We start from the raw sequence: 72089 nt of genomic DNA on the forward strand, positions 1-72089 counted from the left end.
CAGTGCTAAGCTGAAGTCGGTGGACACTTCATCCATGGACTCATGATTTTTTATATACATTATTGACTCGGCCTTTATTGATCGCGGCGAATGTATCACACAAATCATTTTGCACCCAATCAATAAAGAAATCTTGTGGAAAATTTATATTAAAAGACCTTTGTTTGCTTAAGTGAGTTTCAGACAGGGCGTATTGAGTGTTTTCCTGATTAATTGAGTTAGTTTAGATTTGAGCACTGTGGGGCGATTAAACAATGCATTCTTAAATCATACTCTGCCATTTGTGATTGAAATGAGATTTTCAGTGCGACGAGGGAACTGTTAAATAAATCATAAGTGCATTTTACACAGAACAATAAAGGGGACAGAACTCTGGAGAAGCCAGATCTTTCCATCTTCAGGTGCGGCTCTTACCTGCGCACTGTTTTCAGAAGAGCTGGTTACTGTTCACTTCTCAGCATTAAAACATTATCAGTTCTGTTTAATGAGAGAGAGAGAGAGAGAGAGAGAGAGAGAGAGAGAGAGAGAGAGAGATGATAAATCAATAGATAACACAGCTAGTTAAAGAATTAATGATAGAGAGATAGCTTTGTTAACATCTCACCCTGCATGAATTAAAGTACATTTAACTAATTGCGCTTATTAGGGCTGTGCCATATCGTATCATATGCGATAATATCACCAACATTTTTGAATATGATGATCTATAATAATATTATACCCTAAAAAAAAGTCTCATTCAGCTGCTCATGTTAAGTGATTTGACTTATGAATACATGCACATCAATCTGTATCAATTAAACTATAAAACTGATTTTAGCTGATAAATAATTAAAAAGCACAATTTACCAATTTATCCTCCTGACCTGCTGCTAAACAGCTCTTGATCTGAATGTAATGAATGTAATGAATGTAACGGGTGAGCATATCAATTTTGAGCTCTAATCATATAATTGATGTAAAAAGGTCACCTGGGCCGGGAGGTTTGGCTCACTCAGCCAGACGCAGGTAAACAGAGAGGATCTGTCTCACTGCAGAGACACTGAAGGACAGACTTCTCAAGGAGGACACTTTTCTATTTCTATCAGTTGATCATTTCTGTTTAATTATGTGGGGAGGATTTTGGAGTAGATAACAAGCTGTTATCTCTGAGTAAGAAGGATAGAAAGGATATCAAAAAGATAAAGTCCCGTTCCAGCATTCTAGATGCCTCGATAGCTGATTATTTTAATGATCTTTTATCTTTAAAAAAAAAAACCTATTTTAAAAAATAAATGTTAAAAATCTACAGAAAATCTACAGAAAACTCTTCAGGGTATTTTTATAGACTAAACAACACAGAGTTCTGTGAAGCTTCAGTGTCTGAACTGTTAATCCATCAGTGAAATGATCTAAATGAAGGGAGGCGAGAGGTTCATATAACAGCCGGGGATTAAAAGATCACCTGAGTCCAGAGGTGAGTTAAAGAGTATAAAATACAGAAATGATTAGAGGAGATATACACAGAGCTGTACTGATGAGTAACTGAGAAACACACCACACACACTGCACACACACTGCACACACACTGCTCACACACTGCTCACACACTGCACACACACTGCTCACACACTGCTCACACACTGCTCACACACTGCACACACACTGCACACACTGCACACACACTGCACACACTGCTCACACACTGCACACACACTGCTCACACACTGCTCACACACTGCACACACACTGCTCACACACTGCTCACACTGCTCACACACACTGCTGACATCTAGATAAAGAAAAACTGAGTGTTTTCAGACCATCGTTCCTGAAACCTACCCTCAGAACACCTGAGGAACACCTGAGGAACACCTGAGGAACACCTGAGGAACACCTGAGGAACCCGCTGACCGTAGCTGAACTCGTCTCGTTTCCACTGAGGATGTTGTTAAATATCTGTAAACAAATAGTCATTTACTAATTTATTAAATCACACATTACATTCATGTCCATGACATTTAAATTACAGTACAAACCAATCTGTGACTTTTGTTTACACATTACACCTCAAACAAAGACTGTCATTCAAAAGAATTAAGTTTAAAAAAAAATCTAATATTAAAATGTTCATTCTTAAAGGGAAAATTGTGATTTCTGTTTCATCAGTATTGTTTATTTCTGTCCTCGATGCTAAATAAACTGTGTGATTGTGACGCTGTGTTGAACTTTATGGTAGTGAGATGTCAGAGAGAGAGAAAGTTAATATACATGTTAATAAATATATATTTTATATGTTATTTTTTTACCTTTTGTATATTAACTTCTTGTTTTGTTGCTTTGGCAAAAGTTGTTGATTGCAATTCACACCAATAAAACTACTTTAAATCGAAAATTTAAATTGCGAAAGAGAGAGAGATACACAGAGATAGAGAGAGAGAGACAGAGGGAGAGACGGATAGAGAGAGAGAGAGAGAGACAGATGGAGAGAGAGATGGAGGGAGAGAGAGAGACAGATGGAGAGAGAGATGGAGGGAGAGAGAGAGAGAGAGAGAGAGAGCAGTAGGTGAGAGTTCTTCTCCGTGTGGGAATAGGTGATCAGATGCTTCATTAGGAGCGGATTTATTCGTTCACCTCTTAATTAAAGGAAGTAATTATTCTATTGAAAGCTCGGCCGGTGGCTCCAAAAGGGGGTTCGGCCGGCGCGGCGCTGCGGTCCCGGCGTGGTGAAGGTGATGACCTTGTGATAACCTGTGTGTTCATCAGTCAAATTACTGTCCGCGGTAATGGTAATGCCAAAGCACTGGAACACTAGGGCCAACTAATCTGTATTCAAATTACACCCCACCGAACAGTACGGTGCGCCCAGCGGCCATAACTCAGCCGCGGTGCCCCCGCGGGGAGGAGCGCTCCACACCGCCCCAGAACCCCCTCCCGGCCAATCAGACATTATCATACATTTCCCAGGTGTGCGACAGGCCTTCTGGGAGCGACTGATATTGGAAAAATTTATCATAAGTTCCCGGTGCCGCCTTAATGGCCACCTTAAATTAATTAATTGGCGGTGTGTGGGAGGGGCTGAGATGGTGTGTGGGAGGGGCTGTGATGGGTTTAGGCAGGGCTGTACTGAGCTGTAGTTAAAGGAACAGATCCTGGGGCTCTTTTACGGCTAATTCACTATAAAAGCTCCCATATTTTTTACTTTACAGTCTCTTACAGTCATAATCATCTACTTATGAGATTCGGTTGTGTTTGAGGCCAGAGAGCACGGCTGGGTTCGGGAGTAACCGCACCATTAATGAAAGGTTAGCAGAGCTAATTTCAGTAAGTTTTTAAGGGTTTATTAAAAGACTGGACCAAACTAAAGCCAGACTAAAGCACAGGATTATGGGATGATGCTGAAGAGACAGGAGCTCCACTATAAAGACTCCAGCTCAGCCCATTAAAACATATGATCTATAGCCATGAATAGAGATATTTAGTCTAGGACTAGACCTAATCCCTATTTGGGAAACCAATCCTATATGTCACAGATTTTAGCCTCTGTTTCAGTGCTTTACAGTATTTTATATATCAATGTCTGATGCTTCCGTAACAATTAATGTTTTTTTTTTTTTTCATTTAAGATGCACCACTAAAGATTTACACAACAATGCTTAGACCCATTATGTTCATTATTATTCTGAAATATTTAGTGTTTAAATGTTCTGTGGCTCTCAATACTTCTCAATAATCTCACAGTCAAATTAATCCCTCGCTCTTTAAATCACTCCATCATAGAGACAGTGTGCTATTGTGGATCTTTTCTTGTTGTTAATACACATAACTTATATAAAAAAGGGTGCTAACAGAACAGCTGCTAAATATCAGTGTATTATATACTGAATGTGATAACTGGTAACTGGAATGTATTATTTCTCTCTTTCTCATACATAAACTCATTAAATAAAGAGTATTGTTTATTTACAAATACTTAAATACTCACCATTTCCTTCCAAGAAAAGTGACTCCTGACACACCATTCACCAGACAGGGCCTGAAAAAGTGAAACAAAACAATCAGCTAAACTATTTATCAGATAGATAGATATACTTATAACTCCTAATAAATGGATAGATGGATAAAAGGATTTTAGAATATAACTAGCTTATGTTAATAAACTAATAAACTTTAGCCAGCTAACAGTAGGACTCGTTTTTAAACAGATTATTGTGTAGCTAACTACAGCTAGCATGAGCTAGCACTTCAAATTAAGTGCACTGAGTTTATAGCTAATCTGTGATTAATTCAGCTTTACATAGAAAATACATTAATTTATTCACTGAACAAAGTGTGAAAAGTCTGTAGCAGACTGTATTTATTTATCTTTAACCAGCTACAGTTTATTTTACTATGGAAGCCCATTCCCGCCACCTAAAAAAAATAAATAATCCAGCAAAATGTTTTTTTATTATTATTAAGTAAACTGCTATCTCAATATTTTGAGATACTAAGTCAATATTTTGAGATACTATCTCAATATTTTGAGATACTATCTCAATATTTTGAGATACTAAGTCAATATTTTGAGATACTAAGTCAATATTTTGAGATACTATCTCAATATTTTGAGATACTAGTAGGCTGTACAGAGACAGAAGCAGGTGAGACAAAGATGCAAAATGGATACCATCATTGAGGACTACTTCAGACGTGGATTCACAAATCATGAAATATTGGAACTTTTAGAGGAATCACACAATATCAAAATAAGCCTCCGGATCTTGGACGAGGCTGAAGTTAGCTTCTTATTCGCCAGTGTCTTATTCAGATTTCCGTTCCACCTTAAATGCTGGCTGAACATTCATGCGGCCGCCTGTAGATGTCGCATTTTAACAGTAAAAAACAGCATGTAAGCAAAGTGCTGTGAAAACGCTCTGAATAAAGGGGAGAACACAATGCGAGGGACAGAGTTTAACTCTGAGTGAAATATAATGTAAATAAAATTAAATATGAATTAAAACGTTATTGCTCTCACTTTTGGCCTAATTCCCAGGTCATTATCTACAGGTGGCCGCATGTATATTCAGCCAGCATTTAAGGTATCTCAAAATATTGACTTAGTATCTCAAAATATTGAGATAGTATCTCAAAATATTGACTTAGTATCTCAAAATATTGAGATAGTATCTCAAAATATTGACTTAGTATCTCAAAATATTGAGATAGTATCTCAAAATATTGAGATAGTATCTCAAAATATTGACTTAGTATCTCAAAATATTGAGATAGCAATTTACTTAATAATAATAAAAAAAATTGCTGGAGTATTTTTATTTTTTAGGTGGCGGGAATGGGCTTCCATAATTTTACTGCTAATTAGCAACAAACAAACACTGAATCCACTTAACCTTCAGAAACAGGGTGTGGAGATTCTGTTCTGTGGAGATTTTATCCATTTTAATATTAGATACAGCAGATTCCTCTACTACTTACTTTGTTAAGTAACTTATTATATTAATAATAAACTACATTATACCTTAATACTCACACCTGCAATTTTCTGACTGAATGAGGAAAATTTGAATATTTATTTTTAATTTTAAACAATTAATCTTTATTTGTTTTTTGCCAAAAATGGCAAATTAGATAATCAAGTAAAGATTAAGTATTTTTTTCATACTTGGAAAAATAATAAAAACTTTTTCTTTTTTTCTTCTAAAAACTAAAAAGTTTTAATATACTCTTTTGCATTTTTTACCTTAAATAAAAAAAAAATTGAACAATAAAACGTTACACTGAACCATAGTCCCTGATTTACCTGAAATCCCTTGGTAAATTTTACTCAATATCTTAATTTTTATATTTTTAGGTAAATTTAACTTTTGTTAACGTTTTATTTAGGATTCGGGGCAACATTAGTAAACGTTGTATTGTTATTTATTATTAACTGTTTATTTCAGTTAAAGTTGCAAATCTCTGTACAGGATAGAGACGGGTTTCCTTGCATTTTTCTTTTTCAGCACAAACATATTTCTTAAAATTGTACTGCCCAGTTCTAATACAAATAAGTGGGTTTTACCATAAGGTAGGATTTATATTTAATTTTTTTTAAAGCCAATAACAACAAAAAAGTGTGACTATTATAGATTACCACACAGAACTCTACAATACATATATTCACATTTAAATCCATATGATATGATCAGTGGTAATTTAAGTATTTAATGTAAATGAGAGTAATATTTGTCTCTATTGATCCAGTATTTGTACAGGTCTGAGTTTGAATTTTGTTGTCTAATGGCTCCCTCTGCTGTTAGAGTTATATAAGAATATGAGGTCTAATCCTTAAAGTACTGTATATGTAGTAAAATATATGATGATCCTGATTAAGAACGAATAAGAAACAGAAATTTGATCTATTTTATTTAAAAAGCTGCACTTTATCTGTTATTTTTAATATAAATAAACTGTAAAAAATAATCTTTAGTAGCTTCTGGGTAACAGCATTACTAAAATAATGCATTTTAATATAAGAAATTTAATAGACAGACTTTATCTGCTGGTTTTACCCCAGTTTCATTCATTAAATGTATTTATTTAAACGTGTTGACGGTTCATTTTCATACATACTGTACCTGCAATCTCAATCTCTGATCAGACCTGGAAGATCTTTATTCTGAACCCTAATAAACCTGAAGAAGGAAATTCAAATATTCAGCAGGAAAAACGTTTAAGAAAGAAATCTTAACAGCTTAATAACTTTTCAATCACATGATAATCACAAAATAAATATATTTTGAAATGAATAACAGATATGATACTAATAAGGTTGATTCAGTTTTTTTTTTCCAAAGTTATATAAACTTTTCGAACCTCACAACTTCAGCTGTTAATGAACACATTTGTAAATGGGGAAAATATTGAAAAAATATTAAATATCAAAATTAATTTCTTTTTATACGAAACAAAATGTTTATTTGGTCAAAAATATGGTGGAATGTACATTAAGAAATTAGAAGGTAAGATACAAGAACTCTTATAATATCTGTTTCAGGATTATATAAATACATAAATACATTCAAAAGTCTTGTGTTCTTTTTTATCCAATGCTCAGGATCTTCATACATGCAGCTTTTTTTATGTATGCTCTGGAATAAATACAGTAAACATGTAGATAAAATAAGTAACATTTAAATGCAAGTCATTGATAAAATAAAATATATGAAAAAAATATCTATCATACTAAAATATTGAAATAATGAACAAAATAAATGATATAAAAATACCAGCTGCACACGTAGTAACAGTTCTCAATTGGTTTCACATTCTTGTTCAAAAAGGCATTAAAATTTACAAAAATATTATTATTAAAAGTAGCTATTTTTCCCTTATTTTCAAGAAAATGGTCTGTATAGTAGGTGTCTGTTTTTAAGGCTATTAGTTATTTTATATAATGCTATGGCGTGATAAACGCAAAATAGCAAATTAACAAATCAAACTGTTTTTAAATAAAACTTGCACAAGTTAGAATGTTATAATCACCACTTGTCCGCATCTGATTTGCAGCGCTGCATTTAGCTGTTATTATTAAACATTTTTCTTATGTTTATTAAGATAATAGGTCTGTGCTTCTTCAGTGTTGCAATGTTATTTAACATTAACATTCTGAACAGATTTAGCTCATTCAAACAGCCTGAAAAGATTTGTAAAAAGCTCAGTTTTAACACACTAATTACAAAAAAATGTGGGGTTTAAATCAGGCTCGGGCTCATAATGACAGTGTCTGGAGCGGGTTGGACTCGGGCTCGGGACGGGTCTGGGGGCATTTTTTGGGCCAGATCTAGACACTAAATCTAAACCTGTACTGCAGTGTATTTCTGCTGAGAGCAAACAGTGTGCAGCGTCTCACCTGGGATTAAAGTGCTCTAAATCCCTGGCATGCTGTGCCCAGGGTGAACACACTTCCTGCACTATTAAGCGTCTGGCACGCTACAGAAGCTCTCAGTCTGAGACAGAGGATTGACACTCTTGATCAACTGGATGAGGAGGTGTTTCAGGTTTAGGTTGGAATTAAACCAAGAGCCTGGGTGGATTTCCATGAAGAGGTTATTAGGTGATTAATGCGGAAACATTTCCTAATAATATCTATTTACTGCAGGACCCTTCTTAACCAGAACATGTACTGTACCACATGTTTACTAGATAAACTATTTCATCTCATCACTTTAATCACATTTAAAACGGTCCAGGCATTATCTGAAATCTCAGAATGTTCTTAAAATTGCTTTTTTAAAGGCATTTCCATTTCCAGGTAAATCTGAAAGGAAGTTCAGTCCCTCGTTCTCCTCTGAAATGTTTTCTGGGTGATGTAATACTAATCCAGATCTCTGTGTTTTCAGGTCAGTGATTCAGGACTCAGATTTAGAGAAACACTGGAAGCCGGGGAGTCTCCAGCGAGAGCCGCTGTGAATTCGCAGGTCCAGCCACTCCTGTTGGGCCACAGCCAGGTAGGACTCAGGTGGAGCCGTGGAGAGCAGCTCCGGGGTCACAGAGCCTTCCGCCTGGGTCAGGGCCTGGTGGCACATTGGCTGGATGTCCATAGTTTCCAGGTTATTGAGGCTGCCGGCTGCCTGGTCCACTACCTGACCTCGCTTTGGACCTGAGAAAATAAAAGCATTAAATTCTGAACATGAGAAAAATGGTCTGAAATATGAGCAGCAATATGGAACGTATTTTTAAAGTAACAGTTCAGTGAAAAATCTAACTTACTAACTTACTCAGTTGTCTAAATCAATCATCACACACTTCCTTCAAACTGTATTATGATGATATGTTGTCACAGGCCGGATATTTTGGTCTTTAAAACCCTGAATTTTGTTTGCAGTACTTTCCATTTATTCATCGTCATTCAATTAATCACACACACCCAAACAGACCTTTGAACTGTGAGAGGAAGTCAGGAATTGAACCCAGGCCTTCTTGGAGGCAGGGTAGATTAGTGGTTAGCATGTCAGCCTCCCAGCACTGGGGTCTTTGGTTCAAGTCCCTATCTGGGTGGAGTTTCCATGTTCTCCTCGTGTTTGTGTGGATTTCCTCCGGGTACTCCAGTTGGTGGACAGTGGGTTCCGGTTGAGAGTACGCTCTGTGTGTGTGTGTGTTTCATTGGGTTTTTATAAATGTACTATATAAGTGTAACTTCATTCATATATTCCTCCAGCTGTGTTGCGACAATGCTCCACACTGTGCCAGCCTTTTTACAAGATATTTACCTTATTTAACTGCAGCAGATATAAAGGGAAAATCAGTCTCTAGATTTTTCAACCACAAACTGTAAATCACCAGAATGGTTCTATTTTAAGTTACTTTATTTATAATAATTATAATTTACTGATCATCAGCCCACATGTACCAACTTACAGCATCGTCTGAAGGGATCCCATCCTCGAGACAGAACGTATGTTTTGGCCATAGGCTGCTGCAGCAGACAGACTATAGCTCCGTCCACCTGCTGAAAAACCCTCAGAGACAGCAGTCTGTGGTGCAGCTCCTCCGACAGGCTGTACTCCTCTGAACAAATCAGATCTCGGATCAGGTCAAAATCCTGCTTCAGCTGCAGAGCTCCCTGAATACTGACACAGCAAAAGAACCGGGGTAAATCACCAGCGTTAATACTAATATATATATATATATATAAAATATCCCATATATAAAATAAATATAATCATGAACCAAACATTGAACAGTGTTTTTATAGATATCTGATGCGAGCAAGTCTTTTATTTATTTTTTTTATTTACAAAAATGCAGTTTAATGTACTTGGGTTCTTTAATCTGTAATTTGAAAACTAATATACAGAAATAATATATACAGCAGTGTAGCCATGCATATTCAATGTAGTGTTTAAAGTAGTGAAGTGGCCCAGACTGCATTTATTATACAACACATGGGAGAATATATAAACATATTAGCCTTAAAATACACAAAAACATAAAGAAAATACAGTTCTGCTCAATATACAGGGCATCCAAAGACCTCTTTAAACAGATTATAAAAGCAGTTCTGAAGTAAAAGGTAAGATTTTAGGGATGTTTTAGATAAAAGTAAAAGTAATATATATTCATGGAAACTACATATTTAAGGATTTATTTTTTATTTGCTTTATTAACAAACAAAAACATCAAAATCACCAGTGCAAATATCAAAAACCATGTGACCTACATGTGCACACACACACACACACACACACACACACACACACACACACACACACACACACACACACACACACACACACACATCATACCTGAACTTGATCTTCTGTTTGAGGATGTGCTCCATCCAGGCCTCCATGAAAGCGGTCATGGCTTCAGTAAGAGCTGGAATTCGAGCTTCATCTGGAAGAGGCTGAACTCCTTCAATCACCTGACCAATCACACTCTGAGCTGCAGACGCTGCGTACTCACTCGGACTGCTGGGTAATTCTGAGAGAAAGCACACAAATCAGCACAAAAACAGAACTGAAAATAATACTTTCAGTAAAGGAATGAAAACATTTACTAACCTGATTTATAGTTCACTCTCCAGTGTTTTGCTGACGGCATGGTTTGCTCAAAAATCTCCACAGACATTTTCTTGCAGTCCATAGAAAAGATCCTTAAGACGAGCTCAGAGAAAGCCTGGTAATTATATTCAAATAAAAACAATAAATTGTTAATACTGAAACATTTCTGACCATAATTTACTTCACATGAACACTAAGATAAGATCAAATGGTCCTTTTTTGTTGAAAAGCTCTAATTCTACAGCTTGTAAAATAAAATCTTTGTTCTGAAATCAGAGAAGATCTCACCTGTAGTTGTGAAACTGCTCGAGTTAGCTGGAGGTTGTGTTGGACAATCAGAGGATGTTCAGCACCGTCACCCACAACATCCAGCTGCTGAGCCAAAACCTCTACTGTCCTCCTCAGAACCTTCAAAATACAAACATCCAATACATTTAAAATTCATATAGAACAAAAACAACACTAATGTGTTAATCAATAGAATAATAGAATATTGTATTGTCTAATAATGTTCTCATACAGTAATACACACATTCTTCCTTTATCAGTAATTCTAATAAACTACTAATAAACTACTAATAAGCTCTACTTGGTACTTTTAAAGTGAAGTATTATGACTATAAATGATCCATAATGAATCCCATATTTAACAGGCTCTATTAACATTTAAATCAAATGATTAAAACAAAAATCTAGGATTAATGTTGTAAGGGTAATATTAAAACCCTATTATTTATATTGTGCACTCTTTAGCGTGATTAAAATCATACATCACGTACCTTCAGATCTCCTTGTGTTACCAGCAGGAACTTATTGAGAGCCCACGCAGCCAGAAACTGATAGGCTTTACTCATAACCCAGAACGTAGAGGACTGAACAGTGGCTACAGCTCTGCGCAGCAACTTCAGATAATACACACTACAGCCCGATTCCTCCTCACCTACTGACAGAAACAAAATACATCAGCCTTTTCATTAAATATATACAAACTCTAATTCTAGAATTCAGGAGGTTTAAGGAGGCTCTGATTTAGAAACTAACTGTGGGCTCATCCACGTTTTAACCAACAGATTTCAATGATTTTTTCATGACTTTAAAGCAAATTTTTAAAACACCAGTGCAGACATGGACAATAAAACCAAATAAATCAACTAAAACCACACTCAAAATTGATTATAGTAGGTCTAAAATGAATCTGATAAAAATGTTGAGACACAATCTTCAACAATAATAAATAATAATAATAAAATGTGTGTCAGATCCTGAGAGCTCCATTGTGTAGAGCTGAATAACTGAATTAACTCTAAGCTGATGTATTTTTTAGCTCAAAGCAGATTTTTTTTCCATCAATAAACTAAAATACAAATATTTGTAGAGCAAATTTCCATGATTTTTTAAAACTTTCTGGGTATTTTTATTTTTCCAAAACGTATCCAGGTCTGGAAATTAATGCTATTTTTAAATTCCATTAATTTTTCCAGGTTTTTCATGAGCGTATGAACCCTGGTACTTATTATCTTTAGAGAGCACTGTGCGTATATATATAGGAGTACCTGAGTTTGGGTCTGGGGTTTGCAGCAGGTGGAGAACACAGAACAGAGGAGGGAACAGCTGGATGGTGAGGTCCATGGTGGCGGTTCTGACCGCAGAGTTCTCCGGCACAGGCCGAGGTAAACACTTATCATTCACCCCCAAACCCAGAGACGCACACATCACTGAAACACACACACACACACACACACACACACACACACACACACACACACACACACACACAACTCAAGATTACTAAATATACAAATAGACAAATAATGCTGGACGAGAAAAACAAGCAATAAAACATTACAGGACACATAGCAATATTAGACTTTATACACACTTTCCACAGAAAAGCTGTGGCTCAATGTTTTTACGCACTTAAACATCAATATTAACATAATATTTTTGGAAAAGAACTGACTTACTATCATCCCAACGCATGAAGGCAGCAGTAGATAAAATATGGAAGCAGAATTTATTCAAAACATCCTTGGATTCTGCTGGAACGAGTTCTGCAAAGAATATAATGAACATAAATAAAACAAATTGCAATACTTATGTCAATAAATACAGTGCTTTTACTATACACTATAATTTGAATTTCTAATTCTAAATATAATTAGCAAATTATAGAAATAACAGGTAAATCCCGGACATAAAACATTCTGCTCTTCCATTGTACACATCAATAAATGCATAAAAAATATTTATTTTTAATTCAGTTATCTTTATATACAGCTCTGGAAAATGATGAGTTTCTTTGATTTTATCAAATTGAAAACCTCTGGAATATAATCAAGAGGAACTGCTTGAATTTTTGCACCAGGAGTAAAGCAGCATAAAGTTATCTAAAAGCAGTGTGTAAGACTGGTGGAGGAGAACATGATAGCAAGATGCATGTAGTTAAAACTGTGATTAAAAATCAGGGTTATTCCACCAAATATTGATTATTTCTGAACTCTTAAAACTTTATGAATATGAACTTGTTTTCTTTGCATTATTTGAAGTCTAAAATATCTGCATTTTTTGTTGTTGTTATTTCAGACATTTCTCATTTTCTGTAAATAAATGCTCTAAATGAGAATATTTTTATTTGGAATTTGGGAGAAATGTTTTAATAGATCTATTGTTTTTACCTTCTTTACAGGCATGCTGCAGCCACTTCCCCAGGAGGAACATCATCTGATAATTCCACTGGTTCACACTACCCAGCCTGTCACTGTGAGGCTGGTAATAAAAGCAATTTATAACAGATCTGTTAAACTGGTTCCACAGCATGTCTCTGTACTGAGAGAAAAGCTCCACACAGGCGTCAGACTTGCTCAGGTCCATCCACTGAATGGCTTTGTGTCTGCTGGAGGCGGTTTTGGCTCTGTTTGGAAGCTTTTCCTCTCCTTCGCTGGCCCTGCGGCTACTGTCCATCGCTCCGTCTGCAGTGTGAGCTCTGTCTAACGGAGGTCTTTTGGGAATATGAGGAGCCAGCAGGTCTGTGGAGGACACCAGGACCTGAAAAAGAGTCTCCAGATACTCTCGGTCCCGGCGGACAAACGTGGAGAGGGGCAGATTGGAAGACCAGGAAGTGTGGAGATGCTTTTTTGGAGGATCGTCTGAGAGGGGGTCGGGTGAATTCTCGGCTGTGATCGAGGCTGAGGTAAATGATGAAGGCTGAGGAGGATCTGAGGGTCCAGAGTCGCTCCACTCAGTGCTGGGCTGCCCTGATAGAGAGATGAGGTCTGTTTGTTGAGATGTCCAGTAATAGAGCTGCTCTGATGCGATCTGCGCTCGCCTCCGAGCCAAAATCTTCATCAGCTGGACCACCGGGAACGGAGCAGGTTCGGCACTGTTCCTGGAAAAGCCTGGACTAATTTGAGACCAGTTGGAGCGGAATAAAACCTGCGAACTCCAGGTTGTCGCTTTTTTCTGAGCCACGATATGATTATAAAGCTCTACAGCAGCCACCAAGTCCTCTAAAGCATCTCTGGGAACCCGTCCGAGCTGAGCAGCAGCGAGAGCCAGGAGGGCCGTGTGGATGCAGCGCTCCATCAACAGCAAAGCCTGTAGACCCAGCATCGACAGGGCCTTCCTCATGGAGCCGAGCATCTCAGAGTGGTTAAAAAGAACGGGTCGCAAGAACAGGTCAGAGCGTGCTCTCGCGCACAGCAGGTCCCAGTGGCTCACGTGAAGCTGCAGCTCCTCACACATAGCCTGAAGCCCCAGGTTCCAGGTAGAGCTGCTGGGCAGCCCTGCAGCCGGACCTCCTCCACCGGCCAACAGCAAGAGACGGGCTCTTTCCAGGACATCACCCAACCGCGTCACGAAGCAGCTAGCCACGCGAGACCTGCGGCCGAACTCGTGGAGGAACAGGAGCTGAGCCCGCTGCTCCAGCAGGTGCTGAAGCTGAACGTAGTGCTGGCTGAAAGCTGCTGCCTGAGGATGGTGGTAAAAATCCGCCTCTCCAGAAGCAGAAAGACCCGTAACGCATCCCTGCAAGCAGCCCCTCACGCCGCGCAGCACCCGGCACTGAGAACTGAGGCTCAGCAGGTTGTGCTCGAGGCGCTGGAGGCGCATGGAGGAGCGGGAGGTCAGATTCTGACAGGCCACAAAATTATCCTCATTTTCGTAATCCCAGCAGCTGCCATCTCCCTTCTGCCTCAGGAGCCACTTCAGACTGGGGTTGAAGCGTATCCGGAACAGAGCCTCTGCCTTCTGAAGGGACTTCGTAAACGGGCAGTGGTATCGAGAACCTGTGGAGACATGAGTTAAAATGAGAATGTTTAAAAGGGAATTAATCTGAAGTTTCTACATTTCTGAATAATCGCCTGAATACGGATTTGCAACTATGAGCTTATGAGTTTTGGGTATAAAATATGCTAAAATGTCTGTAAAATCTAAGTTTTGTAAAACTTCAACTAAGAACAGGTTAAATAACTCACTCAACACACAAATGTATTAATAAAAAAAAAAAGTATCATCATGTGATGCCAAATTATGTAACATGAAAAAAAAACATAAATAAATGACATGCAGTCCAGGAGAAGCTCACCAAACACCTACCATCATACTTGTCCCTTGAAAGATACTCCTCAGACAGTATTTCTGGACAGACGATTGGCTTTCTCTGTGGTAAAAGTATTAAAAGAAATTAATGAATCAAATAAATATTAAATAATAAATTAATAATAAACTTTCTCTCAATATGATTAACAGAGGTTTGAACAGAATATTTTTTGTTTAAAACATCATGGTTTCATATGCAGTCAATTTTAGTTTACAACAGGAAATGGCTCTTTGCCTCTTTATTAGCCAAAACAATATAAATAAAAACATATATATCTCAACAACACAGTTTGAACTAAAGAGTAACTTAAATTAGATTGTATACTGCCAGCACACTATTATAACGTCTGTGTATATGTTGGAGTGAACTTGTGATAATACAGCAGGTTACTTTTCTGTGCAATGCAGATCAGCTGGTACTCAGGTGCTATCCCTTACATAAACCAAAGAGAACACTTTCTGTAGTGAGAATGCGTCTGACATTAACCATTTCCTGCTGCATGTGTAAATGGAGAGCTCTCTATAAAGTTAAGCCTGAATTCTCTTAATACTTTTCACCTTTTATAATGGTTCAAAGTGATGTTGTTGCAAAATATACTTTTAAGCATTTGGCTTTTAAATATTCGAAAACATGGGTTAGAAAAGAACCTGTTCATCTTCAGAAGCCAGGAGCTCAGAGCTGTCAGTCACAGCAGACTGCTCCACTCTGTCTAAAGGGAGAGAAAAGGTACTCGAAGTCAGAGAACTGACCAACTGATTAAACAAGTGTAATCAGCTGTGGTGTCTTAGTTATTTAGAAGTTAACTTAAATGAAAACCTGCAGCTTCACCACCGTCAGCCCTGTTCTACAGTATATCTATAGGTAAGGTACCTGCAGCAGCAGCAGTGCTGTGAGGAGGCTTGTTTGGTTCACTCTGCCCCTCCTGCTGGTTAGCAGACATCTGAGCCATCCTAATCTCAGCCCACAGCTTAGCTAATTCACTTCTCTCATCTCTCCTGTAGAGGTGCATTAAAAAAGGGAGAAAACACCCATATTCAGTGATCAGGGAGACAGTATTAGGGAGACATATAGTATTCCACTGCAGATATAGGGTAAAACTCGGGTAGGGTAAAATGTATTGTAACTGAATGTATAGATAACTTAAAAAGGTTATCTGACCCTACCTAAACTCACAAATTTGTTAAGTTTAAATTAAGTTAAGTTAGCTTATGTTTTTAGGGTTAGCTTACCTATGCTAACTAGCTAACCAACTACCCAAATTGTTGTCAGATCTGTACAGGTAAATTACCTCATCTTAGCTTAGCTAAACTAGCTAATTTAGCTAAAAGACCTCTCAGAGCCCAGTCTGTAAACCTGTTTAGCAGGTCGATAACCAAGAACGTTAATTAAAACGGTTAGGTTATCTAGTTAATTTAACTATATAAAACTGTAACTAAATATCAGTTAGCTAACGCTAGCTACTTAACTTACATAAACAACTAACTTAACGCTACATTATACAGCTGTAAATATATAATCATATAAACTCCTACATTTATACAGTGTGAAGGAAATTAAACACTGAGCTGCGAGAGAATTAGAGAAAGTATCTAAAAATTAAATACATTTGGTTTGAGCACAGTGATATAACATATTAATCTTATAAAACAGCGTTTTATAGCAATCTGCAGTAGGGTCAAACTTACCAGAGCAAACTGCCAAAACTAATAGCTGTTATTAGCTATTAGCTTTACAGCCAGATCAGCCATTCCTATTGTTGTTTAGAACTGTAACCCAGCAGTTAGCTAACCAGCTAATAAATAACACATTATACAACCTAGCTCACTACCGTTAGCTTACCTATGCTAACTAACCAACTACACAAATCCCCAATCATGCTCTCAGATTTGTGCCTTAGCTTAGTTTAGCTAACTAGCTAAAACAGCCTCTCATAGCCGAGTCCTTTAACCTGATCAGCAGGTTTATAAATCAGTAATATCGGCTGTTTCTCCTGCTGGAAATTTAATGTGAATTTTACCTGATTTTAAGCGCAGCCTCGCTAATCCCCCCTCTATACACACACAACCACAACACAGCGCTACAATCAGCTCAGCCTGCTCTCCACCAATCAGAGAGGCCGTTACTGCTCAGCCCCAGAGACACAGCACATGATTGGATAGACCACTTTTAACCATTTAAAGCCCAGAGCATTACATTTTGTAATATTATAGTACAAAATAATATATAATAATTTTAGGTTCTGATACTCTGCAGAAGTGGAGTGATAATTTTATATAATATACTAGTGCATCTCAAAAAAATAGAATATAATCGAAAATTAAGATTTATTTTAGTAATTCTGTTCAAAAGGTGAAATTCATATATTATATAGATGTATTACACAGAAAGTGATATATTTTAAGGGTTTATTTCTTTTATTGTTGATGGATCGAATTATGACTTACAAAACCCCCCAAAAATTGTTTATTATATAAGACCAATTAGTACTTTTAGCAGTGTGCCAACTCCTGCTGGAAAATAAAATCTACATCTTCATAAAAGTTGTCAGCAGAGGGAAGCATGAAGTGCTGTAAGATTTTCCCAGAAAAAAAAAAAAAAAAAAAAGAACAATGCACTGATTTTGGCTTGATAAAACACAAAAACAAGTCACAGTTTGAATCTCTCAAGTTTAGTTACATTTATTTATTTCCAAATGGTTCTGATAAAATTCCTGAGCAACAACTGAACAAAAGAATGCATGTACAAAAGATAAAAACAGAAGTAATGCGATTAAAATGACACTATATTTACACTATAGAGCTGGAACAAACACTGGTGTGTAAGAACTGAATATGAAGATCCACAACTGAGCTATTAAAAAAATAATAATTTCTTGAAAACACCTGGAGTCATTTACAGAAAAAAAAAGAAAAAGCAAATGTAAGTGAATCTGATGGTAAACAACACCCAAAAACAGCATCGTTAACAACAAAATCAAACAGTGCATTAGAACAGACAGTTCTCCCTCCTGTCACTACAGCATCAGTACATAAGTCATGCGATTTCTGTCTCATCCATCTTCATCATCTTGCTGGGGGTTCCAGTGCACGAGTCCTGTGACAGAATAAAAAAAGATAATTAGTGACATAAAAAACAAAAAACACAATACCATCCAGACTAAAGAGTTCTGTGCAAAATTTCATGTAAGGTGGGTTTCAGCAGTAAACAAAATAATAAAAATGTATGTTTTATATCTGGTGTGACTTCAAACTAACAAGAATAATCTGTGTATATGTATTCTATAGATCACTTTTGTGTACTTTTAACTCTTAAAACTCACACATTACAAATATCAATACTGTATTTTAATTAAAAAAGCAATAAATGTTTTATAGCAAAATACAGATCCATAAATCCACACTTTCTAATATTTTCACGTTTAAACAACTTACCTGTGGCAACGAAGATGAAACACTACTACTGGTCTTTGGGTACTGAAGCTCATCTACTGAAGCTTCCATATCAAAATCCAAATCCATGATCTCACCAAGGTCAATCTGATCTCTAAAGAAAGCAAAGAGAAGAGAACTTTAACATTTCAATGAACATCAAAGGAGGGAGACTTTGATATGATTTTTTTATAGACTATCTGAAATTGAAATGGTAACAATTTACAATTACAGTAAATATCAATTGCACATGTTTTTTGCACAGTAATGAGTCACCTTAACATTTATATATTCTTAAATTTAATGACTAAATCTCAGTCAAATCTAAACATATGTACTTTTGCATTTATTTAATCAATTATCTATTAATATGAGCTGCATTAAGTATGCATGATTTTTAGATACAAAAGAAAAGACAACTTTTTTTAATGCATAATATATGCCTAAGAATATACTAAAATACAAGAAATAATTACTTACGCTGCCTGCAGGTCGTTGCCCTCTTCAGTAGGAGGATCCCACGCGTGAAGTTTGACTTTCCACAGTTTTATCTGCTGATCCCAAGAGCGGCGGCTGTATTTCTTAAACTTGTTAGGAGTTCTGGGGTGGACTCCTGGCTGTCTCAAATGTCTAGGAAGAGAATATAAATAAATATTAAAGAATAAACTGATGGATTAGATAAAGCAAATATATATAGTTTAGGAATTTTAGGCGAGACTAGAGTGTAAATAAAAATGGCAACAGAATAATAAAGCATTTCACTCACTTTGGCACTTCTTTAATGTATCTGTCATAAGCGAGTGTGTTCTTTCCATAGTTGATCTGCTTTTGTCTCCTCATTAAAACAGACTCATCTGTCTCAAATTCTCCAGGTGCAGGAGAGTCCCTGGAATCTTTGGAGTCTGAACTGCACACAAAATGAAAAAAAAAAAAAAAAAGCATTAATACTAAACCCCTTCAATTTCACAATAGAAGAAAATCTTAGCAATATTAGCCATAACAAACCTTCCAGACGAGGTTTTTCTCTCTCTTTGTGTAAACTCTCCAGCCAGTATCCTTCGTCTGTAACTGAAACAACAAGAAATATTAAATTTACAGACAAGCACAGATCTGCTTGACATTAACTAAACCTGCTAAAGCCTGTAACAAAACACATAAATAAGTAAATTAAAAAAGAAAAGAGAAAAAGAAAGAGAACTGACCGCTGCATGTCACGTCGCACATTAGTGCGCATTTCATCAAACTCCACCTCATCTCCCCAGTCCCTTATCCTCGAGACAGGTCCCTCGCTTTCTGGAGTCGTGAAACTAGTGGTGGAGAATAAAAACATCATTATTTAACCTGCTACTGCTTTTTAGAACACAGAGAAAGACATTCAAAATTATGCCTAAAACAGGGTACTAATTTTTGACACCCCTGACCAAAACACATGCGCACACACACAAAAGGAATCATAACTTTATTCTAACAAAAACATAAATAAAATACAGAAATATCTTTACCTGTTAGGTCTGTGCGGTCTGTTGCCTTTTCTGTCAGTGTTATTAGTTAATTCAGCTTCTTTCTGTGATCCTCTCACGACTCCATCAGCTCCACGCTTCCGGCACTGCGACCATCTGGAAGACCCTTTGTTCCTGACAGAATCACACAGACACAGGGGGTTAAAAACAGAACTGAATCAGACAAAAACAAACAGAAAAAAACATTCAGAATACTTCTTCTTTCAGTTTATATGTCACCAAATATATTCAGAATCAAAGTTTAAAAGACTTTCTATAAAAATGTCACATAAGCATTTGCAAATTAAACCAGCTTTAAGTTTTAAACAATTCTAAACACATCAACGCTCTATTTAATGTTAAATTATTTAGTTTGTTTATTTATTTAGTGTGTTAGTCGTCAGGTAACGCCAGCTAATCTAGCAGCTTTATTTTTCTGGAACTCAGAACTCAAACTGAACAACAGCACTTTACCATTTCGCGCCAAAGCAGAAGAGACTCCAGCGCTCAAGCTTTTCTCCAGCCAATTCAGAATTAAATACTATTATTTACACTTAACATAATACTTGATTATATTAATAATAAAGTTCAGCTGTCGCTCAGTTAACTTGTCCGCTCGCAAATTTGCTAAGCCTAGGTTAGCTAGTTAAGTATGTTTAATATGACATTTAGTTAGTCTAGCTAAGTTAGTTATTTTAGTACAAAACAAAAAATATATAAAAATATATATAGTCAAATCACAAGCTTAATGACCGAACCAGCCAGCTGTTAGCTAGTTAATAAACTAGCATTGTAACTGTTTTATTAATGTAGTTAAATTAACAAGCTCACCATTAATAAACAAACACTCCAGCACAATGAACAATGCAGTTCAGCAGGGTTAAATAACTATCTATCTATATAACAACGAATCCAAATCAAGCTCTTCAAGGTTAACTAAAAATAAAAACTCTTGCACTAGTTAGTTAGTTAGTGTTAGGTTATGTTACTTAAAGTTTGTTACACAGCTTCAACATAAAAAATGAGGCACACTTAACGTTAAATAGCTTAGCAAGCTAACTTAACTAAATAACACAATCAGCAGCAAATTAATAAATCAATAAAAGTGTAAAGGCTGGTACCTAAATATTAAATAAAGTATAAATTTGCTAAAACAGCTCCAAAAACGAACAGCAGCTCTCAGATAGCCGGATAATAATCCCGCGGTTTCTGAAACTCGCGGGAGAAATGAAGCTAAGCTAACTAGCCTAGCCCAGTCCGGCTAACTCACACACAGATCCGGGTAAAGCGGAGATAAACACGGATTTATTGAACTTTAATCCCCACAAACTACATCTAATCAACCCTGAAACACATGTACCTGTTCTCCTCCGCAGCGCAGCTCTCCTCCTGTCTGTATCTGCGCGGGTCAGACATGATTTAAAGGGTTTAAAGCGGAGCTGCTGCTGCTGCTGCTGGATGATGATCTGGTGTTGCTCAGGGTTTGATAAACCGCGCCACAGTCCCGCAGCCCCGCCACACTACACCGCCTACACCCGACAAAATAAAAGTCCCCATTTTGGCGCCTCCTTTCTCTACCATAAATAATGGTGAATATATTGAATATTTTTGATGACCCTTTATTTTGATCACAATGATATACAAATATAGTTAACAAATATATACAAATATAGTAAATTTAATTATTATTTTAGGACATTTTTATATACACCATACTAAATTAACTTTTTTTTTCAAACTTTTGTTTACTCAGACTTAATTATTATAAAATATATATATATAAGAATAATTATTTCCACTTACTGACTAATTTTCGACAAAATAAAAATAAAAAATGTCATAAATCCATCGATATTTTGAAGCGTTTTAATTTTATTTGAATCCCACTTTTCTTTTTTTCTGTTGTTTAGTTTTTTTTTGTTTTAAAGTGCATGTGCTGTTGTGGACTGTTGTTGCTGTGTATTTGACCTATTATTGTGTATATTTCATGCTGTTGGATTGTATTGTTTATTGTTTGGATACAAAATGAATAATAATAATGAAAAAAAACAACAACAATGTGTTTTGGGTTGATAACTAGTGGATTTAAGTTACTACAAACTGTACATTTTGTGATTTGTAACCAGAATCTGTTTTACATGTTTTTTGTATGTTTTGTTTGGTTTCACTAATTATGAGAAGGGACTGAAAATATATATATATATATTTAAATGTAATCTAATTTGCATTTGTTTGTTCTTTTTCCTCCCTGGCTATATTGTTTTTTTGGTGTGTGAGTTAATCTTTGTTGTTTGGAGTTGTGAACCATTTTTTGGTTAAATGTATCTATTGCAAACTTTTTTAGGAATGACTTTTTTGTTTTTATTAGAACATTGAAGTCATTATTGAAACCTATGCCTTCAGTCTTACTTAGAAAATTGTTTTTACAAAGACCTAAAGCACATACTTTATAGTAACCTAGCTTAAAGGCCACTCTTGGAGGCTCATGAGTAAGAAATTATAAATATGTTTATAATATTTAATCTAGAACCCTGATATTTCTCCCGTTTTTCTTGTTCACACTAGGCAGGTAAATCCAGTCTGATCTGACAGCAGCTGCCGACTCTTTATTGCCATCCTTTAAAAACTGCTCAGGTCATTTAAATAGTTTTGCATTGCAAAGATCTCTATTGTTTAAACCATTTGCTCTTTATAGAAATGGAAATGTGACCCTTGTTTGTGCTTTTGTTAGACAAATAATAAAAGTCTTTGTTTTTTTTTATGACTTGAAGATTAGACCACAGTTTAAAACCTTCTCACAGAATCACAGACTGTGGCTATAATAATAATGAGAAATATATTTAATCCTTATTTATTAGGCCTTTTTTATTTGCATTATATACAAAATGACTTAAAAACCTCATGAGAAAAGAAAAAGTTAGAGTAAGAGTAAGAAAAAAAATCCCAAACTTCTATCTCTTCACTAAATAAACAGATAATATAAAAATATAACCAATATTATATAAGCACAATTCTTTGTTTAAAGAAAAGGCAAAAGGTAAAAAAATACATAAATAAAACTTCTTCTTGTAACTATAATAAATGTCCAATGAAATTAAACCTGTATTTTTTGGCAAGATAATAAAAAAGATGCTCTGCCACTAAAGACAGATTAAATATTTTCAGATTAAATATTTTTATTAGATTTTTTCAAAGATGCATTTTTAAAATACATTAAAATCATTACATACCAGGCCTAATTCACAGAGTTCAGAGACTAGAAAAAAGCCAAACAGAGCAGAGCCCACAGAAATACAAGAATAACTTACCCACAACCATATACACCTTATGATAAATATACAAATGAATAAATCATAGAATAAATAGAATTAAGATTTCCACATACACACAAAGTAGACCATATATATGATTCAAATCAAATTTTAGTTCCTCCAGAGGTGAAGGCTGTGTAACCCACATCCAGATAAAGGGCATCTAACAGACGGTTTTAGACCACAGCAGTAGTGATAAGGATTTTTAGATTTTAAGTACAGACTATAAAGTTTCAGTACGAAACCTTTATAACAGCAGCTCCCACAGAGCACTGCATCTATACAACACACAAAAACAAGGCATTACACAATGCTAAATATAGCTAATTATTATACATCAATTAATGCTGAGCATGTATTCACTATAGTAGAGATCAGGGAGTTATAAAGCCTTCCATCCTCCAATCAGAGACAAGCTAGAATGATTGCTCATTGTGCACATGCTCAGTTACTGTTCCTATTAAAAAGGAGCCAGATTTAAAACTACCAAATAAATTTCAAGTGTTCAATGTTCCAAATTATATTTTTTATATCACGTTTTTAGACTCTGTCCTGTCTAGTAATCCAAACAAGTTTTACTAGAATCCCTGTTTTATAAACTTAAAAATGGCACTAGGGTCAGACTGGTTTACGAGGCTAAGTCATGGTTGGTGATACTGGGACAGTAAATGCCTGAACAATGTCATTTTAGATTATAGATTTTAAAAACCAAAGCAAAAAACTCTCCCCCATGATTATAGTGTAAAAGTGTCTGCCTCTAATTTAGAAATCTTGAAAAGGAATTGTTTAAATTAATGTTAGTCCTTTTTTAAAATGGCAAAGTTTAACAAGCAAACCAAACCTCTGAAAGTATTTTAACTTTATTCAGCACCATTAACTGCTACTGCGATTTCTTATTTCATTTTTTGTGGTTTAAAAATAACCTTGAAAAGCTTAGAGAAAGTCCTTATGATTGTTGAAAGTGTAAAGCTCATATCTTTCAGTATGATTCTGGGTTGTCTTCTACCTTGTTCTTTGTGTAAAACATGACTGTTGTAACTCTGCCCTGTTAAAATGAGTGTATTTACTGTATAAGATCACTTAAAGCAAAGCAGTGAGGGCAAGCAGACAAACTCTTGTTCAACAAAAACAGGTACATTTTATTCATGTGGTGAAACACTTAATGAAAAATGCCTTTTACACAACCTTCCAAGACAGCATTACAGAGATACATTCCATCCATACATTACAGAGGAACAGTTTCAGAACCACTGCCTTTATACTGATACATTAAAAATAGATCTATAAACTCCTTGTTTGGGCTTCTGGTAGCTTCTACAGTCTAAGACGCAGAAATCGAGCAGCTCCTGAATTAAAGATCCACATCAGACAGTGTCTTCATCTTCCATCAGATGAGGTCCAGTTCTCCATCTCCCTGCAAACAGAATCACAGGTCACCCTCTCCTGTTACAGAACTATAAGAGAATACAGGTTAAAGCGTGTAGCAGGCCTTCTAGTCAGGTTTATGTAGATCAGTTCAACTAAAACCTGTGCCAGTCCTGCATATGATCTCCCAAGATAAAAAAACATCACGACAAAACAGTCTGCCATGATGGTATCGACTTGGGGTGAATAATGAATAAACGCATCATTACCTCAACCTACAGTCAGGCCAGTTAAATCCAGGAGGATATTCCCTGTAGAGGAAATTCAGACAAGTGAGACAAAAAGTACAGTTAAAAACTAGTTAAAAATGAAGCACAACTTTTGCTCAGTGATTTTTTTTAATGTTTCTTCACTTTACAGTAAGAATAATGTGTTGATTTTAAAACATCACAGCAACCATATAATATCAGATTATTATAACTACAGGAAAACTTACCATATATATAGAGCACAAAGTCACTTTCAAGAGGATAAAACACCAGCTGTTTTGATGTGATCAGTACCTGTGAAGAAAAAGCACTTTAAAAAAAAGTTGTTTTTTTTACCCAAAGCAATCTGACAGAGTGAAGAGTCTGTACTCAGAGGATGAAGTTCATCATGTAGATCAAAATGATTAGATGCAGTCACTGTACAGACATCAGATAAAAGACAAGATAGATCAGAGGATGAGTAGATTATGAGTCCAGGAACTTTTGCTACGACTCCTTCACCTTTCCTATTCCTCTTCTCCAGAAGAAGGTGGAGGTAGAGAAGAGGACAAATTGAGAGAAGGAACATCAGTAATGTGGACAGCTGATCCAATTTATTACAATGTTGGCTACTAATGAAATGAGCCAATCACAATACTCGCTTTCAAGTTCATCTTTCAGCTCAATACAGTCCAGCCAATCACAGCTGCTGAAAGCTGTCAGCACAAACACGGCCATCTTTTTATCTGTGTTCATTGTGGATGTTAAACTCCTGCTTGTTGCAGATAATATACTATATTTACAAATCAAATAAAAAAAATAGTGTAGAAGCCTTACATTAATCTTATTACATTTTTTATTATATACTTAAAATAAAAGTGGGTGTGGCCAATGATGTCATTTGAAAATCCCTAAAGGTCTTTGAGGGAAGGATGATCTCTGAGGAGGATTTTAAGCAGATTTTCATCTCATGTTATCTGGACAGGCAGCCACAAAATCAGTTTCCAGTTCAGAGAGGATCAGTAGGAAAAGAGGTATACGGGTGTCGTGCCAAACTCAGCACCCCTGCCATGAAAAGCACTCTCTCTCGGGAGCACATTTCTAAGCAAAGTTAATGCAATTATCTTCACTCATCAATATGCACTGCTGAGGGAGTGTTTTTCCTGGCAGGGGTGCTGAATTCAGCACAATACTGGTATTTTCAGTTTCTGGACACAGCCCTAGTGAGTCAGTCAGCCTGTTACCCACCTTTTCCACTTCAGCTGGTAACAGCAGGCAGTCTTAAATGAAGTGACGACTCGCCTGAAAGAAAGGACACTTGATTTAAATACATTAAACTTTACATTTTGAAGTTAAAATAAAATTCTCATGCATTAATTTAAGCATGTTTACCCACAGACTAGGGCGGCCCCCACCGGTGAGGGAGCAGCCCACTCTCAGAGTGGGTAAGGCTCCACCACAGCACAGCGTCAGGATATCACTAAAACAGCAACACCTGAGCCGAGCCCAAACGGCACAGCCTTCCTTTACCAGCAGAGTAACACTCGCTCAGGCACGGTACACGCCTGCACAGCTGACAACCACTGGACCAGTTCACCATCAACTCAGTGAAGAGCTACTCACCAGGATCAGGGAGCCAATCAGATCCACACATGGTGAACTCCGGTATAGGGGGAAATCAGAGGGTCACCTGTAAATACAGGAAGAAACAGATGAATGCTAAATTAATTGGCAGAAGACAATATTAATATTACAGTAGAAACTGTGCATCACATCCACCCGTGTTTCTATTTCCCCAATTAAAAATCTAAAGTTAACCAAATCAGAATAATTTTTCAACTATGCTTAATAATCTATTGGGCAACATGAATGCAAGTCACGTCAAATTGCAGAATTTAGCATCTTGCTTTAGGGCTTCCTGCATGTATTAAAGCAAAAAGTAAAGTTATTTCTCTCTCTTTTTTAAGTAATCCAGTGTTTAACAGGACCGGTGTTCTGACGAGTTGTGCTACCCATCGATATGTGCTTCTTACCACCATTGCGCATGCCCACATTTGTAGTGTCTGTTTTTACGGAAATTCTGCTTTATTTTGGGTATTAAACAACCGCAAACTGCATTATTAGTGATTCAAATGTGTAAACGACATCTAATAGTACAAGACCATCATTAAATACATCAAAAATACTAAAACGGGCTCTAATCACTCAAACTTACTTAATCATATGCTGATATGTAATCGGGTTTTTCCAATATCCTACCCAAACTTCAGCAAGGAGTATTTTAATATGACGCTTTTATTCTGGTATTTTTTCGTTTAAATATACGTTAAACTAGAGTAGCACGGTTTTGCGGGGAAGCACAATCCGACAGGACACCGGTCCAGAACTACAGTCAGGCCTACAAACACGTGGTGCTGCTCAGATCCTGCAGCAACCGAACCACCACACTCACCTACCCAGGTAAAATCATTTGGGTTTACCATCAAGAAATAAAATACGTTTTAATTAAGTAAAGTTAATAAAACTAATTAAAATAAAAACTCGACTATAAAATCAGATGGATTTTATTCCTATATCAGGACAGAGAGCACATCCTCAGCTTTAAAAAATAGTTTTAGCGAGTTAGCTCGCTAGTTGAGCTAATTTCAGAAATGTGTGTAAATAAACTCTGTTAATATATTAATACAGAACATACCGGCCCACCGTTCCTCTGTTTTTACGTCAGATCCATCGCTGTTTCGCTAAAACACGGATTAAACCGGTACCGAGCCGCACAGAACCGCGAATCAGCCATACTGAACACCGCCGCGAGAGAGCGAGAAATCCCGCTCGCCCTGTTTATATACCCCCGAGTCTAACCCCGCCCACTGAAACCAGGGAGCGTTCCATTTAGCTCCACACTGCCTACTCCCTACACCCTAGATAAGGCTCTTAACTATTTCGTACACCCTACACCCCACAACCTGCCATTTCCTATTCCCTACACTCTAAAAACTGCCCTTTCATACTCCCTACACCCTAGAAGATGCTCTTTCCTATTTCCTATACCCTAGAAAGTGCCCTTTCATTCTCTCTACATCCTACACAGAGCCATTTTTTATTCCCTACACCCTACAAACTGCCCTTCCCTACTTCCTACACCCTACAAACTGCCCCTTTCTGTTCCCTACGCCCTACAAACTGCCCTTTCCTGTTCCCTACACCCTACAAACGGCCCTCCCTATTCCCTACACCCTACAAACTGCCCTTTAATACTCCCTAGACCCTACAAACTTCCTTTTCCTGTTCCCTACGCCCTACAAACTGCCCCTTCCTGTTCCCTACAAACTGCCCTTTCCTGTTCCCTACACCCTACAAACTTCCCTTTCCTGTTCCCTACACCCTACAAACTGCCCCTTCCTGTTCCCTACAAACTGCCCTTTCCTGTTCCCTACACCCTACAAACTGCCCCTTTCTGTTCCCTACGCCCTACAAACTGCCCTTTCCTGTTCCCTACACCCTACAAACTGCCCTATAATACTCCCTACGCCCTACAAACTGCCCTATCCTGTTCCCTACGCCCTACAAACTGCCACTTCCTGTTCCCTACGCCCTACAAACTGCCCCTTCCTGTTCCCTACGCCCTACAAACTGCCCTTCCTGTTCCCTACACCCTACAAACTGCCCTTCCCTATTCCCTACACCCTACAAACTGCCCTTTATTACTCCCTACACCCTACAAACTTCCCTTTCCTGTTCCCTACGCCCTACAAACTGCCCCTTCCTGTTCCCTACAAACTGCCCTTTCCTGTTCCCTACACCCTACAAACTGCCCTTTATTACTCCCTACACCCTACAAACTGCCATTTAATACTCCCTACACCCTACAAACTGCGCTTTCCTATTCCCTACACCCTACAGAGTGCCATTTCCTTTTCCATTTCCTATCAATGAAACCAATCAACAAGCTCGACCCAAAGGTGCTCAGTGATTTTTTTAATGTTTCTTCACTTTACAGTAAGAATAATGTGTTGATTTTAAAACATCACAGCAACCATATAATCAGATTATTATAACTACAGGAAAACTTACCATATATATAGAGCACAAAGTCACTTTCAAGAGGATAAAACACCAGCTGTTTTGATGTGAATAAAATATCTTATTAATGTTTAAAATTGGATTCAATCTAGTAGAACTTTTTTAGTTTTTGGAAACTGATCTGAACACCGTTGAAAAAATTTGAATGTTTGATGAATTTTAAAGCTTTGTTTAGATCTGATGTGAGTAAAGAGAAGCGAGTAGGCTTCGTAAAACAGAATATATTAAAATATCACGAGGAAAGATATTCAGCGGACATGAAGGGAACGCGGACTGTACCAAGTTAAATAAAAATAATCGAGCAAATAAACTGTATTTGAATGTAATGTATTTTGATTTCTGCTTCTCTATTCGAGCACTAGAGGTCAGAATCTGCCTTTAAATCTCTCAGCTTTAACACACTGTAGTCCACAGCAGCTGAATACTTTATCTGCTCAATTCATTTATTTAACACTTTATGAAGGGTCCTGATACTACACTACTGATCAATAGTCAATAATACTGGTAATGATTAGTATTGCTTCTAATATTTTCTGTAGATAATTACATACAAATGATTTAAGCTACAAACTTGTGATTATACCACTTTTACAGACAGACTCTTAGTTTATCCCAATTACAGTGTGCCCAGATTTTACTTAGACTTATTTTTATAGCTGAGATGTATAAGCAGCTCTAATATAATAATATAATAATAATTCCATATTGCTAAAACCACAGTGAAAATGAACAGGACATCTGTAATTGCTGTCAGGTCTTTACTCACATAACATAAAGAGAGCACTTCCCTTTCTGAATCAGTTTCTCTGATTTTGCTATTTATAGGTTTATGTTTGAGTAAAATGAACATTGTTGTTTTATTCTATAAACTACAGACAATATTTCTCCCAAATTACAAATAAAAATATTCTCATTTAGAGCATTTATTTACAGAAAATGAGAAATGTCTGAAATAACAAAAAAGATGCAGAACTTTCAGACCTCAAATAATGCAAAGAAAACAAGTTCATATTCATAAAGTTTTAAGAGTTTAGAAATAATCAATATTTGGTGGAATAATCCTGTTTTTAATCACAGTTTTTTATGCATCTTGGCATCATGTTCTCCTCCACCACCAGTCTTACACACTGCTTTTGGATAACTTTATGCTGCTTTACTCCTGGTGTAAAAATTCAAGCAGTTCAGTTTGGTGGTTTGATGGTTTGTGATCATCCATCTTCCTCTTGATTATATTCCAGAGGTTTTTAATTTGGTAAAATCAAAGAAAATCATCATTTTTAACTCCTCTCTTATTTTTTCCAGAGCTCTACATATGTTTTGCATGTTCACTCTCTCTGACAGTACTGCTTCCTCCTCAGACTATATAGACATGGAGGAGCAGTTTTAGTTTTGTCATCAGTTGTAGGTTCTAAACAGTCTGTTTCTGTCTCACATCTTCATCATCATCATCATCATCAGACAGTATTCAGTGTCTCTGAAGTCAGAGCTCTCACTCAGCAGACTCAGTTCACTCACTGACTGATGACCCGGCTCTTCTACACAAAGAGACACCAGGTTTTATTGCTTTTCCCAAGATATCTGGCGTCAAGGCGTTCTGTAAAGAGAACTTTCCCACCGGGACGCCCGAGCGGATGCCATGCCCCGAGTCCACGGGGGGAGAATTCTCCCAAACTCTACACAATCTCTATGGTAACGTTTACAAGCCGAGAGGAGGAGGAGAAGAAGGAGGAGGGCTGGGGTAAGAAGTGGAAGTGGGGGAGAGCAGAGGGGATTCTGGGTAGAGCTAAAGGGCACAAAGGCCTGTTCAACACCATGACCATGGAGGAGGAAAGCCTCTGAGGCCTTAAAAATCAGACAACCCATAATATCAGCTGAGTAGAGCTTAGTCCCTAAGTCCCTACATTTTTTACTCCAGAGTCATTTAATTTTGAGTATCTGCCGATACAGAGTCCTGATCCGATAAATTACCAATGCTGTAAAAATAAAACATAAAGAAAAATAAATAAAAAGAAATGGAAAGAACACACCCAAATTATCTGTTTATGTTTCCTTTTTTATTTTTATTTTTAATTACTATTAAATTACGGTACCGAAACATGCGTTTGTAAAAGTGTAATATATTTTTCTAGCCTTAAAGAATAATAATTAATCGATTGCTTAATATATAAATAGAAACTTTATATTGAAGGAATTTTTAATTTACTTGAAGCAAACAGATATCAAATAGTGTACATATGTGTAAACTGCTGTTAATAATAGGTATTTAAATTTATATAAAAGAATCAGCATTAGACATAGATATTTAAACAATGCATTGTATTATTCACCACAAAATCTCCATCTATCTATTTTTATAATCTATTTTTTTAAATTCTGATATTTCCCTGTATTGTTTGGAGGGGACAGTAATAGGAATAGTGTAGTGAGGTTTAGGCCTGGCAGACTAGAGTCTTATTTACTGTATTATAATATCTCACACTGGTGTTAATGCTTTTATAATGGGAATATTGTAATGGGTCAACTAGCTGAGCTTAAGTGACTGAGTTTTAATGGAGAAAATAAACACTAGTGTAGCTCCATATTCCACACTCAACAAGAGAAAACGTGCATCAGCTGTGTGAGCATGTGTGAATGAGAATGATCACATTATCAGATCGGGGACATCTCTATTTTTAACCTAAAAAAAAAAGATCTTCAACTGGATTATTAGGACATTAGGCTGCTCTGACACCAAAAACAGATGCAAAACCTGCAAAATTTAAGTCATTTATAATCTTTATTTCATGATTTTATATTTACAAATACAAATATGACAATAGACATATTCGATTGTGTTAAATTAACAATTTTTTTCTTCAACACAAAACATATACATCCAGCAGACTCTCACTGGGGCTGTCCAGCCAGTATTATTCTCTGAAGTCTGTAAAGTGCATCAAGTTGAGCAAAATCAACAAGTAAAAAAAAAAACGTAATGGAGCCGCGTACCGACTGATAGTGTTTACACACCGTTTACATGCTGGTCTCTTCTGCAGCTTTGGGACTTTTTAAATTAAGACCTACATATACCTTCACTTCACAGTGATGTTTTATTCATTTTTTGCCATATTACAATGAATAAACAAATGTTTTAAACCTAATTTGACCTATTCAGTTACTTTGAACTGATAGAGGGACCGATTGATTGTGTGGCAGTATAGTGTACAGTATAGAGACTGTCCATTAATATAGACAACAAAATACATTTAAACTCACTGCAGGTCCTTAACATTCACTCAAGTGCCTGGTCTCATTTTAATTGTTCAACATTTTTGTTCACAATGTCACGTGATGCACCAAAAACTAATGCAGGAAGAAAAGGACAAACACTTTGAACTAAGAAGTTCAAAGCTTTAAAATAAAAATGACAAAAGATAAAAAGTGAATGCTGCCTTTCCTCCTGAGATGCTCCATAACCTGCACAGAGCACGCTAGTGTTTAGAGGTAGAGACCGAAGCTGAAGACGTCGTTTCCGCATCGATAATTTTTACCGTGTTTTAAAAAAAGGATAAATCTTCATCGGTGTGGCGACACCTTGTTTAGAGTGGAAGACTCTGAGAGGAGTGTCTGTCTTCCCCGGGATCTGTTTCAGTGCCCTGGTCTCAGGCCCTTTACAGTGAAAAAGAATGAATGGCTCTTTTATCTAATGGCATTCTGGACGGAGACAGAGCTAGGTGATAGGACTGAATTGATGGTTCAGACAAGGAAACCCGTCTGAGTGACTTCAGTCCAGAGACAAATACAGGAGCTTTAAATCGCTCCACCCTATTCATTCAGATATACCTGTGAAGAACCTATAAATACCCTTAAATGAACAGATACAGCGTTTGGACAATGAAACTGAAACACCTGTCATCATTTTAGTGTGGGATTTTAGGTTTCATGTCTAAATTGGAGCAGCCTGGTGTTCAATCTTCATTAATTGCACATTGCACCAGTAAGAGCAGAGTGTGAAGGTTCAATTAGCAGGGTAAGAGCACAGTTCTGCTCTAAATATTACAATGCACACAACATTATGGGAGACATACCAGAGTTCAAAAGAGGACAAATTGTTGGTGCACGTCTTGCTGGAGCATCTGTGACCAAGACAGCAAGTCTTTGTGATGCATCAAGAGCCACGGTATCCAGGGTAACGTCAGCATACCACCAAGAAGGACCAACCACATCCAACAGGATTAACTGTGGACGCTGTAAAAGGAAGCGGATTGTATCTCAAAAACATAATAAAACCACGGCTGTTCAAATCACGGCAGAATTCAATGTTGTGCTCTAAAACCAGGTGTTTCAGTTTCATTGTCCAACCCCTGTATATAATATAAGCACACACATTACACATTCACATTCACATGACATGACATTACATTAATACACAGTGATGTGACTACTAGCTGAAGACGACCAGGTGTTTAACATCACCTCCACATTGGCTGAGCTGCAGCAGCTCGTGGGATTTTAGGCGCGGTGTTTCTCGTCCCTGGTGTCGTCTTGGCGGAGGTGGTCTCTGTGTTCTTGGCTGTTTTGGCTTTGGCTGCGTTGATGACGGCAGTTCGGATATTTTTCGCATTCGTAGCTGCGGTGGGGCTATGAACAGTACGAGTCTGGTTTGGGCTCTGAGGTTCCAAGGTGGAGGCGAAACGCTTGGTCACTCGTAACGGAGAACCTCTAACAAACTTCTCACGATTCAAGAGCGTCTTCTCCTTCTCGTGGCCAGATTTCTCTGCAGGTCGCCGGTTTTGCTTAACCGTTGTTTCAGACTGAGCGCTGACCTTGTCTCGCGTGCTGCTGCTGCGTTTCAGCTCACTTTGGATGCTGGTGGGCCGCGTGATTGGCAATAAGCGCATGGAGGAGGTGCGTGGAGGAGTGAGGCGTGAAGCGCGAGGGGTTGAGGAAGCTTCAGGAAGGTTTGAATCAGCCTTCGCTCGCACCTTTGGAACGCCTGTGCTGTTGGAGAGGAAACTTCGGGGCATCATCCCTCTTTTAATAGACCCTCGAACTGAGGTCTTTCCAGAACGCAGGTCTTCCTTGGCCTGAGGAGATTCTGCTCCGTCTCGTTCCTCAGCTTGAAGTTCTTTCCTCCATTTGGAGCAGTGGCTGGGAGCCTGCCGTGAGCCCGCGGGAGGAGAAAGGACCTCATATGATCGAAGGCCTTTTACCAGAGTGTGGCACTCCACAGTCTCGCCCACTCGAGGAAAGGTGCGCTCTTTTTCCGGGCTGGCTGACTCCGGCTCCTGCGCTAGTACCACCTTTAGTACTACCTCAGCAGTGCAGGTTCCTGGCCAAACCTCCACTTCTGGACCTGTCGTACTGGTGGAATCCTCCAGAACTGTCGTGATCTTGTGTAGAAGATGCTGAGAGGTGGCTTCATCAGCATCCGTACTGTCCTGCTTCTCTACATCTTCCAAAACGCAGTCTGCAGTTACGTCTGCTAACCTTTCAGAAACCCTCTGAAACACGTCCCGTCTCTCACCTTTCTCCACGGTCTCTAACACCTTCTCAGCTGACTGTTCAGTAAAAAGAGAGAAATTTGTCGTATCCGTATCCTGATGCTGCACTGAGCTTTTCTCCTCTGGAGAAATAAAGGCATTATCAGTAGATGCTTTTACTGGATTAACCCTCGCAGTAGTAGCAGTGTTATCTGGGCTATCCAAACTATTGCAAACAGCTGTGTCTCTGTGAAGAACCCGTGCAGAGTCTGTTCTCATCACACGTTCTCCTGTTTTAGTTCTGTTCTGATTATTTGTGTTATTAACGCTGTCCGTGGTGAGTGCATGTCTGCTAAGCGCAGAGATTCTACTGTAACCCTCAGAACTGAGGAGTTGTTGGAGGTCTTGTCCCTCAGAAACGAGGGGTGATGTGGAGTTAGAGTCTGAGTTTTTATACTCAGTGCCGAGTGAGTGCTGAGAGTGCCTGCGGAGGCTGCGGCGGCTCCAGGTGTAGCTCAGGCTCCTCTCCAGCGTTCGCTCCAGGTCGTCAGGCTCTCGTCCCAGATCCAGGCCTCCACACAGAGCCAGCGAGCGTCGCTTCTCCACGTTCTCCCGCTCTCGCTCTGCTCGCCGCTGCTCCTGACGCTCCCGCTCAGTGTTCTCCTGAGACACAGGGTAAAGGACAGGACAAGCTAATTAATGCATGGAGACTAGGTCTGATATATATGTAATTTCCTGAATAAATCATTAAAAAACATAGCTCTACAGTAAACTATTTGTTAGGAAGGGCTGTCTTCTCTGATTTGAGGTAAAGAGAGGCACTTATATTCTTTAAAATATTTTATAAAGGTCTTTTATCAAAGCAAAACAAAGTATGATTTTGTCCCAGTTGTTTCTATTACTTTGCCCTGAAAGCATTTAAATAGGCTGAGGTGAAAGTGGTGCATATCCGCTCTTTTTAATCATATGTGAATGGCAAATAAACCCCCCACAAAATACATCTGACATTTTCCTTTCCAGGATCTGTTTGGGAGTCAGTAATAATGCAAAGGCCATTAAAAATAATTTTCTGGCGTAAAGTGAAGGTAGGACTGTTTCAGATTTTTTTATTTATTTATTTGTTTGTGTTTTGTGCCATATCAGCAACAAATTGGCTCTTTTATGGCATCGACAACGTTCGCGACTCGAGCATCACAGACTTAAATCAGTTTCTTCATATAAAGGACTTTCAGAAAATATAGTATTTTAGCTGGTGGAATCTTTTCGAACTGTTCCTTCATATTTGTAACCCTATAAAAGTTATTTCTGGTGGTTAAAAGTGCAGCACAGTCTACTTAGATGTGTTTAGTAGTTTGATAATTTGAAAATTAAGCTTGTGTACTCACTCGAACAGCTTTTTGGAAGCGATGGCAGAAGCAGTGAAAGATACGACAGGCCTCTTCCAGCTTAAAGGAATTCTCATCCTCACAGAAAAATTCCACCAAAGCTTCACTCGTCTTTCGCAAGCAGTCTACTTCATCCTGAGCTTCCTTCAGCCTCACTTCTGTAATCTGTAGGAGAAAACATCAAAAAGCTGCATTATTATGCATTATAATGACCTCTAGGGTGCAACATAAAATATAAAGCACACACACAGCATTATTTAGGAAGATTATTGCAATAAAAGTAAAATAAAAACAGTGATTCAGCTCTTACCTCCAGGAAAGTTCTTGTCTGCTGTTCAATCTCAGCCTCAGCCTGAGCGCTGACCCTCAGTGCTGCTACTCTGTTCTGTAACCGGCACAGATCTTCAAGCACAGACTCCTCTGATAACCTAAACAAACACAGATGGGGGTCAGAACTCGTTCATCTAATCTTATCTTATCTTCCTTTCCAAAAGAACTATGGGAACATAACACAGAGAAACGTTAAAGAATGTTCGACATACTTAAAAAAACACAAACGACTGGTATATTTGAGATTGCAGACTTTTAGAGAGAAAGCAGGCGGCGCTGAATGTATTTATCACTCAAACGGTTAAATAACTGACCTTGAGGCTGAACTGACGTGACTCAGCTGGCTTGGAAATGTCAGCAAGTCTTCATCCTTTTTCACAGCCTCCTGTTAAAAAAATATATAATATAAAAAAATATATAAATTTGCAAAAATGAACAATTCTCCATAAATAAGTCTCATCAAATTCATGAAACACTCATTACATGCGTTGGCTTTGTCTATTAAAAGCAAATAAAACATTTTAAAACAAACTTAAAAAATAATCTTATATGGAATCCCTTAAAAAATATGTGATCTTAAGAAGTACAATAAAACTTAATCCAATTACACGTAATACATCCGACATACTTTCCAGTACATGTAGTGGACAATCACAGTAAATGCTATTCAAACGTCCATTCTTACGTCAGTACCTGTAACCTGAACCCGTCAACTCCATTCAGACAGATTAAAGAGCTACGAGGAACTACACAATGCAGCATCACTGCTTTACAGCGTGGGTTTACACTCTGTAAAATGAACATTGTTGTTTTATACTATAAACTATGAACAACATTTCTCTCAAATTACAAATAAAAATATTCTCATTTAGAGCATTTATTTACAGAAAATTAGAAATGTCTGAAATAACAAAAAAGATGCAGAACTTTCAGACCTCAAATAATGCAAAGAAAACAAGTTCATATTCATAAAGTTTTAAGAGTTCAGAAATAATCAGTATTTGGTGGAATAACCCTGATTGGTTTTTAATCACAGTTTTTTTTTTCATGCATCTTGGCATCATGTTCTCCTCCACCAGTCTTACACACTGCTTTTGGATAACTTTATGCTGCTTTACTCCTGGTGTAAAAATTCAAGCAGTTCAGTTTGGTGGTTTGATGGTTTGTGATCATCCATCTTCCTCTTGATTATATTCCAGAGGTTTATAATTTGCTAAAATCAAAGAAAATCATCATTTTTAAGTGCTCTCTTTTTTTTCAGAGCTGTACATAACTGTACTTGAAAGAGTGAGAAAGTGAAAGCGTTTATGTGATTACATCATAGCATCAGATCTGTAAAAGCTTAAAACGTACCATGGCAACAAAATGCAGGAGGTTCATGCCTGGTTTGTTGGCTTTGGTGTCGGCCAGTTTGAGAAGAGAGGCGATTCTGAAGCCGGCTGCGTTTCCTGCGTAACCTCCCTGCAGGAACAAGAGCTCAGGGTTACTGTGTTATAGGGTGTGTAAATTTTTGAACAAGTACTTCATATCAGAGCCTGTGTGCTGACACAGCAATACTATGACTCAACAAAGGTGGCTTAAAAAAGTATTCATACCCCTTGAACTTTTTCACATTTTGTCACCTTACAAACATAAATTATTTTAAGTGATAGATCAACACAAAGTAGCACATAAATATGAAGAGGAACAAAAATGATACCCGTTTTTCACAATTTGCAAAAAGTGCAACCAGTTTCCTTTCAGAAGTCTTAACTTAATGAGTTAATAGAGTTAATCCAGCTGTGTGTAATTTAGTCTAGTGAACAAACAGCATCATGAAGACCAAGGAACTCAGCAGACAGATCTGAGTTAAAGTTGTGGAGAAGAAGCTCTGTTCCATCAATCCATCATCCAAAAATGAACAAAAAAGTATTTACAGCTGTTTCTACAAATCTACCAAGACATGACCATGATCCACCCAAACTGACAGATCAAGCAATGAGCAAAGCAAAGAGGCCAATGATCACTCTGGAGGAGCTGCAGAGATCCACAGTTCAGGTGAATCTGTCCACAGGGTAACTAGAAGTCCTGGACTCCATGACTGCACTCTATCACTCTATGACTTAAAATCTCAATAAAATACATTTAGGTTTGTGGATGTAAGGTGACAAAATGTTATAAAAAAATACCTTTGTAAGCCACTGTTTTCTCTCTTAATCTCTGTCTCAAATGCATTCACACGGACAACAGCAAACACTTACAGCATTCATGTAGTTCCCTGCCTTGAGCACCAAACGCAAGATGGAGTGAAGCCGGTGGCAGCTTAGCAATTCTGCAAAGAAGCAAGCATGGCATATAAACCACATTAAAACCTTTTTTTGTGAGTTTTTTTATTATATATATTGCATTCATCACAAAATCTAAAGCTCCAAAGAGCTCTCTGAGGTTCTAAGGAGAAGATCTCTGATGGTTTGCGATGGGGAGGGTCACGTGAAAGTGATTTATGAGGAAAGCTACAGTGATTTAAAGTGGCGACAAGAGCAAACAGAGCATGCAGCAAAGGAAAGAGTCACAGGCCCCCCGCGGACGGCTTTACCTCGAGCTGCCTCCCCCAGACATCTGGCCGCCACACAGAGAGAGGTCACAGCGGGGTCGAACTCCTGCTGCAGCATCATGGCATCCAGACGAAGGCGAACGCTAATGGACACAGGCGGTGAGGGGAGGGAAGAAGAACTGATCAATCAGCAGTGCAAGTACCTTTACTTGTCTTTGTTTATATTGGGGAGGGGACTGGCCAGAGTTAAAACGAGAAGAACTTTAGGGAGGGGTATCCAGTTACTGAGGAAATTGGTAAGAGTGTGGTAACGACTGGGGAGAAATGGTTGGAGGAGTTTATAACTTACTTCGGTACTTCCACCAGAAAGAGCATGAAGAGATCTGGCTCTCCAAGCGTGCTACGTTCTCCATTAAACCTCTTCAGCCGTGCTTCCTGTAAAAATAATATTATATATAAAAAAATTCAGTATACAAAACAGTAAACACATCTAAAACCAACTCAACATAATAATAAGTGACTTTAAAGCAGGGTCCATACACTTTTTAACCAAGCCGTTAAAATGTCCATGACTTTTCCATGACTCTGCAGCAAATTGTTGTGACCATACAATCTTAAAACAATAGTACAGATATTTTACAGCATTGTGTTTATTATGCATTATTTAGGTCTGAATAAGGCCAGACAGCATTAAACCAGCTTTTTTCTCTCTCTGAGTAAATTTAATATAGTTGAAGCTGAAAATCCAGTCAGATTAGGGGCCCACGCAGACAGCTAGCTAATGCAAAGTCAGCAAAACAGCTTATATCAGTAGATAAACAGAAACACTATGATTATAGAGCAAATTTCCACAACTTATCCAGGGTTGGAAAATGCCATTTTTAAACTCAATGATTTTTCCCAGTTTTTCCATGATTGTATGAACCCTGTTAAAGGTAAAGTCCTGCTAATTTGAAAGGGGACACAAGTCTATAATAATAGAGGCCTAATTTTCTACTAATAATCACTACAGTGGTTCCCAAGAAGGCCAAGGCAAACAGTGAAACTGTTATACCCTTACTAAATATAACAATTTCATTAATATTGAAGATTACATTGATCCAACAGCAGGTACTGATATTGGGCCAATATCTGCAGGGAATTCAGAAAAAGATGTTGAAGGTGCAACATAATGAATTTAACCTAATGATCATTAAATGTGTTTAGATGCATTTTAATTCAAAGACAAAAAAAAGGTAAAAATCCAATCGATGCACATACATAAACCTGAGAAATCAGATAATGGGGAAACTAAGGATTGACAATCTGGCAACAACAGCATATACTAAACGGAAAACTAGGGAAAACAGTGCTTTAACTAACTGTTTTTTCAGGTGCAACCAAAAAACAAAGGTGATTAATCATCAAAATGGTGCAAAACCTAGTCTGTATCAAATTTCTACTTTTTCTTAATTTAAAACAAAGTTTGTTACTTTCTACCAGCCAATAACTGCACAGAAGCATCTGATGTAACTGTCAAACTTTCAGACCCACTTCACTTTCTATAGATATATAGATATTTGTGTTTTTTAAGGTTTGCAATAAAACACAAAGCTGCCCAACACAAGACCAACATCCGTCCTATCCAGTTAAGTGTGCACACACGCACAGACTGAGAGGATAAAAGAAATAAAGAAATCAGAGTAAGTGTATACATGAGCTGAAAAAATCTAATTACTGAGCTAAACTTCAGTTCTCTTTATTAGATTTCCAGACCTTAATCTGATCTGAGGAATCGGAATGTGCTGTTTATATGAACGCTTGAGAAATCAGATAAGAGCAGAAATGCAGTTATGATCAGATTATTGCGCTTGTAAACACACTCATTGTTGTATGTCATGCTCTTGGCTCTTTCGTGCTTTGAGGTGGTACATTACGAATACGTATCTATATAGACAGGGTTAATACAGTTTTTAACCAATAAATTTCCATTACTTTTCCATGACTTATCTATACATTCAAGGCAAATTTTCATGACAATATGATTGTTATAATATCAAAATAAATCAGAAATCAACTAAAACTATAAACAAAATTTATTACAGTAGGCCTAAAATTAATAGTATATATAAATACATTTCTTTAAGCAATGTTGACACACAATCTTCAATAATAAAACGTGTCAACTTTTGAGAGCTCTATTGTTTAGGGCTAAATTACTGAAGTAACTCTGAGCTGATGTATTTGGTAGCTCAAAATTGCTTTTCTCTGTCAAAAAAAAAAAAAAAAAAGATTTGTAGATTGGAAATATCTGTGACTTTCCAAAACTTATCCAGGTCTGGAAATTGCTTTTTTAAAATTCCATGATTTTTCCAGTTTTTTTATGGCCGTATGAACCTTGTATAGAGCTATGCATGGAATTTAAATATTGATATTGTTATGGGAAAAATAAAAAAAAGTATTTTTTTTTGATTATTCATCAGATAGCTTTTTTGATTTTTGTAGAACAATGTTTTTATACTGAGCCTCACAGAATTTGATATGTGGACCTTCGCTAGAGCACCAATTCAACAGCAAACTAGCAGTCACTGTAATACACAGCAGACAGGTAAAAGGATGTAAATGGAGGTAAATGGAGGAAAGTATTACCTCTTCGCTGTCAGGCAGCAGCTTGCAGAGCTCGGCGAGTTTTTCGGCCCCGTAGCGCTCCCCGGCCCCCTGCCTCACATCCTCCACAATCTCCTTGGCTGCGCTGTGGAGAAAGGAAACACCGCGTGTGAGAATGACATCAATTTCCACAACATCCCTGAGGCGTGCTATCTCATGCAGCGGCAGAATCAAAGCAGGGGTCACTGCAAACCCTGCTCTGTATTTTAGTTCATAACCTCAGGATAAAGACTCTACCTGAACCTTATGAGCAAAGTAAGTACCATCAAAGAAAAATACAGAGCAGTATATTTAACAAAGCAGCAAAAAGACAAAACGTGAACTTGACATTTCACCTGTTTTGTTCTTTTCAGATTTCAGACACAATTATCAAGCTTATCAAGGCGGCACACGGAAAAAAGGCTCCTAGACGCCACAATGGCGACAGAAAAAGATAGACTGGCTGTACAAACATACACACGGCTTCCTAAAGAATCCTCTGGACTACAGATACACTTCTAAAGACCTATACGCTTCTGAACTGCTGCCAAGTAAATGTAGTATAACCCAGTAAAGGTTTATGCTGCTAATACACATCTAATACACTTACATTACATTACATTAGACAGACGCTTTTGTCCAAAGCGACTTGCAATAATGATGTACAATAGAAGTTTAATGTAAAATACATTTAAGACAGGGCCGAAAAGAGGTCAAAAGGAAATAGTGTGATTGAGGAGGAAAGGAGGTAAAGAAGGAAATGAGGTAAATAGAAATAGAAAATGTTAGTGTGTTAGAGGTGTTAGAAGAGCTCTGTCTTCAGGAGTTTATTAAAGATAGTGAGAGATGCTCCTGATCTGGTAGTAGAAGGTAGTTAGTTAGAGGTGTTAGGAGAGTAAGAGCTCTTTGAAGAGCTCTGTCTTCAGGAGTTTATTAAAGATAGTGAGAGATTCTCCTGATCTGGTAGTGGAAGGTAGTTAGTTAGAGGTGTTAGGAGAGTAAGTGCTCTTTGAAGAGCTCTGTCTTCAGGAGTTTATTAAAGATAGTGAGAGATTCTCCTGATCTGGTAGTAGAAGGTAGTTAGTTAGAGGTGTTAGGAGAGTAAGTGCTCTTTGAAGAGCTCTGTCTTCAGGAGTTTATTAAAGATAGTGAGAGATGCTCCTGATCTGGTAGTAGAAGGTAGTTAGTTAGAGGTGTTAGGAGAGTAAGTGCTCTTTGAAAAGCTCTGTCTTCAGGAGTTTATTAAAGATAGTGAGAGATTCTCCTGATCTGGTAGTAGAAGGTAGTTAGTTAGAGGTGTTAGGAGAGTAAGTGCTCTTTGAAGAGCTCTGTCTTCAGGAGTTTATTAAAGATAGTGAGAGATGCTCCTGATCTGGTAGTAGAAGGTAGTTAGTTAGAGGTGTTAGGAGAGTAAGTGCTCTTTGAAGAGCTCTGTCTTCAGGAGTTTATTAAAGATAGTGAGAGATGCTCCTGATCTGGTAGTAGAAGGTAGTTAGTTAGAGGTGTTAGGAGAGTAAGTGCTCTTTGAAGAGCTCTGTCTTCAGGAGTTTATTAAAGATAGTGAGAGATTCTCCTGATCTGGTAGTGGAAGGTAGTTAGTTAGAGGTGTTAGGAGAGTAAGTGCTCTTTGAAGAGCTCTGTCTTCAGGAGTTTATTAAAGATAGTGAGAGATGCTCCTGATCTGGTAGTAGAAGGTAGTTAGTTAGAGGTGTTAGGAGAGCAAGTGCTCTTTGAAGAGCTCTGTCTTCAGGAGTTTATTAAAGATAGTGAGGGACGATCCTGATCTTTTAGTAGAAGGTAGTTTGTTCCACCATTGGGGAACTCTAAGCCTGTCACAATAATTGCAATATCATTTAATCGTACAATAATATTGTGTTTACTTGTTTGTTTGTTCACATATAAAACAGTAAACAGTATTTTAGCCAGTCATGCTTCAATAAACAATAACAAGAACTCTGTATGAGAACAGTCTGGATTAGATATTAGTTATTAGAGATTGCTAGATAAATGTTTAACAAGCTACAATTATTTTATTGGGTCAGTCTTATTATCAGATTTTAAGTTTGTTAAGAACAAACAGTTTAAAAAAATAAATAAATAAAAAAAAAACACAAATCTTTTCAGAGTTGAACCGAATTGAATTTCTCCACCAGAAACATTACATACAGGTGTCTCTTTTGCTTTGCTCTCAAGAGTCTTGCAAAAAGGGTATTAGCTCATCTTTTTGTCCCTTCCAGCCTGTAATTGTTTATGTAAGAGAATACTGGTGCCCCCCAGGAGCCGGTAATATGAAATAATGAAAAGGTACAAGGCCAGAACACAAAGAACCTCTCGTTGGCCATGGGTGAACGTAATTCATAGCACTTCCCCTCCTCAAAAAAAGTGGTTTGCTATACAACAGCCTGTGCGGTCATGGTAGATAAATACGCAAAGGGCGGAAACGAATGTTTTGGCCTTCATGGGCACTTCTTCATAATGTCTTTCAGAGCAAGTTGTGGCACATATCAGTCTCAGCGAGTTGCTCTTCAATTAGACTGACGCGGTCAATTGAAAGCCTATACGCATTCAGGGTACAAGTGCCGACATGAAGAGATACAAGCTTCCAACAATCAAAAGACATGAAGTTCTGTGACACTGAGATGCGCAACTCACTCCCATCAATCCCTTCACCATTATGCTCAATATAAAAAAGCCCACAAAAGGAAAACAAACTGAAGAAAGGACAATATTTGACAAGATTAGGCTTTATTGCTGACTTCTCATTTCAAGACCACCCATAAAAGTGGTAAGGGAAACTGTCAGGGCACAGGAGAGACGTGTATATATTTTACAATAACGTCTACAATACAATCTACTAGTTTTATAGCTTTGTTTAGTTTAACTAGTTTAAAATATACAAACAAGTCTAAATATTGAATTGTATCGTTACAATAACAGTTCCTGAATACCAAATCTATTTTACTTTCACTCAAAAGTTCATGTGTCTGACCTTGGCCTTCTTTGCATGTAGTGTACAACATAGTGGCTTCTTTACCTAAACAGTGCAACAGTATAGCATCTATTTAGCCTTATTGTGACTCATATGTCATTTAAACAAGCGCATGCAGGCTATTTCAGAGTGCAGGTACATTCACCTTAAAGACATAAAGCTCTGGAAAAAAAAGAAGAGAACTTCATTTTCTGAATCAGTTTCTCTGATTTTGCTATTTATAGGTTTATGTTTGAGTAAAATGAACATTGTTGTTTTATTCTATAAACTACAGACAACATTTCTCCCAAATTCCAAATAAAAATATTCTCATTTAGAGCATTTATTTACAGAAAATGAGAAATGACTGAAATAACAAAAAAGATGCAGAGCTTTCAGACCTCAAATAATGCAAAGAAAACAAGTTCATATTCATAAAGTTTTAGAATCAATAATTGGTGGAATAACCCTGATTTTTAATAACATTTTTTTCTCATGCATCTTGGCATCACGTTCTCCTCCACCAGTCTTATACACTGCTTTTAGATAACTTTTATTATAATTAGTTTGGGAATTCTATACTTATTTTTTTCACCTACTTTAGTCCACACTGTGTGTATGAAGCAACAGTTACTGAAGCATCGCTGGATAAAATACTGTTTACTGTTATATATGTGAACAAACATACAAATAAACACAACAGACAATATCATGTTTATCAATAATTATTGGGGTTATGTTTATTTATTGTATGATAAATCGATAATGCAATTATTCTGATTACAACAGAAGCACATGTTACAGGTGACGATAGATCAACACTTTATTTATCTCAAAGGAAATTTACGATTACAGATTGTAGTTCTCAGGGCCAGAGGTGTTTAGATGGCCTTTACCTCATTAAACCTCACAGCCCATTAAATTTACAGACAAGGACAAGAAGAGCCTAAATCTCACAGTGTCTCACTGAGTCACAGTGCTGACAACTTCAATTTGTTCTCACTTTAAATCTGTGCCTTAAATTAGCCACTAACATTCAACCCAGCTCTATTAACAGGTTACAAGATTCCTCTGCAGGGAGCTGTTCCCTTTTAGAAAGTGTGTTTGGGGTTCAACAAACACGTGACCTTCACCCTTAACTGACCATCAAACTCAGCACCTCTCCTCAACAGCTGTCCACTCCTTCCTCTCCACCCCCTGCTTTTCACACCCCCCCTCTCCTCAAAACACCAATCTACCATTCAAAACAAACAGACCGGTCTTCTGCCCGTCAAGGGAAGCATTAAAGGCTTCCCTTTATAGGCCAATTCAAGACACCTCCATTTCCTCTTTCCCCCCCTAGCTGCACCAACAACATCGCCACCTTCACATTTAAACTCTGTATTCAAAAGCCCACACTGCTCTGTGCGACAAGAAAGTGTGAAAAGTAAATGATAAAAAGTCCTTACGTTTTGAACTGTCGTAGAAATATCCCAACGTTCATGCTGCGCTTTGAGTCCAGTATGGAAACCTGCAAAGAGAAAAAAGCACAGGGATTAATACTGTATATTGACACATTAAGCAAGTTGGAAAGCACAATTAATCAATTTTAGCCAGATGTTCCAAATAAATGAGAAATAAATCAATGATAAAACACTGTTAATGAATTGGATCTACACCAGACATAGGTAGTAAACAGTTACACACTTGTAAACACTAATAAAATTCCTATGAGATTAATGACTTTCTTGAGTTTTGAAGAACAGTAGTCTGTTTATATTGTTTTGTATACTTTGATTTATGCTTGCTTTTGAGGATTCCCAATTGATTTTTGGCCAAAAGTCTAAAAACTAAACTAAAAAAAGAAAAATTAGCTATAGGTTGATATGCAGATGCTTGTTAAAAAGGGACCATGCTACTGTTTTGTAAGGAATTAAATACTCGAGTAGCTTTTGGAAAGGTAGTTCTACCTGAGTCAGCATGACTTTCTTTACCCACGTCTGATCTACGCCAGCACCTACAGTTATCAATGACCTAAGGCATTTGGAAACACGACGTCATCACAGAGCTTATGTGTTTACGAAAAAGGTCACTGAGATAAACTGTCTATTGGAGACAAGAACCCGACAAAAGACCACAAGCTGCATTAGCTCTCAGATTTCACTCTTTAAAGTCTTACCACTCTACTTCACAACAACAAGGCTTTTAACAACTAAACCACATAATCCCTTTGTGATCTCACTGATGACCAGGAATAGGGGTTCCCCATTTAGATAAAAATAACATACTGTGATTGCGATGGATAAAGCACACCCAGCATTTCCTCCAACAAAATCACTAAGGTTTCCTGGATCACTTGGAGTACCCTGATTTATTAAAATCACCACCAGAAACACACCTGAAGCTTTAGAGAAGAGTCAGAATATTCTATATTCCCTGTTTTATTCAAAACCTCATTTAAAAAACACTTGTAAACTGAGGTATGAAGGGGTTGAGCTGAACTTTGTTAGGCTGAAAAGGTGACATCAGGGAAACAATGATTCCAAACAGGCTGTTTATGCACCATAGTTTTTTTTCCCATATATGGAACATAAAGGCGCGAGACATGATATTGGGTTTACAATAATGTGACGAGACTTTAACAATATATATATATATTTTTTTATTTAAGTTGAAATATATGATTGATATTTTATTTGACTGAAACTCACAAAAGGCAAAACTGAAGGTGAACTTTTATTAAATTATTACTCTGACTATGAATTATCTATGATTTATCATATGCAGCTGGTTTGACCAAAAACCCAAAAACTTCTCTCCTTTACGATCTCACACGAGTCTCTTCGGACCTTAGAACTATTGATAGAATCCCCTCTTTGAGGGTTCTCTATTTAAATGGCAATACCCCTTAATGGTTTTATACAGATCTAGCAACCTATGCCTGATTCTCAGCCTTTTGCTTTGTAGCATGTGTTTTGGATTTTGCGTCGCTTTGCAGTTTAAGCTATGGAGACAAAATTTATGTGGGCGAAAACACAAGGCTCGGTGGACCACACACGGAACAACGTGAAAAGTCAGTAGACGTCAACAAAGAAGTGTGTGTGTGTGTCACTCAAATAGACCAGTGTTGCTGATTGCCACCCAAAATGATCAAACATTTGTTTTGGTTACCTGTGCACAAGCCTAGCAATGCACATTTAACACCTGACGAGAAGAAGTATTTAATATTTTGCCGTTTTAATCCCATCACACCCAAAAAGAAACATCAATTTGTGAAACAGTGAGAGCAGCTAGCTCCTCTAACCTTGTCAGCACAGGCTTCTTGTGGAGACCTGCAGCGTCGCAGGCTGCGTCTGAAGCTGTCCCCTCGCTCAGTCTTGCGTGCCTCCTTCTGGCCGAAAAGTTCATTCAGAGAGTGCAGGTCAATGGGGAAGTCGTCATCAGCAGCCAGAGAGAAGCTCCATACGTTCTTACATCCTTCCACTCGCTCCTTGGGGATCCGCTCCCAGTTGAGATTGCGAAGCCGCTGGCGGCGCACGGCGGAGTCCAGGCGGCCGAGGGAGGTGGCCGGGGTCGGCGGGGGTGGTGGAGGAGGAGGAGGTGGAGGCGGGATCGGTGGCGGCGGGACAGGAGCGTCCTCCATGGCCGTCACTTCCGATGCCTGGCTGCCGACAGCGCCAAGCGGCGTTCCATGAAAGGCCCGAGACTCTTTAGGGTCCACGCAGAGGCGGATGTGCATGGAGGTCAGGTGCGGCCAAAGGGGCTCACAAAGCAGCCACTGACCTTGTGCCAACTCCTACAGGGCCCTCTCTCGCCGAGGCTGTCTCCTATTAAGTTTCCGATGCTTATCTGCAAGGGCAAGAGAGCATGAGATTGAGAACAGTGGCAAAGAAGACAGATATCAAGTTGTGTTTCAAAAAACATCTACGCGGGCATAACCCACCCATTCCCGTTCTGCCTTAGCAGCCATTGTTGGCTCTGTAGACAGACCTTAAAACCAAGTGCGGATCTGTTTACAGCCTGTTTGTAATGAACTACCACTAGCAGTGGACAATGGCTACAAGAGAGTAGGGATGACATCATGCTCTCAGCCAGCGCACTTTCTAAGTAAAGGTCAGCGTGCCATTCGGGTTGTTTACTGCCGTGACGCTGCCCTGAGTGCTCAAACACCTGGCAACTCTTCTCCTCTAATTAGGATGAGAGGGCCTGTAATGAGCACACATGCTCTCGGCTCGTGTCGCAGCCAGAAGAACATCAAGCCCTCCATCCCCTTCACCTGAGCTTACACTTTTTTCACAAGTTTAAGGTGCGTGGGGGGAATGTACAGCACGAATAAGAGTGCTAGGGACCGGTGTTTAGTCCTGCTTGGCTACACCAAAGCTGGTGCCTTCACTTTTCTCTGCCCTTTGATTACTGTGAAGAAGGAAAAAGTAGTGGGAGGTGGGGAAAGAGAGGGAGAGATACTGACACAGAATCAGAGAGTTACTGGCAGAGATCAGAAATTCCAAAGCTTACTGGAAAAACAACAGTTTGGATGGGAAACGAGCTCAAATATGGAAGGAATTAAAATGTATTGATTTCTGCAGCAGTGGAGAGGAAACTGCAAAACAAACAAAGCAAAGCCTCCACACAGAGTTGCAGTTGTGAAATAGTGCACTGAAACTTTCCTAGAGAAAATCAGGGAAGAAACTGAATAATAAGGGTCTAGAGGGACACAGAACAATTAGCAGTGAACTGTAGAGAAACTGTGTTGTCTGGAATGATGGTGCTCCAGTAACTAGGGCACAATTTATGTACTGTTGTGAATAGTTTAATTTTGCCAAATTTGACTTGGTTCTTTAATTTTCTTTCTATACCCAGGTTCATTGGGCTACCATTAAAAGTCTAAGTGGACTAGTATATAAGAAGTAGTACAAAAGTTAGTTTTTCGGGTACCACAGGAGGGCGCTGATCCAACTTAGAAAACAGTATTGGATTTTTCAAAATTACATTACATTGCATTTGACAGACGCTTTTATTCACAGTGATTTACAAATGCATGTACATTTAGCAAAACAGAACATAGAAAGTTAAGGCAAGAAATATATTTTGCTTTTTAAAAAATCTATTTTGCATTCAGATGCAAAAAAAACTATTATAACTTAAGTTATAGTTAATATTTACAGAATCTGGTAACTAACTAGATAGCTAGCTACTTGGTGTGTATAAAATAGGACCTAATCTACATGATGTTTACTAGAAAGTAAAAATCAACAAATAAACAAACACCACTGTTTGATGCTGGAATGACAGCACACTGCACAAACATTGTTTTTTCTCATTAAGCAGTGAAAGTGGTCCTAAAAGTGTGGATAGAGTATTTAGGCTGTTAACTATTTTAGTTAGTTTAGATATCAGTTCACTACTCTGTGTGAAAAAAACTGTCTCTTTCATATATTGAACAGTTAATTTACTCCAGTTTATTATTGCAAACTTTTACGAAGATAGATAACTAGCTAGTTAACTTAGTTATCTAGCTAAAAAATACCGCAGCTAAACCTAAAAGTAAAAAAAGTTGTAAAGTTTTAACTAGCTAGCCTAGCTAATAACTAACAGTTTACTAACTTAGTTTGTGTGGAAAAGTGTCCCTTTCATATTTTCCAGTTCATTTACAGAAACAAGGCTCTAAAGGCTGAGGAGTTTTAAGACACAACTTTTCCTAAGTTAGTTAACTAGCTAGTAACTTAGTTATCTAGCGAAAAAATACCGTCGCAAAACCTAAAAGTAAAAAAACTATAAGTTTTAACTAACCAGCTAACCTAGCTAACTACCGTTACCTGCTAAACGCGTAACCAACTAACAGACTTTCCACCTGCACCGGAGCTCCTTTAACGAGTTAAAACTCTTAAAAACTCCAAATAAACTCAGAAACAAAGTACTTACATTGTAGCTGGGGAAATTCCACACATTTTCTCAGTCAGTGTTTACAAGTAAATCCTTAAATTCGTCAGTTTTATCCAGTTTAAGCGCAGAGAGCCGCCCTGCTCCTCCTCTCAGCTCTGACTGAGAGACTCAGCTCAGGGCGCGAGCTCTGGCAGTGCAGGCTCGAGACTCGCGCATGCGCAGAGCCCGGGGGGGTTACCTGGCTCCAGGATGAATGTAACTGTACACTAATCTAAACTGTGAATTAAACCAATTCACCTTATTTAACCTGAAAATTGGAATTCCACTGAGTCAGAACATTGTCAGAACTCCTCAACTAAAAAATGTACGTATTTAAGGGGGTACGTCATCAATATAAACCTTATTTTATGTCTGCAGCATATTTGTTTAAATTGTATACATACAACTCTGGAAAAAAAATAACCAAATTAAAAACCTCTGGAATATAATCAAGAGGAAGATGGATGATCACAAACCATCAAACCACCAAACTGAACTGCTTGAATTTTTGCACCAGGAGTAAAGCAGCATAAAGTTATCCAAAAGCAGTGTGTAAGACTGGTGGAGGAGAACATGTTGCCAAGATCCATGAAAACTGTGATTAAAAACCAGGGTTATTCCACCAAATATTGATTTCTGAACTCTTAAAACTTTATGAATATGAACTTGTTTTCTTTGCATTATTTGAGGTCTGAAAGCTCTGCATCCTTTTTGTTATTTCAGCCATTTCTCATTTTCTGTAAATAAATGCTCTAAATGAGAATATTTTTATTTGGAATTTGGGAGAAATGTTGTCTGTAGTTTATAGAATAAAACAACAATGTTCATTTTACTCAAACATAAACCTATAAATAGCAAAATCAGAGAAACTGATTTAGAAACTGAAGTGCTCTCTCCATTTCTTCCAGAGCTGTAGATATGCTGTATTATTGAAGGTGTAAAAAGTATTCCCTTTCATTATTATGTAGGTAGAAGTATTGATACTTTAAAATTGTTTCAAATATGTCTGTAGAAGTTGAAGTATGAACTCAAGATTTTTTACTCTTTAAGTAAAAGTGTAAAAGTATTGGATTCAAAACTACTTAAAGTATAAAGGTAAAAGCAATGTAAGGCGAAATAAAGCCATAAGGGACAAAAGCTTAGGCCACACCACAGAGTCCTATAGTCCACTACCCCCTAACAGGATGATTTACGCATATATAGGTACAATGGGACTCTTTTTAAACTCTTGAGTGTGATAATAAAAATGATTATAAGTGAATTTAACTTAAGTATACCCTTTTCTAAGATGTCATGCATTATTTTAGCCAGCCTATATTAAAGAGCTGCACTATTTAAACCTCCTTTAAACTCCTTTAAACATTCTTCAAAATGTGTCACTCCACAGTGCTAATTCTGCTTTGCCCAACACAAATTTATCACCTTATTCCAGTGTGAGCTTACAAATAGAATAGTTTATCACTCTTACTATCAGCATCTATCTGTGTTAACTTTGAAAAGCCTGCAGACGACAGCACAAGCTGGACTTTGTCTGTGAAGGAATCATGATCAGAAGATCACTAGTCCTCATTCAATAGGCCGGGGGTTTGATGTCCCTCTCAGCTTTATCAGTGTGTACCCAGTCACAGCGCTTTTCCCGTTTGCTTCTGAAGGCCTTGATCTGTGCTGTGATGAGAGTTAGGTGAGTATCAGACATGTGGAACTCTGGGAAACAGAGCTAGGCACGCTCAAGGTCCAGGTTTTCCATGAGAAAGAAGAAGCCCAGGAAAACCAAGATCCCTGAAGTCCGGCCATGTGTGGACAAGTGAGACTATCGGGTGACAGTGCAAGTGTTGAGTCATGACACGGTGCATTCATCAGAGGCTCTGGAGGTGCTGCACTTCCACGCTAGAGCTCCACTCTCAGGTTGATCTCCTCACGCACTCCGCTGAAAAGCCCCTGTCAACAGAGCAAGGTTATGCCCCTATAGCTTTCAGTTCTGTAGCTCTATTCCATGAGGGGCGTTATGGACACATTCACCGTGCCAGAACAAATTTGTATCAGGAAATGTTGCTTTATGCTTAGCGTCTGTCTGTGCCGACTGCACGCAGAATGTGAGGAAATGCCACAGTCTGAACAAAGTCTTAAGTGCTGCCTCGACCTACAGCTGTAGGGCAGTGGTGACTTAAGCCATGTGTTCTATTGCACTGAAGGTGAAGGAACGTATCCTTACATTTGGCACCTGGATGTAGTTAGACCTTAAAAAGGAAGCCTGTCTCAAAGTATTTTTTTGTGTGTGCTCCACAGAATGGTTAAATGTTTCTTGGATGTATAAATTCAGGTAAAAAATTATATTTTTCAAAGACCATACACTCAGGGCCCAAGAGTCAATGTCATCCTTTCCTCCTGCCTGGTTTAAATATCAGCAGATCTTCTGAATATATCTACACTGATGGGCGTGGTGTTCTGGAAATGAGGTGTGTTCAGGTACATTTCTGGAGTTTTGCTTGTTTATCTTGGTAACAGAAAACACAGGAGCTCCACTGACTGAATATAACCTAGACAGACGCCAACAGTCAGACATTCATTGCTATCTCGGTAACACAGGCGCCGAGCCGAGCGTACACCCCCACTTATTACACACACATGAACACACAGCAGCACAAACCCAACTTTTACATCAACAATAAACAGAATAGTAAATAAAATAACATTGCTGTTCCCGTAAATGAGCTGCTGGAGCTCCTTCACAGCGTCAACCAGCAGCTCAGTTTCCTCTGCTGAGAAGAGTTTGTGGAACACGTCCAGGTAGCTGCACTGTTACAATAGCAATTCAATAAAGTCAGAGCGCACCTGGCTCTTAAAGGGAATGATGAGCAAGAGGAAACTTGAAAACGGAGAGTTTTTGTAGTCATCTAGTGTTCGCGTGGCAGAAACTGCATCTCTACATATCCAGTCTGAATTGGATTTGAAGCCACATATAAACTAGTCCTGAGTTTTACTGAATAACGTCAGATTTCATCAGTTTTTTTGTCATTTAGGCACTTGCAGCTCTTCCCTGCTCAGATCGGCGCATATTTTTGTAAGAATGGTTCTTTGCTGCAAATAATAGTTTTTGGACCCTTACAGCACCCTTACGTTTATAGTGAAGTTGCATCAGAACAAAACTAATCCTGATTCAAGTCTTGAAAAAGTAAAATATTTGTAAATATGATACGATAATGGCTCACCTACTGCGAAACAGCAGTCCGATAGCTTTCCTTCTCTAATCCATGTTCGTAATTAAATATTTATCTGAAGAGTTTATGACGTCTCTACGAGTTGCAGGGTGAGAAAGTGAAAGATGAGAAACTGCAGTCTCTAAAGGGCTGATGCAGGGAGTAAACTGTACAAATGTCTGAGGCAGTTAGAAACCTATAGAGCGTGAGAATGTTTTCAGAGAAGAACCCCTCATTCCCACCTCCAATTACGCTCACAGGGGCTAAATGACCAGCGGCTTAATGCTGAGAAGCTGATGGTTCGGGTCTGGGGGCCGTGGATTACGCCAGACCAGTCCTTCAGAAATCTTAATCTCACTTTGAAGTGCTGGAGGGTTATGTAAAAGGTGAACCCCTTAACACCCCTCAGACCCAATGCAGGGAAAAAAAATCATATTAAAAAATAGAAAAAACAAAGAAGAGGAAAGTGTGGAGGGAGAAAGGGAGCGAGGGATGGAGGAAGGGAGGGAGGGAGAGAGAGAAAGTCCATTGTTGTGTAACAGGTTATTCCAGTTAAGTAATCTTTTTCATTGTTGTCCACTTCGTCAGGTTTTTGGAATGGCAAAACGGAGCTGATAAAAAAGCTGTAATCAGATCAATAGGTGGAAAGGTGGTGCAGGTATTGATCTGACACTTACGCACCTCTGTTATATCTACTGTTACAACATGGCACAATCTGTGATAGTCTCTTAGACCTTGCTCACTTATCAGATATTAATTTCTGACCATTTTACACACAAAACCTGAGATAATACAAAAGATAATTTTCAGATAGTGTTCAGATTGTGTTTTTTGCACATTTATACAATCAAACTTCTTTGCACTTGTTGTAAGTGATTAAATCTACTAAAATTGTTTTATTGTATTGGCAAATAATTTTGCATAATTTAGGTATTCACATATTAATAAATTTTGGTTAAGAAATAATTATTAAAACAAGCTAAATATCTGACAATGGAAAAAGACACTTACTGTGGATCAAATTACTTTTAAACTTTAAAGTTGAATATTCTTTAAAAATGTTTTCTTGTTTTTCGTGAAATACAACAGACCTTCCTCAAACTCTTCCTCAGCCTCCTTTGTTCTGCAGCAGCTAGTAAAGGAAAATAGTCACCGTGTCTACATCAGCCCGTCAATTAGTATTCATGTCCCCGCCCACCTAGGCTCGAGAACCGCCCACAGGCGGAGCTAAAGCCGGGCTGCAGCAGAAGGAGCTATAGCTAAGAAGGAGTTAACTGCTGTGTTTACAGAGCTAGTTAACATTAGCTGTCATGTGTAAGTAACAGTAGGTTTAAATCGGATCTCCGGTTGATTCTTCGTTTTACCGAGACCTTTAATATACACAAGGGAAGCACAGTTTGACAGAACAGCGATCAACGTGGGCACTGTTCACGTCAGATTTTATGATATACTGTAGAGCGGACTCTGGATGTGAAAGAGAGTCAGACCATATTTTTTAAAAGAACTTGACAGTCGTTTTGAAGTCGTCTAGTGTTCAGCTGGCAGAAGCTGCATGTCTACAGATCCAGTCTGAATTGGATTTAAAGCCACATACAATCTATCCCTGAGTTTTACTGAATAAAGTCAGATATTCTGTGCTTTTTGCCGTTCAGGCAGCTGAAGCTCCTTCCTGCTCAGATCAGCACAGCAAAAAAAATCCAACCTGATCCTCCTCTCCGAACAAAGCCTTCGACTGAGAGGAGATAATTATCAGTATCTTCACAGCTGCAGTAAATATGGACCAGCTGATCTTCTGCACCGGCTGGATTCCCTCTGAGCTGAGGACTGAACCGGGTTCTGAACCAGTTAGCGGGTCAGTAGGGGGTTCAGTGCGCTGGTGGATCACAGGCTGAGGTACAAAAGGCTTTTTTTAAGAGAAACCAGGTGTTTTGTTTTGAAGCCAAAGCCAAGTTTAGTGCGAGTTGTTAGAGAGTGCAGCATTAAAAACAGGTTTCTGATGTGCCAGGCAGTTTTAGTAGAGAAAGAACAGACTGAAAATGAGGAGAACAACGTACTAAAATGATTCAAAGATAAACTAAACATATATATTCTAAATCTACAGAAAAAAATGAAGAGAGTACTTTAGTTTCTGAATCAGTTTCTCTGATTTTGTTATTTATAGGTTTATATTTGAGTAAAATGAACATTGTTGTTTTATTCTATAAACTACAGACAACATTTCTCCCAAATTACAAATAAAAATATTCTCATTTAGAGCATTTATTTACAGAAAATGAGAAATGACTGAAATAACAAAAAAGATGCAGAACTTTCAGACCTCAAATAATGCAAAGAAAACAAGTTCATATTCATAAAGTTTTAAGAGTTCAGAAATAATCAATATTTGGTGGAATAATCCTGGTTTTTAATCACAGTTTATTTTCATGCATCTTGGCATCATGTTCTCCTCCACCAGTCTTACACACTGCTTTTGGATAACTTTATGCTGCTTTACTCCTGGTGCAAAAATTCAAGCAGTTCAGCTCGGTTTGATCTAATCACATATTTACTGGATATGTAGACATACTGAATGTACAAATATGTTAAAATTGGTAAATGATTGTATTGTAAATCAGCAAAACATTTCTTTGTACTCTTCTTTATATTATAATGCAGGTCTAACACAATTTAACTGCAGTTCTAATCAAAAGCATTCAGTCATTATTTTACAGAAGTAGGCGAATAGAGGAGTGGGTGCCTTGAACTTGCTAACCCAGACCAAGGGAATTAAACCTGAATAAAATAATTACTATAAACATTATACACCAACTGTTACCAAACAACAAATCCCAATAAAATGCAAGATTAGGACATGTATTACAGGACGTATAGTACAATAGACCCTGTTTTCACTGGAAGAATGAACAGTACTGTATATGATCAAACCCTTTAAAAAGACATTAATCCTGAGAATAATCGCTGCAGTGTGAGCCCAGTCACTCATATCCACATTCTCCGGTCACGAGCAAAACCTGCAGAACTCTGCTCCCCGGTCTTTAAAACTATTTCAGGGGTATTAGGTCTGTAATCCAAAACCACAAGGGGGTCGTTCTGAACGTGAGCCGACTATAGAGAGGAAAAAACGCCTGCGATGTTTTTGTTACGTTGCTCTCGAGGAGTTTAGTATTTCAGAAATGGAAGTAAACCTGTCCTTCAAGCCTTTTTCACTCGGCTATAAATATTTTCTTAAATGTGAGATTATTTTTTTGGAACTTACAGCTTAAAAATGATGAGTTTCTTTGATTTTACCAAATTAAAAACCTCTGGAATATAATCAAGAGGAAGATGGATGATCACAAACCATCAAACCACCAAACTGAACTGCTTGAATTTTTACACCAGGAGTAAAGCAGCATAAAGTTATCCAAAAGCAGTGTGTAAGACTGGTGGAGGAGAACATGATGCCAAGATGCATGAAAAAAACTGTGATTAAAAACAGGATTATTCCACCAAATATTGATTATTTCTGAACTCTTAAAACTTTATGAATATGAACTTGTTTTCTTTGCATTATTTGAGGTCTGAAAGCTCTGCATCTTTTTTGTTATTTCAGTCATTTCTCATTTTCTGTAAATAAATGCTCTAAATGAGAATATTTTTATTTGTAATTTGGGAGAAATGTTGTCTGTAGTTTATAGAATAAAACAACAATGTTCATTTTACTCAAACATAAACCTATAAATAGCAAAATCAGAGAGACTGTTTCAGTACAGCTAAGCATTTTAAAATGCTTTCCCGACTTTTAGACTCTACTTCTGCAGTGTGTGACCCGTTTATAATTCAGTTCATTCTGCATTTAATATACTTTCTAATATGGGTAAAAAAAGAGAACTTGAAACAGAAGGACTGGATATTTTAGAGTAGCTGCACTTGAGTCTGGGTCACTATAGGTCAAATGCCAAGTGTCAACTAAGGTGTTAACCCCCCCACACATCCCCATTTGGTAACACTTTAATTGAAGGGTTCCTACATTTTTATATCAATGTATGTCACATTTATATAGTTTCTATATATAAACACTATAGCATGTATTTTCCCTCTCTTAAACCATACCAACTGATTAGTGTTGTCTCTCAGTATTGTTAGCAGGACAGGGCTTGTCTATTAAGTAGTATATTTTACAGCTTTATGAAGGAATTATCTGCTCTTAAACTAAACTAAAAGTGATGAACTTGTGCTTAATTTATTACACTGTTATGAAGCATCATTCCCACAGTATGTACAGTTTATAAGACAGGCACCTATTTTTAAACATTACATACCAGTTGAGGCCCTCAAAACTAAAGTGGTAGCAAATGTTTGATTTATACATTACATATCATAGACTTCAGTGGACATACTGGGTGAAAAAAGTACAGTAATATTAAAATAATTGTATAGAATAAAGAGTGGATAAAGTGACAACAAACTGCTTTGTTGATCTATGACTGTAGCACAGCAGTGCCAATATTACACACTATAGCACAGATCTCCAGTGTATTATTGCTTTATCATACACTCCTACAGTTGTCTTTTGTTGGGAAGGGTCAGTGGAGAGTTCACAGACAGGCCGTTAGACGTGGATATAAACGTATCAGGAGACACTGATTACTAGACACCAGCGGACAGACAATTGGTCAAATAAACCACGGCTGGAGACGCTGGGATCTGAATGCGTGGAACGTCAGGAGGCTCAGCTTCGGCTCAGTGTCGGCTCGTCCCTCAGCGTTTCGCAGTTTTCTGGTTCTCCTCTGTTATTCCTCTGAGCTGCTGTTGGCTGGAGGCCCGGGACCGGCCTGGAGATAAAGAAAAAGTTTCTATTCTTCTCCCTATTGTACCGTAGATGTACAGCCATTGTGTTCAACACTTTCATAAATAAAGAAGGAGTAGTCTGAGACCAGGCAACCCTGGAGAGAGCCGGCTGCTCGGTATAGTGCCAAGGCAAGTATTTACTTGTTAGACTGAGACTGAAACACAAAAGAAGAGCCAGCTAAAAGAAATGGAAGTGAAATGACAACGTTTACTTTCTCTATATGAACAAAGCAATACTCAGATCTTTCTCTAAGGTTTATACAGATTTATTTAATATGGATTTCACCTCAGTATGAGGGCATCACTAGCTCTCACACCTACTGGTTCGTCCACGCTGTAAACACATACGAACTCAAATGATTTAAGACTGTTTTACATAAAATTGGATATTTCTAAATATAATCTACAAAATTCTATGTAAATTTGTGTTTTTTTAGTGGTGCCCCTTTAATTTTTTTAGTATTCACATTCTCTGTGTCATTATCTGTCAGGTGCTGGTGCAGGGAGGACGCGGAGGCGGACGCAAATGCAAACAAAAAGGGATTTATTAACGAACACAAATACAAAATACACAGGGATTTACCGAAAAACAGGACTGAGGAAACTTGGGAAAACATAAAGCACTGACAGACGATAAACGTACAAGGATCGACACCGGGGAAATGGAACACGGACCTTAAATAGAGGTGCACACACACAGGAAACAGGAAACACCTGGGACGAAGGGGCGGAGCTACAAATGAACACAGGTGAGTGGAAAAACACTGGGAATGAAACACAGACCTGAGAATAACACAGACATGAGAACCAGACAGACAAAAGACCTGACATTATCAAGCATTAATCCTGTTTATATGTGTATTCTGGGTTTTGACCCCTGCCTTTTTTTATTTTGGTTTTTATATTTAGTTTTTTGCCAGTCATGATTCTGATATTTTCTTGTGGATTCTTCTAAAATAAACTCCTCTCTGCATTTTCGTCTTTAAGTCTTTGTCCGAGTGTTACACTAGCTCTTTTTAGAGGGGCTCAAATACCCCTAAAACTAAACGCATAAAGCTCACTTGCAGTGAAAATTATACAATTATCTGATTAATTGAATATACAGTATGATGAGTAGATCCAATATATGCACATTCTACCTTATAAATCATAGTTGTACCCTAACAAAGTCACTTTTTTGCTTCTGCTTTGAATCCACCACTTTTCCTCTGTGGTTTAGTTCCCGCAGTGAGTGATATTCTCTCAGAGCTGCAGTCCGGCTGCTGTCTGTTTGCTTTTGCACATCTGGCTCTGACAAGACGCTTCCTATTCTAATTAGGATTTCCTGCAACTCAATAAAACGCATTATTAAGCCACCCAAACACCAGCAAAAGTCTCCCAGTCTCCTTCCTGCCTGAGCTGCCCTGCTCTTTTTATCGGCCAGATTTTACCTCACCAGATCACAAAGAAACCTTCTTATAACATACTGTATACCTTCAGTATATATCATAAATAATAACATACTGTAACTATATATGTAGAGTAGGCTCATGTTTAACTGCTCCAGAGAGTCATGTTCTATTGGCAGTACACTGTAAAAAGTTTCCTGAAAACTTTACAGTAATTTAATGCCAATAAATTATTGTAAAATTACAGCAATTCTCTGTGGAGAAAGATTACACCATATTACTGTATGATATGAATATGAATTCAATTAAACAAATTATAGAGTTTTAAATATTTTCTTTTTCTTTTATTTTCTTTTGACCAATATTAAAAATAATTATAATACTGTTATTATTTTTTAGAATAACCATATGAAATTTAAATACTAACTAACTTATTTTAATTACCAATAAAGTACTGTAAACCAATGAATATTTAAATACTGGCAGCAGAGATGATGTACAGCCTACAACACTGCAGACAAACAGGCAACTATTATATAAAATTGCACTAAATACCCAAATGAAGGTAGACCTGGAGGGAAAGACTGGCAATGGTGAGTTAGGTACGGAGTTACACACATCTTTCAGTCTATAATTGGGTAAAGTTTAGGAAGCTTCTGCATGTGGCAGATTTATTCTTACATAATATCAGTAAATTCCTGGAAGACTATTTAAATATAATTACCTATACATCATTGCTGTCCAATGAAATCTCCAAAACAGCAACTTTACAGGAGAGAGAAAAAACCTATAATCTTTCAATGGAAGTCAATGTAAACAGAGTTTATTTTAGGTCATTTTGAAGAGCTTCTATTGGTCCGTTCATCAAGACATTTTGGGACTGTGTAAAGGACAGTTAGTGTGTTCAAATTAAGCAGTAAACTAAAAATCATCAAAAATGGAGATATTTGTTTTTCATTGGACAGCAACGAATTACAGATGGCAGTTTTTTTTATGGCACATTAGTATGCATCGAATTCTACAGCTTTACATGCTAACATCGTTTAAACACTTTAACAGTTTCAACTCATTATAAAGGCATGTTATTTTAGCTCGAGTAGCAGCAGTAAAGTGAAGCTCGCTGCAGAAGGTTGAGTAAACTGAAGAGCTCCTGTTTAATGAAGCGTGGAGGATTCAGCAGGAGCACAATGAGCCGAGAGCTCGGCTGAAACTCGGCTGAAACTCTGGAGGAGCTGCTCGTGAGGTGAGAGTGATCACACAGTTAATATTCAGAGACCAGAACCTCCTAAAGGAAGTGCTCTAAAGGAGCTGACAAAGCGCGTCCCACACTGTGTGTATAGTGCGGTCATGTATACAGCCTATGGGGACTGGTTTTACACAGGCCACGCCCCTTTTCAGCCAAACAACCACCTTTAGAACTGGGAAATTTGTTTTTGAACAGTATTTTAGAGTTTAAAATGTTATTTTTGATAGTGGTGAAAAAACAATACAATAAAAGAACACATTTACCAATAAAAGATAAAAATAATTAAGTTATTATGGGTTTCTTGCTATGTGAACTTGTGGCAGACTTGTGGAGATCATTTTTCTGGTAGAAGAAAGTGTCAATTAAATACATTCTGGAATCAAAACTTCTCTATATGAGAATTGGGTCAACTTTTACTTATTTAGCCCAATAACTTCACAATAACTGGTATTTTGACCAGAAGTGTCCAGAGTATCCAGAGTTGTGAATGCCACTATATGGCATAAAGTTATCCAAAAGCAGAGTGTAAGACTGGTGGAGGAGAACATGATGACAAGATCCACGACAACTTTATTTAGCAATATTTGAGGTCTGAAAGTTCTGCATCTTTTTCGTTGTTCTTTCAGTCATTTCTCATTTTCTGTAAATAAATGCTCTAAATGAGAATATTTTTATTTGTAATTTGGGAGAAATGTTGTCTGTAGTTTATAGAATAAAACAACAATGTTCATTTTACTCAAACATAAACCTATAAATAGCAAAATCAGAGAAACTGATTCAGAAACTGAGAGGGTGCAGAGCTGTAGATGAATAAATCTTCGTGTTCTTTTCTTCTAAAAGAACCAAAACAGGGGTAATTTTAGAGGAGGGGTGGAAATGCTGTACGTGATCTCCATCCCGTAGAGCGGTTCCATGCCTGGCCCCTCGTTCACGTTCACGCTGTTGCCTCAGCTAACACACTTAATCACACACATTTATTCCCTCATTCACACTCTCTCTCTATTGCCTGGTCTGTTTCGACCTCATTACTCCCCCTTTCCCATCAACAGCCCCCAATGCCAAGCAGTGATGTCATCCCTCATGGAGCTGTTGGCGCGATGCCGTGTTTGGGGGTGGGGGGTTGGTTTGGTGGGTGGGCATCTAGTTGGGGGACCAGAGGACGGGATTGTGAGGGACCCAGGCATGGTGCTGGGACTGAGGAGGGGTCGGGGGGGGGGGGGGGGGGTGGAATTCCCTTTAGGAAGCAGGCAGTTCCCAACTCCGCTAAACTGGGAAGGCCCTTGGTTCACCCCTTCCCCAACTGTGCTACTGCCACCGTGTTTCACAGAGAATGAAAGACATGCAAGAGATGTGAGGCAGGTCCTGAAGGGATTTATTCTGGGATTAAACCCCCGGCCCTCACCCCCCCTCAGCACCCCTCACCCCCCGACCCAAACCCAGTCTCCCCTGTTCTGCTTCCAGTCCCTCCATTCAGCCGCTCTTACCCACGGCCTCCATTCATCACTGCTAAACTGTTATATAACAGTACGCCCTGCCTTCTGCCTCGGCCACCGAGATGTTGGTTAAACAAGCCGCCCTCCTGCCTCCGACCGCATCGCCTTCCACCTCCACGCCCACTGCTGGCACGTCCGACGCATCGCGTGTGACCTCGGCCCGAATACGTCACCGCCGCGGACGTGAGAAAGACAAAGAAAAATGTGTGAATTCAATTGAAGACATTAATGTAAGCATATATTCTAGTTCTGAACCCGAAACATCACTAGTCTCAGTCCATTTCTCTTTCACTTGGTCGTCAACAAAAGTTTGTTTGTTCGATTTTCCAACCAACTAAAAGAAAATTGTCCAATCAGGATTTTTCCCCCATGGTACAGTCTAGATGGGACCCATGTGAAATAAAAAAAACAAACTCAAAAAGAAAAGGTTATAAAGTTATATTTTTAAAGCTTTGGGACTCCAGAGAACCACAGTGATTCATTATTATTCACTAATAGAAAAAAAAACGAAAAACATGGAACACTGGTGAACCTTCCCAGGAGTGACCGGCCGGCTGACCGAAATTACTCCAAAAGGGCATGAACAACTCATCCAAAAGAATCTAGCGTTAAAGTTAAGGTGTTAATGATTCTATAATAAGAAAAAGACTGGGTAAAATAGTATCCATAAAAAAGTCAATGCACATCTGTGAATGAAACACATTTGTCTATATTGGATTTTTCTGGGAATGTACTTGAATAAGAGTAAAAATGCTCAATTTCTGCAATTCTTAAACACAAAGCACAAGTCTTCAGTAACAGTGCTGTAACTCTGGTCATTAGTTATGATGCACTGCTTCATTCAAATCTTCATATAAAACACTGTCTGTAAAGCACTGACTCATGAGACAGCATGGCAGCAAGACGTCAGACCAGTTGCTTTTCCTTTCTCTCTGCAGACGCAGCCGATTCCCCCGAGGCTCCGTCCATTTCTCACCCTAACGCTCGTCACTCTCTGCAGTCCGCCCCCACAAATCTGAATCACTTTCAGACCACGTCCAGAGACACAATTCAGCGATTGGAGGCATGAAAAGTGGGACATTAGAGGAGGAAATGGGCTCACAATAGTGTTCTGTTGCTTGAGTCAATAAAATCAGTGAGCAGCGCTGGTGCGGGTTTGGGTCAAGCGTGCACACTCGCTCTCTCACCATCAACAACCAAAACCGCTCTGAGAGCTCCAGCACGCCTGGCACAACCAGAAAGAAACAAAACACACAAAAGCCGGGGTGACCAGTGTGGGCCGGGGAGAGAGGACAGGCCAAATCCAGCGCTGTGGGCTGAAGTAAAGGCTGGACCGGCTGTTGCCAGGATTCTGTGTAAAGAAGAGACCAGCCTCTGTTTAACAGCAGAAAAGAGCCTGAATGAAGACACCAGCCAGGCCAAATTACACTTATTACCAACTGTTACTCTCATTTACCCTGCTTCAGAGTGTGATTCAAGTTTAACACAATGGACTACAACCAATGAGAATAAAAATAAGATTTAAAAAATACATATATATATTTGCTGTTTTACGGGGGAATACAGATGAAAATTATCTCATAAGGCAAACTTATACTCTTATTTATAGATTTTAGTTGTAATCCTGTTGATTCACGAGGACTGTTGCTGCAAAATAAACAAATACATTAAAAATTAAAAAATAAAACATAGAAAAATAGAACATTGTGTGCAGAACCAGTGCAGTCTGCTGATCTCCTAACAGTTTAGAGTCACCAGTGAAGGACACGCTTTTCACATGCATTTTACAAGCTGAGAGATTCAAAACTGGCCTCTAGACTGAAGGAAGCTTAAAGACTGAGACTGTATAGAGATATATTACAGTTTTTTCTGCATATAATTCGGGTTTTGCACCGAATCATATTATAATATTACAATTTAACTTCATTATTACATTTTGTATGGCAATAAAAGGTTGGAAAATGATTAGGATCAGATTAGGATTTCTAGTCCAAAAAGGCATTGAGGCACTCTCTGCCTTTCACTGTAGAAAAAACACTAATTCAAGGTATTCATTTTTTATCAAAATGTATTTAAATTATTTTAATAAATGTTAATACCAGTGTATTTGAGGAACCATGCATCCGAGTCAAGAGCAATTTAGGAACCTGGTATCTATACAGTTAAACCCCTTCTCCTACTCTCTCTCTCTCTCTCTCTCTCTCTCTCTCTCTCTCTCTCTCTCTCTCTCTCTCTCTCTCTCTGTGAAAAACAGACAGAACTACATCTCTCTCTTTCTCCTGTCAGGGGGGTTTTCAGTCCAAACACACACGTCACATTCCTCTCTGTTTTCAGTTCTACTGTTTGTGCTCCTCTGATGGTGGAAAATATGATAAAGTGGGGAAAACCAGAGCAGAGACCCTCCTGCAGCTTAAACACACTCATTCATCCTGAGCCCCCCCCCCGAACATTCAAACACACACACACACACACCCCCGCCCCACACACACTCCACCCCACACACACACACATATACACTCCACACACACACTGATTCTCTTTCTCAGGCGGGGGGATGGATGGAAAGCACCCAAAACACTTTGCTTTTTCTCACATTAGAGCTAAAGTGATATATGGAGCTTCAAATAAATGGATACAGAAACCACAAATCGTAAAATCTATTTTAGAGAATAAAGAACTACTGTGTGTCCTTTTTAATAAGAGAAAGAACACATCTGAGAACCCGTCATTTATGTTGTTTGTCTATTCTCGGTCTATTGGAAAATGTTATAGCTTTTTCCAAAAGTCTGAACAGGAGAGTGGGCAGAAACATGTTGGGACAGTATGGAAAATGCAAGTGTTTTTACTTTTTCTATTTTATTGCAGCCAGTATATCTTCTTTATTCTAGCCTCTACCAACTAGCTCATTCACTCTTATGAGTTTCTTTGATTTTATCAAATTTAAAAACCTCTGGAATATAATCAAGAGGAAGATGGATGATCACAAGCCATCAAACCACCAAACTGAACTGCTTGAATTTTTACACCAGGAGTAAAGCAGCATAAAGTTATCCAAAAGCAGTGTGTAAGACTGGTGGAGGAGAACCAAGATGCCAAGATGCATGAAAAAAACTGTGATTAAAAACCAACCAGGGTTATTCCACCAAATATTGATTATTTCTGAACTCTTAAAACTTTATGAATATGAAATTGTTTTCTTTGCATTATTTGAGGTCTAAAAGTTCTGCATCTTTTTTTTGTTATTTCAGTCATTTCTCATTTTCTGTAAATAAATGCTCTAAATGAGAATATTTTTATTTGTAATTTGGGAGAAATGTTGTCTGTAGTTTATAGAATAAAACAACAATGTTCATTTTACTCAAACATAAACCTATAAATAGCAAAATCAGAGAAACTGATTCAGAAACTGAAGTGCTCTCTTCATTTTTGCAGAGCTGTGTTAAATAACTAAACAAATTTTCCATAATATGTAAGTAGTAAGATAAGCATTCAACATTATCTTGATATGTTACCAATAACTACTTTATAAACTGTTTATAAACCCTTTATAAAGCAGCATTAAAAGTGTTAAAGCGGTACTGAAACAGCAGTATAGTTTCCTGCATGCTGTATTACTGTATCAGCTCTGAAAGAAAGACTCTCCAGCTGTTTTGAGTTTAAAGAAAGCCACATGTCCGTGTTTACATCTCACGTGCCCCCGCTACCCTCCCTCACCCATCTGATGTGAAAGTTCAGCGTTGTCTCAGTGAAACCAAATACTCTAAAGATTAGCGGAGGCTCTGACTCCGGTTAAAGCTCCTCTAACAGAGAAAACAGCTCAGGATGGTACTGAAGACCCCCCTCCCTCCAGATGTGGCAGAATCAGGCTGAGGGTTTATTAGTGTGAGGCTGGATCTCTCTCTGAGTGATTACCTCTCAGCTCGGGTGCTGCTGCTGCTGCGTAAACATTGTTCTTCATGCTTTTCAACTGGAAACAGACGCAGCAGGGTCTGTTGAACCCCCCCCTCCCCCCGACAGACCACAGGGATGCTCTGGGGCAGCAGACACAGGAAGTCAGGGGACAACATGGGAGGTGTTGAGGTCTGTCATCCTGTTGTTGACGGTCCACACCTGTCTGTTGATGCTAAAGAGAGAGATGGTGAGAGGAAGGTCTGTTGGGGACACGGCAAAATAAAACTGATTGAAGGTTAGAATGATTGATGTGAGAGTAATTGTGTTAAAGGCAAACTTTAGCAAAAAAAGGTTGAGATGGCTAACAGTGATTTAAGATAACCTAAACCGGTCACTTTCATTCTGTTTGTGACATTTTGGAAACTGCTTTCCATGACTTTCACTTTTATTTTACTATTATCTCACACCCCACCATCAGTCACCTCTTCACGCCTTTTACCTGCGTTGTTTAAATACAGTAGCTACTCAGCTCACAACTATATCTATGCTAAAGGTAGTGGCTACCTGGAAATGAGGTGTGTTCAGGTAAATTTTTGGCATACTCAAGGCATACTTTTCCTGTTGTTACGATAGCAAAGACACGCTTATACGTCCTAAATCAAGCTGCATGGTGCACGGTTAAAGGCTCTCCTATAGATTGCTAAAATTGGGACCATATTTTCTAAAAGTTACTTTCTTATTAGGTATTTCTTATTGGTTTTGAGTAGGCTAATGCAATTGCTATTTATTTGTAGTTTAACAATACACATTACAGTTACATTGTGATAAAAAGCAGAATTCTGCAAGAATAGTTTGTACACATGCATTTGTTAACAGCTTTGAGCAGCTTTGGGTTCACTGGTCTGTCTCTGTGTGTTGAGGAGTCCGATGGCCAGTGGGAGGAAACTGTTGCTCTGGGAAGTGCTTGTATCTTCTACCAGCTGCATCAGTGAGACGAGATTATGGGAGAAATGGGAGATGTGCTCTTGGTTATGGTGCTGGTGTTAAGGGACCAGGCAGGTTGTTGGTTCTGCACCAGTCTGTAATACACATAGTCTGCACTGTGTCAGAGCTTAGTCTGTTACCATCACTGTAAACAGAGTCCTGTGTTTGATCAGATGTTGAGTTGTGATCAGTCTGACAGCAGCACATGTGTTCTTGTTGATTGTCTCGAAATCACCCTCAAATACAATAAGAGCATTACAGCATGCTTAGTGTCGAGTGAGTGCTCGGCTGAGAACTTTCTTTGTGGTCCAGTGAGGGTCGGCCTCAGTCATCTCCACTGAAGTGAGAACAGAAGCTCATATAGGGAGATGAAGTCATGGATCATGCGTTCACTCCACTGTGATCTTTCTTAAACAAGTAATGCTTGATTACCCACCATACACCCTCACCACAATGTAGCCATTAGCATGGACCAGGGATTTACTCAGGAACACCAAGAGCTGTCCTGGTCCTTTCATCTCAACATGGCAACCCAAAGCTCCCCAACATCAACCTCAAACACACAGAACAGTCAGGTGCGAAAATAGAGCTTTAAATGCGGTCTGTTATAGCAGCAATGGCATATATATGGGTTAGCAATACTGTGGTATTGTATCATCCTTCTGAAAAACAAAATTATGCTTGTATTTATTAAATTGGACTTATTTTATATTGTTTTAAATGTTTCCTACATAGTAAATTAATAGTAAAGTGATCTATCAGGTTATGAAGCAACAAGGACAAAAATAAGAGACCACTTGATTTGGTTTGAAATATTTGCACCAGGAGTGGCATGAAGGTATCCAAAAGCAGTGAGTAAGACTGGTGGAGGAGAACAAGATGCATGAAAACAGTAATTAAAAACCAGGGTTATTCCACCAAATATCTATCTATCTATCTATCTATCTATCTATCTATCTATCTATCTATCTATCTATCTATCTATCTATCTATCTATCTATCTATCTATCTATCTATCTATCTATCTATCTATCTATCTATCTATCTATCTAAAAACAAATCCAGTTGTCCTCTGGAAGTCTAAATGTTTTTTGTACTTTTCTTCATTTTTATCTAAGCTGTATTAGTTTTACCTGTTTGATAATACCTAACAACTTTAGGCATAGAGTTAGCACAATGCTAAGCCAGTAGCTATAAACGTCTATTACCCGTAAACAAACTCCAGAGTAAACAACCTAAACAAACAAACACTAACAACACCAAACACGACTGATTACCTCCATCCAGCACAGGGTAATACATGTATTAATCTTATTTTGAGTGAATAATCAGTTTAATAATGTTGAGAACAGTTTGGTATCAGTAGATGAATGAGATGAACAGATGTTAGCGTAGCCTCTGGGTATCTGAGGAGGAGTGCATTAATGATACGGTTCAGACTCGGCTTTAATTCCTTCAGCGTTTACCTCCAGGTGCTTCACTCACATAAGAACATAAGAAAGGGGATCTTCTGAAGCGAGAGGCCACAGAAAAGCCCACTGGGCTCTTAATGACACAGTGAGCAGATAAAAACACACCGAGAGATAAACGCACTGCTGTTATATCTGTGTTCTGCTGCTCGATGCCGTAACTGTGGTGAGCGATGCTTCCCCTGCATGATAGTTAATGATGGGCTCGAGGAGCTCGTACTGAAAAGCGTTCATTAATTATATCATTAATATATAGCATTTTAGAATAATGCTGTAGTATTAGCATTTTGGAGCATTTTATCTTAAAATGGCATGTGTTAGATACTGCTTGCACTTTCTTTTTGTAGGCCAGCTGAGGGTGGGGAGGTGAGGTGTGAAAAAATGTGAATTAATTAGTACAAGAACTTATGCTAATATATGACCATTAAAAATGTTATGATGGAACTGGCACTCATCAGAAAATAATGAGTGACAGCTCCCCAGAAAAGAGCACCTAAATGCTTCACTGAAAAATATACGGCCTTATGTTAGACCTTATGTGTACATCTTATGTGTTGTGATGCTCATTGCTACCTTACACCCCGTAAACAGTGTATTTTCATGCCTTGTGCCTACGCTGTTTAAATAGCAATACAGTTTAGAAATATATCTACACTGATGGGCGTGGTGATCTGTAAATGAGGTGTTTGCAGGTAAATTTGTGGAGTTTTGCTTGTTTATCTTGGCAACAAAAAACACAAGGGCTGCACTGACTGATTAAAACCCTGACAACAGTCAACAGCCAGATGTCCATTGCTAATCTAAACTACGCAGGTGCACAACATATCCACATACACCCCCAATTGTTACACACACATGGACATGCAGCAGCACGCAAACTTTTCACGTCAATAATAAACAGAATACACAATTTATTGTTGTTGTTTATCAACAGTAAACAGAATACCAAATAAAATAACATTGCTGTTTCCGTTAGATAGAGAGATAAAGCCCCTCATTGCTTACGTCACATGCACAGTCGAAGTTAAAGCTACCCACCAAGTTTCTTTACTTTTGGCTGATTCCTTCTGGATGCAACTATATGTGAGATTGTTGAATTCACTACATTTCCAGGAACCACTACACAATGGTGGATCATGATGTTTAAGGAATATGTTTCTTGGCTAATGTAACTTAAAGGTTATTTCTGTGAGATGTTATTGCCAAATGTTAATTCAAAATGTGAATTTACACACAGAATTCAATAGCATGTAGAATTGCTGTTTTTGGCCGAGAGTCAGTTTGTTTGACTTGCTTATTGGTGCCAATTTAAGGCTTCTGGAACTTGATGAAGCGTAGAATTGCCCTCCTTGTGCCAGAGCTCTGTGCATGGCTGTACACTCGTTGCCTAGCTGTTTCTGCTCAGTGCTGCAGATACACTCGGCTAATTCTTCACACACAGACCAAGACTCTGGCTTTCAGTCCGTAAACCCGTACAGCAAGTGCACCAGAATCTCAGCTTTACCACCTGGATCATCAGGATATAGAATCCTCTGGATTCAGAGGATTCAGTGTGGTTCCAGTCAGAAAATCAGTTTCTCTTATTAGTCTTGATATTGTTGCTCAGATCTCAGATTTGTTTGAACGCCTGAAAAATATGTTTCTAGCGAAATATTAGAGATAAATGTGAGTAAGGCGTTTCCACGGTAAGAACGGAAATCACGTGATCAGATCCTGAGCTACAGATGGAATTATGCCGAGCCGAATTCTTCTTCTGTTCCTCGGATGCAATCGGCTAATTTCAGTTGATTTAGAGGAACGACCGCTACAGATAAACATCACCCGAGTTCATTACAGGAGAATAAATCCAACGGCTTCTCTCTTTCAGGAAAACACAGAGTTCCTCCTTATCAGAGCCGAACACTCGGGGAAAGTCAGCACCTTAATCTTGATTAATGGGGCCAATAACAAGTCTTTCAATGCACATACTTCCCCTGTTTGGCCCTTAAGATCTGCTCTTCACTTCAAAGCAGCTCCGCCCAGCCGGCAAAGCCAGAACCATAAAATCATCACAATGGGATCGGCTCACTTAATGAGCCCGGCACAGGCAATTAAGCACATGTGTAAAGAGAGGGGGCAGTCTGGGTCACTCTAAAGCCCAATCCAGTTTCACCTCTTGGCCCTACTACTCAGCCCTATACCCCTCTGCTTGTGGGTTAATGTCTGGGGCTGTATGTCCTGGCTTTTTTATTGAGTTAGAGGGATAGGGTGAAGTTTTAGAGCTACATGGTCTCAAAAATTTAGATTTTTTTCCAAGATCATATTCTAAACAGAGAATTTTAAGAAATTACATCAAGATTTTAATTTCAGTTTAATGTCATTTCAATGTTTTACAGCCCATTTCCTCATATCAAGCATAATAAATCCATATAATCATGTACTATGTCTTGGTTTTCACATCTAACACAGATTGTATTCCTGTCAATGGACAATCTCTGCCTCAGGACTCCAACTTCCAGCATGCATCTGTATCCAGCACATATTCTGACTCAACCAATCAGATTGCTTTCTCTCTTTTATCATCGCCAGAATTCTAGAATTGTTTTCAGATGTGTGTGATTACCTTTGTGTATATAATCCTGTCTATATTGTATGCTTTCTGCAAAGTATTGCCACTGATATCCAGTGAAATACAGAGCTTTTTATTACTGTTTATATGACTTGTTTTACTCTTTTGTCTTTTTGTCTCTTTATTGTCTTACTGATTCTGACCCCCGACTCTTTAATGATTACACGCTTTATTTTTGTCCATTATATTAAAGCCTCGTCTCATTTTAGTCCATGCATCTGACTCCAGTCTGTATTGTTATATTCGTAGCTTGCTAGGTTGATAAATTTTGCAGTTCCACCTTAAATGGTGCAGCAGGTACATTCTGGTACCTGAGGCTGCTGTGTAATTGCATAATTTAAGGTGGAATGGGACAAATTTGAACAACAAGCCCCTCATGACTGAGGAATTAAAGGATTTTCCCATTTCTTATGGGGAGATTTTATTAAATTACTCTTATAAATCAAACTAAGGGAAAGACTGACACTTGAAAACAAGTAAAATGGGTACAAATGGAAAAAGGGATTGGGCCAGAGTCAAAACCTCATTCAGACATCAGTGAAGTTAATATAGATGACCTATAGATGAACTGTGAGTGCTGACTGTCAGTGTTCAGAAGATTTAAAGCATAATAAAGAACTGTATCTCAGAGGATTGTGTTCCCTATTTGTTAAAACCCAGACCAGCGGACTGCAGTGATAGGTCAGCGAGGACAAAGGTCACGCCCTCCAGCCAGCCCTCTATAACTC

The 72089-nt window shown here is 38.2% G+C and overlaps 3 protein-coding genes, 1 long non-coding RNA gene and 2 other non-coding genes across 7 annotated transcripts; all 6 read right to left on the reverse strand.

Moving 5' to 3' along the window:
• Positions 1–6909: 6909 nt before the first annotated feature.
• ccdc142 (coiled-coil domain containing 142) lies at positions 6910–17190 on the reverse strand. Its single transcript, XM_022683694.2, has 13 exons — positions 17138–17190; positions 15991–16115; positions 15768–15829; positions 15117–15180; positions 13199–14806; positions 12488–12574; positions 12077–12238; positions 11303–11466; positions 10812–10931; positions 10524–10638; positions 10266–10443; positions 9379–9590; positions 6910–8620 (listed from the first exon to the last, which is right to left on the reverse strand). Exons 2-13 carry the CDS (start codon positions 16067–16069, stop codon positions 8370–8372), a joined length of 3102 nt encoding a protein of 1033 aa, XP_022539415.2. The 5' UTR covers positions 16070–16115; positions 17138–17190; the 3' UTR covers positions 6910–8369.
• Positions 17191–17782: 592 nt separating this feature from the next.
• On the reverse strand, positions 17783–21563 carry LOC103030345 (stem-loop binding protein). 2 transcript variants are annotated; one of them, XM_007228446.4, is made up of 8 exons: positions 21408–21563; positions 20051–20182; positions 19751–19855; positions 19554–19610; positions 19315–19455; positions 19029–19178; positions 18552–18663; positions 17783–18213 (listed from the first exon to the last, which is right to left on the reverse strand). In XM_007228446.4, the coding sequence occupies exons 1-8, from the start codon at positions 21461–21463 to the stop codon at positions 18154–18156; spliced, it is 813 nt and encodes a 270-aa protein (XP_007228508.2). In that variant the 5' UTR covers positions 21464–21563; the 3' UTR covers positions 17783–18153. The 2 variants fall into 2 exon arrangements, with proteins under 2 accessions (XP_007228508.2, XP_007228507.2); XM_007228445.4 differs by having other exon boundaries at positions 19554–19616.
• Positions 21564–24471: 2908 nt separating this feature from the next.
• LOC103029928 (uncharacterized) lies at positions 24472–27819 on the reverse strand. Its single transcript, XR_001518320.3, has 6 exons — positions 27667–27819; positions 26595–26661; positions 26220–26273; positions 25220–25286; positions 24993–25034; positions 24472–24772 (listed from the first exon to the last, which is right to left on the reverse strand). It is a non-coding gene; the product is annotated as an uncharacterized LOC103029928 (long non-coding RNA).
• Positions 25104–25179, reverse strand: LOC125804883 (small nucleolar RNA SNORD63). Its single transcript, XR_007441104.1, has one exon. It is a non-coding gene; the product is annotated as a small nucleolar RNA SNORD63 (small nucleolar RNA).
• LOC125804882 (small nucleolar RNA SNORA74) lies at positions 26355–26559 on the reverse strand. Its single transcript, XR_007441103.1, has one exon. It is a non-coding gene; the product is annotated as a small nucleolar RNA SNORA74 (small nucleolar RNA).
• A 3989-nt stretch (positions 27820–31808) lies between the features above and the next one.
• On the reverse strand, positions 31809–50383 carry fhdc2 (FH2 domain containing 2). The gene is made up of 12 exons (XM_022683695.2): positions 50256–50383; positions 47638–48182; positions 45803–45864; positions 41390–41492; positions 39111–39196; positions 38804–38904; positions 38469–38539; positions 37582–37689; positions 36543–36613; positions 36209–36326; positions 35899–36063; positions 31809–35176 (listed from the first exon to the last, which is right to left on the reverse strand). The coding sequence occupies exons 2-12, from the start codon at positions 48070–48072 to the stop codon at positions 33503–33505; spliced, it is 2994 nt and encodes a 997-aa protein (XP_022539416.2). The 5' UTR covers positions 48073–48182; positions 50256–50383; the 3' UTR covers positions 31809–33502.
• Positions 50384–72089: the final 21706 nt, after the last annotated feature.

The sequence above is a fragment of the Astyanax mexicanus genome, chromosome 10 (assembly GCF_023375975.1).
Source record: "Astyanax mexicanus isolate ESR-SI-001 chromosome 10, AstMex3_surface, whole genome shotgun sequence".
Lineage (NCBI taxonomy): Eukaryota > Metazoa > Chordata > Actinopteri > Characiformes > Acestrorhamphidae > Astyanax > Astyanax mexicanus.

Excerpts from the sequence above, each read along its gene's own strand:
- ccdc142 (XM_022683694.2), bottom strand. The coding sequence starts at position 16,069 with ATGGCTCAGATGTCTGCTAACCAGCAGGAGGGGCAGAGTGAACCAAAC. Across the intron at positions 12,239-12,487 it reads CTTCATGCGTTGGGATGATA|TGATGTGTGCGTCTCTGGGT; the intron begins GTAAGTCAGTTC and ends TGTGTGTTTCAG. Across the intron at positions 11,467-12,076 it reads AACCCCAGACCCAAACTCAG|TAGGTGAGGAGGAATCGGGC; the intron begins GTACTCCTATAT and ends TGTTTCTGTCAG.
- LOC103030345 (XM_007228445.4), bottom strand. The coding sequence starts at position 21,463 with ATGTCTGACCCGCGCAGATACAGACAGGAGGAGAGCTGCGCTGCGGAG. Across the intron at positions 20,183-21,407 it reads TGCGCTGCGGAGGAGAACAG|GAACAAAGGGTCTTCCAGAT; the intron begins GTACATGTGTTT and ends TGATTCTGTCAG. Across the intron at positions 19,456-19,553 it reads AGAAAAACCTCGTCTGGAAG|TTCAGACTCCAAAGATTCCA; the intron begins GTTTGTTATGGC and ends TTTTGTGTGCAG.
- fhdc2 (XM_022683695.2), bottom strand. The coding sequence starts at position 48,072 with ATGCACATCCGCCTCTGCGTGGACCCTAAAGAGTCTCGGGCCTTTCAT. Across the intron at positions 37,690-38,468 it reads CAGGGAACTACATGAATGCT|GGAGGTTACGCAGGAAACGC; the intron begins GTAAGTGTTTGC and ends TTGTTCCTGCAG. Across the intron at positions 36,064-36,208 it reads AGACAAGAACTTTCCTGGAG|ATTACAGAAGTGAGGCTGAA; the intron begins GTAAGAGCTGAA and ends TTTCTCCTACAG.